The 68,759-nt window shown below is 45.7% G+C and overlaps 5 protein-coding genes and 1 pseudogene across 8 annotated transcripts in view; 3 read left to right on the forward strand and 3 right to left on the reverse strand.

The window, feature by feature from the left end:
• Window positions 1–342: 342 nt before the first annotated feature.
• On the forward strand, window positions 343–6,584 carry TP53I3 (tumor protein p53 inducible protein 3). Of its 3 annotated transcripts, none has more exons than XM_044261991.1 (6): window positions 343–538; window positions 663–987; window positions 2,325–2,592; window positions 4,202–4,414; window positions 5,268–5,464; window positions 6,246–6,584. In XM_044261991.1, the coding sequence occupies exons 2-6, from the start codon at window positions 850–852 to the stop codon at window positions 6,426–6,428; spliced, it is 999 nt and encodes a 332-aa protein (XP_044117926.1). In that variant the 5' UTR covers window positions 343–538; window positions 663–849; the 3' UTR covers window positions 6,429–6,584. The 3 variants fall into 3 exon arrangements, with proteins under 3 accessions (XP_044117926.1, XP_044117927.1, XP_044117928.1); XM_044261992.1 differs by having other exon boundaries at window positions 835–987; XM_044261993.1 differs by lacking the exons at window positions 343–538; window positions 663–987 and adding an exon at window positions 1,629–1,670.
• Window positions 6,585–7,026: 442 nt separating this feature from the next.
• SF3B6 (splicing factor 3b subunit 6) lies at window positions 7,027–21,073 on the forward strand. The gene is made up of 4 exons (XM_044261994.1): window positions 7,027–7,333; window positions 10,930–11,048; window positions 20,499–20,637; window positions 20,803–21,073. Exons 1-4 carry the CDS (start codon window positions 7,304–7,306, stop codon window positions 20,890–20,892), a joined length of 378 nt encoding a protein of 125 aa, XP_044117929.1. The 5' UTR covers window positions 7,027–7,303; the 3' UTR covers window positions 20,893–21,073.
• Window positions 20,187–20,435, reverse strand: LOC122915272 (annotated as a pseudogene).
• Window positions 21,074–25,107: 4,034 nt separating the features above from the next.
• Window positions 25,108–36,424, reverse strand: FKBP1B (FKBP prolyl isomerase 1B). 2 transcript variants are annotated; one of them, XM_044262545.1, is made up of 4 exons: window positions 36,270–36,414; window positions 32,468–32,515; window positions 26,815–26,927; window positions 25,108–25,716 (listed from the first exon to the last, which is right to left on the reverse strand). In XM_044262545.1, exons 1-4 carry the CDS (start codon window positions 36,304–36,306, stop codon window positions 25,588–25,590), a joined length of 327 nt encoding a protein of 108 aa, XP_044118480.1. In that variant the 5' UTR covers window positions 36,307–36,414; the 3' UTR covers window positions 25,108–25,587. The 2 variants fall into 2 exon arrangements, with proteins under 2 accessions (XP_044118480.1, XP_044118481.1); XM_044262546.1 differs by having other exon boundaries at window positions 25,678–25,761; window positions 36,270–36,424.
• Window positions 36,425–50,924: 14,500 nt separating this feature from the next.
• LOC122915802 (WD repeat and coiled coil containing) lies at window positions 50,925–58,229 on the forward strand. Its single transcript, XM_044262547.1, has 3 exons — window positions 50,925–52,756; window positions 55,799–55,916; window positions 57,312–58,229. Exons 1-3 carry the CDS (start codon window positions 50,930–50,932, stop codon window positions 57,437–57,439), a joined length of 2,073 nt encoding a protein of 690 aa, XP_044118482.1. The 5' UTR covers window positions 50,925–50,929; the 3' UTR covers window positions 57,440–58,229.
• A 7,614-nt stretch (window positions 58,230–65,843) lies between these two features.
• The window catches only part of MFSD2B (major facilitator superfamily domain containing 2B), a 12,986-nt gene continuing 10,070 nt past the window's right edge, over window positions 65,844–68,759 (reverse strand). Inside the window, exons 12-14 of the mRNA XM_044262254.1 lie at window positions 68,719–68,759; window positions 68,303–68,479; window positions 65,844–66,641 (exon numbers count right to left, since the gene is read on the reverse strand). The exon at window positions 68,719–68,759 is cut by the window's right edge and continues 103 nt beyond it. Coding sequence (XP_044118189.1) covers window positions 66,617–66,641; window positions 68,303–68,479; window positions 68,719–68,759 — 243 coding nt within the window. The 3' untranslated portion in view covers window positions 65,844–66,616. The remainder of the gene's footprint in view (window positions 66,642–68,302; window positions 68,480–68,718) is intronic.

Here is a 68,759-nt window from a genome sequence, read left to right on the forward strand (position 1 = left end):
TCCAGGTGCCGCTCCCTCATCCCCGGGAGGAAGAGCAGGAGAGGTAAGGATTCCTGGCAGCCTCCCCTTCCCCCTTTCTCCTAGTCCTCCTCTCTTTCCAGGCAGCAGCCCCCTGCTTGCCAACCCATACTTAGGATACCAGCCTTACAACACCAGGAGCTAAAGGCCTGGCCTGGCTGGAAAAACCGACCGCGGGCCCAGAGTCCGAGCCCAGTTCCCGAGAGAGAGGAAGTCCTTCCTTCTCGCAGCAGGGGCTGGACCATCTGCCAACGGGAAGAAAGATTAGTTTCCCCAGGCTTTAAAAAAAGAAAGAAAGATCAGAACTTGATTCGCTGCCACTAACTTTGCATCTTCAAAGGGGAAGGAGCCGAAGGAAGAGGAGGGTAGGCTCGGGTCAGTCCCACCCCCGGTACTGCCCACAGTGCTTCGCGCTCGCCGCCCAGGCCGTGCGGGACCCCGAAGTTCCTTCGCGGGGACCCGACGGCGGGGAGCGCAGGACCGCGCCGAGCCGCGGGGAGCAGCGGAGAGCCGGGCTCCAGTAAGTCTCCAGAAACTCACACCCGGGCCCGTGGGGGGGGGGGTGCGGGAGTGGGGGGAGTGTTCCAGCTCAAAGGCAGCGCAGCTTGCCTCACGCTCTGGGACGGTGTCCCCACTTCCCCCAGTCCTAACTTGCGTCCTCTGCGAGGGATCCGTCTGGAGGCTGCGGGGACCTCGCGGGAAGGAGCGTGGGGAGCGGCGAGGGTCAGACCTCGTGGAGACCGAAGGGGAAGCCGCTGGCCGGCAGGGGGCGCTGCGCTCCGCAAAGGGCCTCGGACTCCGTTCCTTGCTTCTAAGGTGTTCTCAGAGAACATGCTAGCGGTGCACTTCGACAAGCCCGGAGGACCAGAAAACCTTTACCTGAAGGAGGTGGCCAAGCCCAGCCCAGCAGAGGGTGAAGTCCTCCTGAAGGTGGCAGCCAGTGCCCTGAACCGGGCCGACTTACTCCAGGTGCCCAGGGGTCAGGCAGTGGCTGGGGCAGGGTGGGATTCCAGGGTCTTCCATAAACATTTACCAGACAGATGAAGGAATGACCTAGGGCATTGCCTGTAACATTCATCAGGATGTGTCTGCAGAATGTGTGCTGGGGGTTCTACGACAGTATACAGGCATGTTTACAAAGCAGCATCTACGCTGTGTTAATCCATCATCTGCTCAGGCCAACAGATAAGGAGATGGGAACTGCTCTTTGTTGAGGGGATTGTGTGTAAGGCTCTGTCTCCATTTCACTCCTCTGGCAACCCTGCTTACCGTCCGCATTATACAGATCAACAGCAGTAATCTGGGCAGCTGTAATTCAAATCTAGGGCTTTGGGGATCCAAAGTCTGCACTCTTTCTGCTTGTTGGATCCGGGAGCTGTAGGGTCCCGGGAGCTGGCCAGGGACTATACTCGAGGAATCTTTTTCCCTGCTGTTTGAAACGCTAAACTGAGCCAGCTGCATTGATTGGGGTAACGGAAACGTGCCAGAATCACCTGGGGGCACTTTTCTTTCTTAAAGATTTTATTTTTGTTTATTAGAGAGAGCGCTCGCACAAGCAAGGGGAGCAGCAGAGGGAAGGCAGGAGTCCAACCGACTGAGCCACCCAGACACCCCTGGGGCACTTTTCAAAAATAAACATGACCACAACGCAGGCATGTATACCTTGACAAAGCTCCTCAAATGGTTCTAGTACACACTCTTAGTTCAGCCCCTCTGCTCTGAGGCCTCCAGTTGGAGGCTTCTGAGGATTGCAATGCATGAGGACAGAGCCTGGCACTTAACGAGAACAATCATTTAGGAGTCCATGGTTTTTGCTGGTGGGCACCATCATGGAACCCAGATCTGGCTCTGGTCCTGGGCTACACTTGACTTCCCTGTGTCAATGGATCAGCCCTTTATCTGTGGGAAATGGGGTTAAATGGAGTTAATGGGGCTTCCGGGGGAAAAAAAAAATTAAAAAAAAAAGGGGGGGGATTCCATGGTTTTGTTCCTAAGTCTTGCTACTAATTTACTAATTTACTTTCAGACTTTGGACAAGGCATTTCCCTTTACAGGTCTGTTTCTCCATTTGTAAAACAAGGCATTCGGATAAATAGCTAAGGACCCTACCAGTTCTGACATCCAGGGATTATATGACCTACAGTATCTTACTTGAATTAACTTTTCTTGTCTCTTTTCCTGACTTACAAAACCTATCTTTATCCTGATCTTTTTGAGAAAAAGAGGGGCTTCTGGAAGAGGCCCAGGGATGGTAATGCACACATTCCTGACCATGCTTCTCACTTAGCTCACTCCTCTTTCTGCAGAGACAAGGCCAGTATGCCCCACCCACAGGAGCCAGCAGCATTTTGGGACTGGAGGCATCTGGACACATAGCAGAGCTGGGGCCTGCCTGCCAGGGGCACTGGAAAATTGGGGACCCAGCCATGGTTCTGCTGCCTGGTGGGGGACAGGCTCAGTATGTCACTGCCCCTGAAGAGTTCCTGATGCCCATCCCAGCAGGACTGACCCTGTCCCAGGCTGCAGCCATTCCAGAGGCCTGGCTTACTGCCTTCCAGCTGTTACATCTCGTGGGTGAGGAGGTCCCCCCATGCTCACCCTGTACAGTGTGGTTCCGTTACTTGATGACTCAGCCACCTGAAAACCCAGCAGTCTTCTGGGGTGGCTTTGACCTGGCCACTATGCCACACCCAACAGCTCACCCTGATACTATCAGTAGTATGAGGTCCTCATACGATGTTACCAATGACCTGATGTTGAGGCTGAAAATCAAGGTTAGCAGATGGAAAGCCTAGAAAGCACTGGATAGAAGGCCTGTGCCCATCTTCACACTGTAGGCCCACCAGTAGTCTCAGCAGCTCAGAGTCTTGCTGAGCTTCTCTGTGAGCCCTAGTGCGGTAGAAGGGGCCAGTCAGTCTTTTATTCCTCCTCAGTCCCACTGAAGTCAGTCAAGAGGTGATGGGGCCAGCCTAAGATTTGGTCCCTGTTGTCAGGGAATAGAGTAAACTGGGAAGACAAGGCATGTACAGAAATTAGACAACCATAGAGTTCAGAAGATGGCCTTGTCCCAAGATGGGAGTGGGAGGGAGAGAGGCACCTGGGTGGCTCATTCAGATAAGCATCTGCCTTCAGCTCGGTTTATGATCCCAGGGTCCTGGGATCAAGCCCTGCATCGGGCTCCCTGCTCAGCAGGGAGTCTGCTTGTCCTTCTTTCTCTGCTCCTCCCTCCAGGGCCTGCTTGCTCTCTGTCAAATGAAAAAATGAAATCTTAAAAAAAATACAAAACTCAAGATGGGAATAGTTAGTGTGGGCACAGGTGATAAGAGGGCTTTCTGGAAGAGAAGGACTTGAAGGGTGGGTAAAGTTGAGATGTGATAGAAGGCAAGCCTTGGTGGCTTAAGGGAGTGACCCAGTGAAATCAGCTGCTTCACTCAGAGTGAAGGATGATCATCATCTGTGAAAGACGAGACTAGGACTGGGTTTCAGTGGCCTTGAATGGCACATTGCCAGAACCTGATGCAAGAGCCAACTGAGAACCACTTTATATTTGGAGAAGAAAGTGACATAATGAAAGCTCCATTTAAGTAAGAGGATCCTGATGGTTGTGTATGGTGACTGGATCGTTGAGACCAGTTGGAGACCAGTTTCAGACTGAAGGGGAACGGGCTTCAGCTGGTGACAGTGGAATGGTACACATTTTTTTTTTTTAAGATTTTATTTATTCATTTGACAGACAGAGATCACACGTAGGCAGAGAGGCGGGCAGAGAGAGAGGAAGGGAAGCAGGCTCCCTGCTGAGCAGAGAGCCCAGCTCGGGGCTCCATCCCAGGACCCTGAGATCATGACCTGAGCCGAAGGCAGAGGCTTTAACCCACTGAGCCACCCAGGTGCCCCAATGGTACGTATTCTTATCTATTAAGGTACATGTCAGAGATGCGCATCTCGGGATCATTTCTTAAGTAAAACAGATTGTGGATGTGACTGCTAACAACTTTGTTTCAAAAGGTTTTCTTCCACTTTGATAAGAGTCAGTAAAACAAAAAAGAGCTGTCATCGTATTCTCTTAAGAGACCAAGAAACTGGGCATTTGGTGGGCCAGGGCCAGGGGCATGTGGTAGAATATGCCTGCGTGGGGCACGTGTAGCACTTGTAAAGAGAATGGTTCCTGTACTTTGTGCCACAGGAAACGTTCAGGCTGGAGAGACTGTGCTAATCCATGCAGGATCAAGTGGTGTGGGCACGGCTGCCATCCAACTCGCCCGCATGGCTGGAGCTATTCCTCTAGTCACAGCTGGCTCCCGGCACAAGCTTCAGATGGCAGAAAAGCTTGGAGCAGCAGCCGGATTCAATTACAAAGAAGAGGATTTTTCTGAAGCAACACTGAAATTCACCAAAGGTAAGCAGTAGCTCCTGCAGCCCAACAGGAATTTCAGAGATGGTTCAGTTAAGTCCTCACCAGCCTGAAGTTTGCCAGTGCTCTGCTAAATACACAGCAGCTACCCAGCCAAATTCTAGCATTCAGGTGTTTGACCTCTGGAGACAGGCAGGCAGTGTTAGGACTAAAATGTTTCTGTGTGCATTCTCGTAAGGGATAGCATTCATACGCTTTCTAGAAACCGGATGAGTCCGAGAGAGTTGGACTAGAATTAGCCAGGAGCCATTCTTCAGAGTCACTCTGCAATGAGTTAACAGGAGCTTGGTGTGGTCAGAGTAGGGTTAGGATGATAGCTCTCTAAAGAGGAGAGCCTCTATACCCAAGCCAAATGTGTCTGTTTTTGGCTTATCCCTTTCCATTTTTCGCATGAGTTAAAAAGGAAACGTGAAACGAATACTTGAAAAACTACGATTCAGATAACCCAGTGCAGACATTTCATAATTTAGATGCAAACCTGCCTGTCCTATAGACTGGGCAGACCTGTTCTGTTCTCATTCGTGCCTGGGTGACTGTGAGTTTTGTACTTAAGGGGGATCAAGAGAGATAAACCAGGTCATGGTGTTGCCCCATTTCCCTCTTGCTGTGGCTAGGAATCATAAAACATGAATTACAGCACACATGTATGTTAAAGTTCAGTTACCTAAACTCCATCTACAACAGTGTTTCTATGAGTAGTGTTTCTAGTTCCAAGCTACAGATTTACCAATCCCACCTGTGTATATTCCCATATATTCACAAATATACTATGGAATCTTACTTTGCACAAAGCCTTCTGTGTCTGAGGAGCATTACAAATCTGTGTTTCCTGTGAAAGGTGCTGGGGTCAACCTTATTCTAGACTGCATAGGTGGATCCTACTGGGAGAAAAACGTCAACTGCCTGGCTCTAGATGGTCGCTGGATTCTCTACGGTCTGATGGGAGGAGCTGACATCAGTGGACCTCTATTTTCAAAGCTACTTTTTAAACGAGGAAGTCTGATCACCACTCTACTGAGGTCTAGGGACAAAAAGGTGAATGATGAGTGAGAAGATAACGTGATGTAATTATTACCCACAAAAGTGTGGTGCGTTTATGTAGCTCCAAGAAAGGAAGATCTGACACATCTTCTGTGAGAGCATCTATGTAGAAACCTGCCCCCTCCCATGGATAAATAAGTAACCATTTTCACAGAACTAATTAAAAGTAGTCAATAGAAGTCTCAACATCTTGGAACGTAGGGAACATTTCGCCTGTTATTTAAAATTTTCTAACAGAATGAACAAAGCATTGACAGTATGAGGAAATACATTTCTAATAGTGCCAAGATGTTGTCTTCAAAGGAAAACTCTTCTTGGTGTGATAAGAAAGGTGAATAAGGTTAGTTAAGGTTCTGCCTTCAATAGATTATGTTATTGAAATCTTCTCTATGTGGGACTCCGGCTGGTGCCAGACGGGGGAATGTTTTCCCACTGAGTATTTCACACCTGTGGGATAGTAGAGCTTAAACATCCCTTTTGAACTGAGCCTACAGAAATCCTGTCTGTGGCCACCACCTGCTTTAAACCTTTAAGAACAGTCGTGTTGTCAGTGCCACTAATATCTTAGTACAGGATTCAGGCTTTTTCCCTGGTACAGAAGAGATTATACATTTGGGGGCATGCACATACGTGCTGGCAGTGAAGGGGGTGGGTACGCTCTGTGCATCTTCAGGTGTGTACACATTTCAGAGAGAGCACAGAGGCTAATAAGAGGATGGGGAGCGGCAAGGTAAAGTCTTTATCTAGGCTGATGTCTCCTTTTCCTTATCTTAAGTACAAGCAAAGGCTGGTGGAGGCTTTCACAGAACAAATCCTACCCCACTTCTCTACGGAGAGTCCCCAACGCCTACTGCCCGTGTTGGACAGAGTCTACCCCGTGACTGCAATCCAAGAGGCCCATGCATACATGGAGAGTAACAAGAACATGGGCAAAATCGTCCTGGAGCTGCCGCAGTGAAGGACAAGTTTCCCAGGACAAACTGGAGAAAGTCCCTAGGACGCAGGAAAGAGATCGGGTGCCACTCCAAGCCGCCCTGTAACCTACTGGCCCTCCCCTGGTCTCGCCTACGGATTCGTGTAAAAACAATCGAATGAAATAAAGAGTAGATTTGAAGGGTTGCCCTCTCACTGCGGCGGCCCCAGACCGCGGCCTGGGCCGCCGCGGCGCGGGTGGGGTGGGAGGCGCGACCGCAGTTGTCGCAGGGATTACAGCAAAGGCCGGGACAGTGGGTGCTCAACTGTGGCTGGCCCAGGGCCGGGGGTCCCGGGTACCGAACGAACAGCGTCAGCCACCATACAACGTGCCACAACCCCTGAAAGCCTCTCTGCGCAGCAACAGCAGCCCGGGCTCACCCACCAGCCCTACATCCCCGCCCCGCGCGCCTCACTGAGGCGGGTCCCTGGTCAGGACCCACCCTGTCCCTCCGCAGCTCACCTGGGAGCGGCCCTACCTCGTCCCGCTCTCCTAGGCCCCGCCCCTCTGGCCGGATCCTCCGCTCAGGGCCGCCGCGACAGGAACACCGCCCCTTCTTTAACCCAGGCCCTGCCCTTTCCGGTGCGGCTCGTAAAAGGGTCTCGAACGCTCGCCTTTCATCTTACCGTGCTCTCTTTTCGTTTCAGGTTCCTTCGGCCCCGGAGTCTTTTCGAAAGGGGACATTACGTCAGCACGTCTGGACGTAAGAGGGCGATCATCCGGCGTGTAGTAAAGCTTCCGGCGGAGGTTGGATGTTGATGTCCTGAATTGGAGGCCGTGTGGTGGTCCAGTAGAGCGAGCTCCGGAGGTGTCCGGAGGAATTCCAGTGTTTGTTGCAGTAACTTTATCAGCCCTCCAAGATGGCGATGCAAGCGGCCAAGAGGGCGAATGTGAGTTTCCGGGCATTCAGCAGAAGAATGGGGCGGGGTGGGGGGGTGGACCTCGCTCCTGGACTTTCTTAACGGCGTGGAACTGTGTATTTTGCCCCTGCTCGGTTCCCCAGGCCAGAGTAGCCCAGAACTTACTGTCCTAATGCTGGCACTTCCATCCTGGCCCTGTCCTTGCGGATATGCTCCTTGCGCCACAGTTCGGCTCCACCCCTTTTGAGAGTTCCCTCGGTTTCTTACTCTGGTGTCCTACAGCATTTGTTGCTTGATCAGCACCTACAAACTACGACCCCAAAGTCAGTAGCACAGCCTAGTCTGCAATAAGTAATCTAGTATCTCACAGGCAACCAAAGCTTAGGATTCTCCTAAAGTCACGGAGTGTTTTGGATTTTTCATTAATGTCTTAATATGTTTGAGCACCTACTGTGTGCCGGAATTGAGAGATAGGGAAGAATTCAGAAGTTAAATTTACCGAACATGTACTGTGTGCCTGACACTAGTCTAGGTATTGAATAAATACCTAGTGAATAAAACGAAAAGCCCTTCTGTTTACATTCTTTTGTTAGAGAATGGGGTATTATAGAAACCTAAGAAAAACTGTCTCAGGTAAAAGAGGGTAGGTCAGCTGTAAGGCTGAGAGATATAGGATAATGAAGACAGAAAATTGGACTTGGTGAGATGCAGAATTTTGGAGACCCCGCTGATGATCGTTTCAGTGGATGAAAACGTGGTTGCAGAGGGATGAAAAGAGGTTGGAAGTTAAGAAAATAGAGACAGCTCTTCAAGTTTTCATGTGAATAGGGAGTCCAGAGGTTGAATAATAGTTGACTTTATATAAGGTGTATTTGTGTGTCACTGAGAATGATCCAGTAGAGTGGGAGAAATTGATGATGTGGGAGAAAGATGAGGTAAGTTCAGGAGTGAAGGTTTTTGAGTAGAGGATGACAGGAAGAGGGGGTGGATATGGATGAATTTAGATCGGTGGGTTTAGTGACATGAATATAAGGTACTTACCAATTGGTGATGTATATTTTCTTCAGTAAGCAAGAGGCAAGATCAGTTCCTAAGGATAGGCAAGGAAGAAGTTACAGTGGAACTCAGATGTTAGAGGGAGTGGTGTCGGTAAGGTTTGAGGAAAGAAGGTGTGATACAGTATCGTACAGAGTGAGAAAGCAGATTTATGGGAGAAGTGTATTATAATTGGAAGTGTCAATTGTCTGTTTGAACTCAGTCCGTAATTTTAAATCTAAAACTTTATTGTACTTATTTGTTGACCATTTGTCACCACTACTAGTTTGAGGACAGGGAATAAGTATCCTCTTTTTCCTCTTATACAACACTTAGCGTAATACCTTAAAAAGCTGCCAGTTTAATAGCTTTTGAGCAAAAGTACATTTGAGCAAATGTACTTATACATTGTATTGTACAAGTACAATACAATACAGTTGGATTGTATTCAATTACATACTGGATTGTATGTAATTGAATATGTTAATAAGAACACAGGAGTGAACTCAGGATGGGAGATCTATATTTGAGAGTCATCAACTTACTGTGGAAACCATCTGTGTGGTTAAGAGATCAAAGAGTGTAGAATTAAGGAGAGTCATACAAAGGGTCAAAAAGGAGTCTAAAAGTAAGACTCTGTAGAAGAGCATATTTTAATGGCAAAGAAGAGTGAGAAGAACTAGCCAGAGTGGTAGGAAATAAGAGTGCCAAAAATAGTCAACACTGCCAGAAGCCTCAGAAGTTAAGTGTGACGACAATTGAACACTGAAGTTAAAAGGTTCTTAATGCGGGGCGCCTGGGTGGCTCAGTGGGTTAAAGCCTCTGCCTTCAGCTCAGGTCATGATCTCAGGGTCCTGGGATCAATCCCCATGATGGGCTTTCTGCTCCGTGAGAAACCTGCCCCCCCCACCGCCCCATTTGCACTCTGCCTACTGTTGATCTCTCTTTCTCTGTCAAATAAATAAAATCTTTTTAAAAAAGAAAAAAATAAAGTTAATACCAGGGTGCCTGGGTGGTGCAGTCTGTTAAGCACCCAACTGTTGGTTTTGGCTGAGGTCTTGATCTCAAGGTTGTGGGATCTGGCCCCATGGTGGGCTCCACGCTCATCACAGAGTCTGCTTGAGATTCTCTCCCTGTACCCCTCACTACCCCTTTTTAAAGGTCTTAGCATAAAAATATTTTCATCAGTGCTGGGGTAGAAGCTGGGTTGTGGTAGGTTGATGAGTGTCAGTGAAGTAAAGATTATGAGGTAAGTGAGTATAGATCTTTCCAGATGCTTGACTGAAGGAAAAGAAAAAAGCAAAATAGGGTAGTAAGTAGGGAGCTGATAAGTTCAGGGAAGGCAGAAACCTTGCTTTTTCCCTTGCCTGATAGGTGCAAAAGAAGGTGCTCAGTAAATATTTGTTGAGCAAAGGAAGAAGGATACAAATGACTTTTTTTTTTTTTTGCATGACAATTGTCAGAACATAAGCAGTGCTCACTTAGGGAATAGAAGCCAAGGATGAAGTGAAAACTGTAAATTCAAGAGAGGGAAGATATTATTGATGTAACACGTTCTTTAAAAGACCAGATAAGAGTCATCAATGGGAGTTTCATTGTCTTGGAAGCAAGAACAGTTCCCTTCGTTCTTTCCCATATATGTCTGAGGCATTGAGAACTTTTAAATGAGGTTGAAAATCCTTGTTTAACTGCAGTGAGTGACTGGATGCCTGGGTTTTATAGTAGCCCTGACTAGTTCCTACTAATAGTCCTCCCTAAAACTAGTGCCCAGTTGCTTTTCTGAAAAGAATGCCACTTTCAGGAATATCAGATTATAATCTTTTTTTTTTTTTTAAAAGATTTTATTTATTTGACAGAGAGAAATCACAAGTAGGCAGAGAGGCAGGCAGAGAGAGAGGGGGGAGGAAGCAGGCTCCCTGCGGAGCAGAGAGCCCGACGCGGGGCTCGATCCCAGGACCCTGGGATCATGACCCGAGCCGAAGGCAGAGGCTTTAGCCCACTGAGCCACCCAGGCGTCCCAGATTGTAATCTTTTAAAAATAATTCTTTTTTTTTTTTTAATTTTATTTATTTATTTGAGAGAGAGAGCTCATAAGTATGCAGAGAGGCAGGCAGAGAGAGAAGGGGAAGCAGGCTCCCTGCCGAGCAGAGAGCCCGATGCGGGGCTCGATCCCAGGACCCTGAGATCATGACCTGGGCCGAAGGCAGAGGCTTAACCCGCTGAGCCACCCAGGCGCCCCTTAAAAATAATTCTTATTCTTGACTATTATGTGGGGTTTCTGTTTGCTTTTACTGTGAGAATTTATTTTTACTTATTTATTTATTTTTAAGATTTTACTCATTTAGTTGACAGAGAGAGAGAGGGAGCACAAGCAGGGAGAATGCAAGAGGGAGAAGCAGGCTTCCCACTGAGCAGGGAGCCTGATGCGGGTCTTGATCCCAGGACCCATGATCATGATCTGAGCCCAAGGCAGATGCCCAGTGACTGAGCCACCCAGGTGCCCCTACTGTGAGAATTTATTATGGAGATCTTTTTTAGGTAGTAGCATTTCTGCCCCTGATTATAATAATAGTACATATTTCTCATTTTAGATTCGACTTCCACCTGAAGTAAACCGGATTTTATATATAAGAAATTTGCCATACAAAATCACAGCTGAAGAAATGTATGATATATTTGGGAAATATGGACCTATTCGTCAAATCCGAGTGTGAGTCTTACTGAGATTTTTGAAATGTCGTTTCACGAAAATGATTGTATCCTCTCAGAATTAGAGCTGGCAGCAAGGCCTAACCAAGAGCCTAGAGACTAAATGGATTGAAATCTGGGAGATGAGATTTTTTTTTTTTTTGGTATGGAAAAAATGACACCTTCCTGATCTAGCTCAGTGAGAGCCAAGAATAGTAGTTGTGAAATTAGAGAAGGCATGAAGTATAATGAATGGTTTGAGGGGAATGGGTGGGAAAAGAAAGAACCTTTATCGCATAACTATCATTTGTAAAATCAGTATGATGCTGTGTTTTTTATGTGCATTAACTCTAATTTTCTCTCCTGTTTCCTTTACTGACTCCAGAATTTCTGAATAAACTGAGTAAGGAGCTCTACAAGTAACTGAGAAAAATTATTTTTTTCCCAACCACAGCTTTCTATTGAAGATTGATTGGTTGGTTGGTTTTTAAAGATTTTATTTATTTGACAGCGAGAGAGGGAACACAGCAGGGGGAGTGAGGGACGGAGAAGCAGGCTTCCCTCTGAGCAGAGAGCCTAATGCAGGACTCTGTCCCAGGACCCTGGGATCATGACCTGAGCCAAAGGCAGACATCTAATGGCTGAGCCACCCAGGCACACCAAGATTGATTTATTATTACTACTTTTTTCTATTGAAGATTTAAAAGTATATGGGGGGGCACCTGGGTGGCTCAGTGGGTTAAGCCTCTGCCTTTGGTTCAGGTCATGATCCAGGGTCCTGGGATCTAGCCCCGCACTGGTCTCTCTGCTCAGGGGGGAGCCTGCTTTCCCTTCTCTCTCTGCCTGCCTCTCTGCCTACTTGTGATCTCTCTCTCTGTCAAATAGATAAATAAAATCTTTTTAAAAAAATAATAAAATAAATAAAAGTATATGGGAGAATAATTGCAACACAAGTTCAGGTTTTAATTAAATATAAAAATTGGTGTTTATATTTTCAGATGATATTTATTGAACATCTATAAAATATCATTTGTTGTAATAGGTGCTTTTATTTATATGTCACCAACACTACAACCTTGTGTGGAGGTGACAAATTGTCTGAATTTTGTTTTAAGACATATTTATTTGAGGGCGCCTGGGTGGCTCAGTGGGTTAAGCCGCTGCCTTCGGCTCAGGTCATGATCTCAGTGTCCTGGGATCGAGTCCCACATCGGGCTCTCTGCTCAGCAGTGAGCCTGCTTCCTCCTCTCTCTCTCTGCCTGCCTCTCTGCCTACTTGTGATCTCTCTCTGTCAAATAATAAATAAAATCTTTAAAAAAAAAAAAAGACATATTTATTTGAGAGAGAGCATGCGTGAGCATGGGAACAAGGGGAAGGGCAAATGGGGGTGGGAGAGAGAGAGAGAGAGAGAATCCCTAAACAGACTCCCTGCTGAGCATGGATTGGGCTCAGTCCTAAGACCTTGAGATCCTAACCTGAGCTGAAGGCAAGGGTCAGACACTTAAACCAACTGAGCTGCCCAGGTGCCCAAGAGTTGTCTGCTTTATAGCTTCACACAACTATTTAGTGATAAAATTTTCTAATTTATTTTTTTTTAAGATTTTATTTATTTGACAGAGAGATCACAAGTAGGCAGAGGCAGACAGAGAGAGGGGGGAAGCAGGCTTCCTGCTGAGCAGAGAGCCCGATGCAGGGCTCGATCCCAGGACCTTGAGATCATGACCTGAGCGAAGGCAGAGGCTTCACCCAGTGAGCCACCCAGGTGCCCCCAAATTTTCTAATTTTAAATTGAGTACACTACACAGATCCATAGCTGGTAATACTCTAATTAGTATAAATGGGCCACTTACCTAAGAGTTTATCTGAAAGGATTTCTTCTTCTTCTTCTTTTTAAGTTTATTATTATTAGTTTTTAAAATTAATCTATATACCTAACATGGGGTCTCAGACTCATGACCCTGAGATCAAGAGTCACATGCTTCTACTGAGCCAGCCAGGCACCCCTGAATGTCTCTTATATTTTCTTTCTTTTTTTTTTTTTTTTTTTCTTTTTTAAGATTTACTTATTTAGGGGCGCCTGAGTGGCTCAGTGGGTTAAGCCTCTGCCTTCAGCTCAGGTCGTGATCCCAGTGGTCCTGGGATTGAGCCCCGCATCGGGCTTTCTGCTCAGCAGGGAGCCTGCTTCGCCCCCTCTCTCTGCCTGTCTCTCTGCCTACTTGTGATCTCTCTCTCTCTCTCTCAAATAAATAAAAAAATTTTAATTATTTATTTATTTAGAGGGAGCATGAGCAGAGGGAGAGAGAGAATCTTAAGCAGACTCTGCACAGAGTGCAGAGCCCAACACAGGGTTCAATCTCATGACCCTGAGATCACGACCTGATCCAAAACCAGGAGTTAGACACTTACCCGACTAAGCCACCCAGCTTCCCCTGAATATCTCTTCCTTTTTTTTTTAAGGCTTTATTTACTATATGAGAGAGAGAGAGAGAGAGAGCGCGCACGAGAGAGAGTACTAGCAGGGAGGAGCAGGAGAAGCAGGGTTCCCACTGAGCAAGGAACCCAATGCGGGACTCCATCCCAGGACCCTGGGATCATGACCTGAGCCAAAGGCAGATGCTTTGCCAACTGAGCCACACAGGTGCCCTTGAATATCTCTTTCTTAATACATTTTCTTTTGTGAACTGAGAGCTGCTTCTTGGTTTTTAGATCTCTGTAAGATCTTGAGGACACTCCTCTTAAATCATTACTTTCCTTCCAGAAAGTCAACCAAATGCTAGCAATACATCATCATTGGTACTCATGTGGGGGTGGAAATGAGGTGTTACAGACCAGCCATCCTCTTCAGGAAGTCTTAGTCCTTTGCATATTTGATAAGAACTTTGGACCCTTTTCAAAGAACAATGCATGAAACATTTTGCATATGATTTCAATGGATACATGAATCCTAGGTTAAGAAATCCTGTTCTAAACGTACAAGAATGGTATAGAAAAGGTACCCTGACTTGGAGATCAGGAGGTAAGATCCTGCTTCAGGCCCTGCAACCTTAGACAAGTTGTCCAGCTTTTTGGCTTTCTGCTCCCTCACATGTAAGATAATGTAGATAGACTGCCTTTCAGCTTTTTAACATGGAGGCAGCATGTTAAATTTACTGAATTGGTTGTAACACCCGAGTTCAGATACTAGCTGGACATTGGCTAGTCATGCACAACTGGGCAAAATATTTAATCCCCCTGAGCTTCAGTTACTTACGAAACATAATCTTCCTAACCTACTGTCTTAAAAGAATTTTTTATTATTATTAACATGTAATGTATTATTTGTTTCAAGGGTACAGGTCTGTGATTCATCAGTCTTACACAATACACATACCCTCCCCAATGTCCATCATCCAGCCACCCCATCCGCCCCCGCTCCATTCTAGCCTAAAGAGTTTTGTTTTTTGTTGTTTTGTTGTTTTTTTTTTAAGATTTTATTTATTTATTTGACAGACAGCAAGAGAGGGAACACAAGCGGGGGAGAGGGAAAGGGAGAATCAGGCTTCCTGCTGAGCAGGGAACCCGACTCGGGGCTCGATCCCAGGACACTGGGATCATGACCTGAGCCAAAGGCAGACACTTAACGACTGAGCCACCCAGGCTCACCCTAAAAGAATTTTAATGAGGATCAAAGTAGGTCATGTCTGTGAAAGCGCTTTGTCTCGGAGTCTTTCCTTCCCGGTGTGCATTAGCCACCCCTCTCTGTTCTCCCGTAGCTCCTTCTGTGAACATCTTATAACACATGATTTTGCTGTTGTCTTTGTACTTGACTCTCCTGCCAGCCTGTGAGCTCCTCCAGGACAGGTATCATACATTCTTTTCATTTTGGGTTGATAGCTGTTATGCCTGATACACGTTAAACACCCTGTATATAAATATAAGTAAATGAGTAATACAGAACATGGTTGTGCTTGACTTGTGAAAGTGTTATAAAATTTACTGATAGTACACAAGTAAGAGATGCTTACATCAGTGAAGTTAGTGTTTCGGAAAGCCAAGGTAGATGATCAAGCAGTGGCATCTTTAGAAGATGCAGAGTAGCTCAGGGCCTTTGTACTCTGGTCCCTCCACTTGGAATGGTTTTCACGCAGCTCATCTCCCGCCTGCCTTCTCATTCTTCAGGTCTCCACTACAGTGTCACCTTTTTTTTTTTTTTTTTTAAGATTTTATTTATTTATTTGACAGACAGAGATCACAAGTAGGCAGAGAGGCAGGCAGAGAGAGAGGAGGAAGCAGGCTCCCTGCCGAGCAGAGAGCCCGATGCAGGGCTCGATCCCAGGATCCTGAGAGCATGACCCGAGCTGAAGGCAGAGGCTTAACCCACTGAGCCACCCAGGCGCCCCTTCACTTTTCTATTTCCAGTGCCTGTCACACAGAAAGAACACAGTATGTATTTGTTGAATAAATCCATAAAAGCAGGAATTTGGGTCTGAATTAGAGATTGAAAAACAGATTTTTTTGTTGCTGTTATTCCCTAGCTGTGATCATGCTTCATCATCTATCTGGAACCTAGAACTAAGGTGACCCACCTTCCCAGTTGGCCCAAGGACTGAGGGGTTTTCTGGGACCTGACTTTGAGTGCTAAAACCTGGACAGTCTTGGGCAAACTGGGATGAAGCTGCATCCCTTCCTGGCATGTAGCAGACACTTGATGCTTTGAACTTTTTAAAGCCCGCTCATACCTTTTACCTCTTGATTACTAAAACGTGTATGGTGTAGGGCAGGTGACAGGTCCTGATACGGCTGTTTGACACATGAAGCAGCGGAGGCTCACAGAGGCTGATGCACAGGATGAGGTTTTCCCATTCCTACCCTGAGGTTTACCACCAGTCGAGAAAATAATGTTGGCTCAGTGACCGCCACACAGCAGGTACAACTACATACTGTTTAGAAATTGAAGTTACAATATGGTTAAGATACTAGGTTGATAATCAGCAGCTAGGACACTGAGATGAGAATCTTTAAAGTGGGTTTAGTACCCATCCCTGTTCTAGTTCCTCAGAAGATGTAAGAGGGGGAGACCATTTTTTTCTTAAGCTTCCAGGAGAAAGGGTGTTAGAGAATTGGTGGGAGAGAGTAGATCTCCACTTTTCAGATGCCTCCTAGCACTTGTGTGCTTGGTGCTGTGAGAGAAAAATGAAATACAAGACCTTTCTTGGACAGTTAACAAGAACTAAAATACTAAGTTCTTTATGTTTCGTGTTTTTTTAAGATTTTATTTGTTTGACAGAGAGATCGAGCCAAAGAGTACAAGTGGAGGGAATGGCAGAGGGAGAGGGAGAAGCAGGCGCTGCACTGAGCAGGGAGCCCAACGCAGGGCTTGATTCCAGGATTCTAGGACCATGACCTAAGCCGAAGGAAGATGCTTAACCATCTAAGCCACCCAGGCACCCCAGGTTCTATATGTTTTTATTCCAAAGGAGAAATAGACTTTTTGACACCCCCCATTTTTTTTTTTTAAAGATTTTATTTATTTATTTGTCAGAGAGCGATCACAAGTAGATGGAGAGGCAGGCAGAGAGAGAGAGAGGGAAGCAGGCTCCCTGCTGAGCAGAGAGCCCCATGCGGGACTCGATCCCAGGACCCTGAGATCATGACCTGAGCCGAAGGCAGTGGCTTAACCCACTGAGCCACCCAGGCGCCCCCCGCCCCATTTTTTTAAAAGATTTTTTACTTACTTATTTGACAGACAGCAAGAGAAGGAATACAAGGCAGGGGGAGAGGCTAAGGGAGAAGCAGGCTCCCCACTGAGCAGGGAGCCCGATTCAGGGCTCGATCTCAGGACCCTGGGATCATGACCTGAGCCAAAGGCAAGTGTTTAATGACTGAGCCACCCAGGCACAAGCACCCTTGGTAAAATCTTTGAGGCAGTGTTTTTTTTTCCCTTTGGGTAATCCCCAACTTCCATAGCTAATGCATTCTTTTTTTTTTTTTTTTGAATTACAAAAATTTCTTTCTTTTTTTTGAATTACAAAAATTTCTTTTCAAGCTGTTGCATTCTTGAAAACTAAAAGTCAAAAGTCCTAAGAGTTGGGGTGTCTAGCTGGCTCAGTAGGGAGAGCGCATGATTCTTGATTGTGGGGTTTGAGCGTCATGTTGGGTGTAGAGAATACTTAAATAAACAAACTTAAAAAAATGTCCAAAAGTTGTTAGATTATTCCTGGAAAGTAAGGAATATTATAAAATCCCTTATTGGGCCTATTTAGCCTAACAGCCTGTAAGCATTCAAGGACACTGACCCCCTCCGACCAACCCAGCACCCTGTACGTCTCCCATCCCCCTTTACAGGAGGTATAAGCACTGATGAGGACCCAGCGCCGTGGTCTTGTCCTGGATCAAATTTTAACAGGGACCTCCCCTTCCCCTGGCCTCCTTCCTTTGCTTGACCCTATGTGGGGACCATGGCAGATGGAGAGGCAGCCCCCAGTCTTAAACCTTATTCCACAGTTGGCACTGGGTGGCTAGAACACAGATGGAGGGGTCCATCTTTATCACACTGGGAGCATAAGCTGAGTGGGACCTGTGCCCACTGCCCCCACTGACAAGCACATGGCCATCTGCTGCTGCAGTTTGTTGCTCTTCACACTTCCCTCCCTCCCCGCGAAGGAAGCTGGTGAGGTGAAGAGAGGAGGTGGCAAGGAAAACCTATACCAGAAGCAGCTCCATATCCACAAGCAAGGTCCACCTTCCACTTCTAGCCACCTTCTACCCTGGCGGGCAGATGAGCCCGCCCAAAAGCACACTCCCTCCCACCCGTGTTTGCCAAAGCTCAGCCCTTCTCCTGAGCCAGACAGGGCTGTGTAATGCATGAGCGTGCATATGTTATTAAAAATGAGTGTACGAAACGTTGGGAGCTGACTGTACCACATCATCGTTATTATTATTTTTAAAGATTTTATTTATTTAGTTGAGGGAGAGTGAGAGAGCACAGCCAGGAGGAGAGGCAGAGGGAGAAGAAGAAGCATACTTCAGCTTCGCGGGGAACCCGACACAGGGCTTGATCCTAGGACCCCGGGGTTAATGACCTGAGCTGAAGGCAGACGCTTAACCGACTGAACCACCCAGACACCCCTGTACCATATTTTAGAAAAGCAGTGAATCTTCTAAGTGGAAGAAACCGCATTGGGACACCTGGGTGGCTCAGTGGGTTAAGCCTCTGCCTTCAACTCAGGTCCTGATCGGGTCCTGGGATCGAGTCCCACATCAGGCTCCTTGTTCGGCAGGGAGCCTGCTTCACCCTCTGCCTCTGCCTGCCTCTCTGCCTGTGCTCACTCTCTCTCTCTGACTAATGAATAAGTGGAATCTTTAAAAAAAAAAAAAAAAAAAAGAAACCGCATTAACTCTTCACGTCCTTTCCTGGCCATAAAGGATAATGGCTGGCTGTTTTCCTACATATCCTCTATAATTTTGCCATCTTTTTGGTAGGGGCTTCCACCACCACCCTTTCTACAGACACCTATAGGTTTTATTTTTATGGATTTGATAAACCTAAATAAAATACTGCTCAGAAACATTTGTTTCCTACATTGATGGTGACTGTATTGTCTTTAACAATTGAAACTAAAAGGGTTAGGGAGGGGCACCTGGTCCTGTTTTATTATTTTTTTTTTTTCCTTAAAGATTTTATTTATTTGACAGAGATCACAAGTAGGCAGAGAGAGGGGAAGCAGTCTCCCTGCTGAGCAGAGCCTGTTGGTGGGGCTCGATCCCAGGACCCCAAGACCATGACCTGAGCTGAAGGCAGAGGCTTAACCCACTGAGCCACCCAGATGCCTCGAGAACATGACTCTTGATCTTGGGGTTGTGAGATCTAGCCCCACACTGGGTGTAGATACTGCTTAAAAATAAGATTTTAGGGGCACATGGGTGGCTTATTCGGTTGAGTGTCTGCCTTCTGCTAGGGTCATGATCCCAGAGTCCTGGGATCAAGTCCCAGTTCGGGCTCCTTGCTCAGCAGGAAGCCTCCTTCTCTCTCTTCCTCTGCCAACAGTTCCCCCTGCTAGTGCTCTCTCTGTGTCAAATAAATAAAATATTTTTTAAAAAATAGAATGAAATCTTGAAATTAGGGGCATCTGGGTGGCTCAGTGGGTTAAGCCTCTGTCTTCGGCTCAGGTCATGATCTCAGGGTCCTGGGATCGAGCCCCGCATCGGGCTCTCTGCTCAGCAGGGAGCCTGCTTCCCTTCCCCTCTCTCTCTGCCTCCTCTCTGCCTACTTGAGATCTCTGTCTGTCAAGTAAATAAATAAAATTAAAAAAAAAAAAAGAAATTAGAATGGAGTGAGGGAGAAAATTAAAATTTTTTGAAACAAGGGACTAGTTACCAGGTAATAGTGTAGTAAATAATTTAAGTATTGGTTCTGTTGCATAAATGTGCAGTATGAAAAACTTCATTCTAATCATTGCTGATTAATAACCATCACTCCTACGAAATGCTGTACTTTCCAACTTAAGACTGAGAATTGAGGGCGCCTGGGTGGCTCAGTCAGTTAAGCATCTCCTTCGGCTCAGGTCATGGTCTCCGGGTCCTGGGATTGGCGCCCAGTAGGGCTTCCTGCTCAGCAGTGAGTCTGCTTCTCCCTCCCTCTGCCTCTGTGCACGCCTTATGCACACATGCTCTTTTTTTCTCTCTCTCAAATCAATAAAATCTTTAAAAAAAAAAAAAAAGAATTAGTTCTTAGTGTGAGAAGTAGGAAAGACTAGGACAGTAAGCATAAAGACTGGGCCAAAGTTTCAAGCTAGCTCTTTGCTGCTAGTGCTTTGGTAGCTATAGGAGTAGTTTTGACACGGCAAGTTTAACTTGTAGCTGTTTTACTTAAAAAAGAAAACAAAAATTACCTTAATTCAAGAAATAGGCTTATCCAGCATACCTGTCCATAATCTAACAGTGTTCAGGTTGATCTCAAAATACTTTAACTTACTGTCTCTAATCTTCAGTGGTTAGTGGTTTAAAAGACAGTTCTTCAACCATCAGTGCTCAGGTAAATGTATTTTTTTCCACAGTATTTGTTACTTATTTATAAAGAAACTATTCCATAGCTCAGCAATCGTGTTTCATAGTTCAGGAACACAGGTCAGTGATAAATTTCCGTGGAACTCAACCCAAAGAAATTCTTTACATTCCAAAATCACTTTCCACTCTGAAACATACCAGCCTTTTTCATCTCCTCAAAATCTCTCATGGAATCATAATTTCTGGAGAAATCTGCGTATCCTTCTTTCTTGATTTGGCCACAGCAAACTTCTAGAAAGCTGCAACCCCTAGGGAATGTTCCAGCAATATGAAATCGCAGGTGCTTGGCCAGAAGGCCTCCCATCTGAGGTTTCGGCAAGCCCTGGAAGTCATGGTAGTTATTCTCCTTAACACCCAACCTCAAACCCAACGTCTTTCCTAACTCCAGTAAATGTATGTTTTAATTAAGTCTGATTTCACTCTGCAGGGGGAACACACCCGAAACTAGAGGAACAGCTTATGTGGTCTATGAAGACATCTTTGATGCCAAAAATGCATGTGATCACCTTTCAGGATTCAATGTTTGTAACAGATACCTGGTGGTTTTGTACTATAATGCCAACAGGGTGAGTATCAGGCCCCAGTCCTCATTTTGTGGGGAGCCCATGTTAAGAAGTAGTGTGCCAGGAGGGGAAGAGTATGCTCTGAGTTCTTGGTTCGCCAGTGCTACTGGTGAAATTCATGTGATGACAGATCGATAACTGTTAACCTTGGTGCTTACCACATTTCAGGCATTTCAGAAGATGGACACAAAAAAGAAGGAAGAGCAGTTGAAGCTTCTCAAGGAGAAATACGGCATCAACACAGATCCACCAAAATAAACATTTTCTGCATTTTCATTTTAGACTAAAACCCATAAGTGACCACATTACCCTTCTCTTATTTTTAAGTAATGCTGACTGTTGTAATTTCTTATTTGAGATTCAAAAGGACCTGCTTGAAACTTTGATACATGTTGGAATGTTATATGAATAAACTTGTAAACTTTTTGTAAAACAAAAACTTTCTCTTAAACTTTCCCTTTTTATTTGATACCAGAAAACAAATCAGCAGTTGAACTGTATCAAGAATTGTTTGGTGGTAGGTGGTCACAGAGACCAAGCTTCTTAAGAGCAGGGAGCTTTTTGTATTCTTTTTTTTTTTTTAAAGATTTTATTTATTTATTTGACAGAGAGAGATTACAAGTAGGCAGAGAGGCAGGCAGAGAGACATAGGAGGAAGCAGGCTCCCTGCTGAGCAGAGAGCCCGATGCGGGACTCGATCCCAGGACCCTGAGATCATGACCTGAGCCGAAGGCAGCGGCTTAACCCACTGAGCCACCCAGGCGCCTGCCTCTGATGTTCAGTCCAGTGCTTAGCCATCAGGGAAGTTTTTAGAGTGTTGTCATTTATTGAATGTTAACAACTCCGTGAAGGTAGCTATCTCCATTTTGCAGATAAGGAAACCAAAGCTCATTGTGTTGGTTGAATGAATAAAATGTTTACTTTAAAAGTTGCTATAACATCCACCAGTATTAATCTTACCAGTACATTTGAATAATACATGCCTTACAGTTAACGAAACACTTTGTCCATATGAGTATGCCATCCTTAGAAGTCAGTTTTAGAAGTGGCCATACAGGGACGCCTGGGTGGCACAGTTGGTTGGACGACTGCCTTCGGCTCAGGGCGTGATCCTGGAGTCCCGGGATCGAGTCCCACATCAGGCTCCCAGCTCCATGGGGAGTCTGCTTCGCTCTCTGACCTTCTCCTCGCTCATGCTCTGTCTCACTGTTTCTCTCTCAAATAAATAAATAAAATCTTTAAAAAAAAAAAAAAAAAAAAAAAGAAGTGGCCATACAGATGACAGCACACTGTTAGAAATTTGAGAGCATGTTTCTTGGGTAGTGGTGTTGATTGTTACATGCCTAAGATTGTGTTGTGCAGTCTTTTCCTTTAGTTAATAAATGTCTGAATATCTTGGACCTTAGGTCATAGTACATCTTTGCCATAAATAGAATATAATGCTTTTCTTATATATAAAATTTAATGCTTATTCTTATAACCATATGCTCCCATGGCATGGAAATAGTATGGTTATTACCACATTCATCATAGCTTGGCAGCTTGGAGGAGATAGCTATAATTTTCTTTTTATAGTTTAGACATGAGCCAAATGGAAAAACATGAACCAATTGTTTTGTATATAACTATAACCCAAAGTCAATTTGAAGGGTACAAGCACTGAATCATTTAAATGGACAAAAAGCATCTTCTACTTTTAAGTGCATTTAGCTTTGCTCTCTGTGCTTACTTTAAGCTAATATGCTCTTTTATACTTCTGGTACGGTCTTCTCAAAGCCTACTATTGAAAATGAAAAGATTATACCTCTTAATTATGTCAGTGCTTTCTGAAAGCGCTGTAAAAGACTAGAAAGAAACATTTCTAAGAAGGGCAGGGAGATGACAAAGGAGCCATAGCTTTAATTTCCTTCTGAATGCTTTTATGAATTCCTTATTAATTTGTGTAAAATGCATGGTGTGCCTTTAGGTATTTACCAATGTAAAATAATTTGCTAGAAGAGTTTTTGTAAGGGAAAAACAGGCTTTGAGTGTGCTTTGTCTAAGTGGCACTCTGGCTTGCCCTAGTGCAGTTTTTTTAACTTAATAACAAGGGGAAATTGCTTCTATTGACAATTATAGCCAGTCCCATCCTTTGGATCAGTACATCTGTTAGCTGAATCTCATGACCTAAGGCTAAGAGTTTTTAAAATTCCAATTGTCTAGGGAGCCTGGGTGGCACAGTCAGCTGAGTGTCCGACTCTTGGCTTCAACTCAGGTCAAGATTTCAGCGTCGTGAGACTGAGCCCCATGCTGGGCTCCATGCTCAATGTGGAGTCTCCTTAAGTTTCTCTCCCTCTGCCCCCCACCCAGTTCTGTCTCAAATAAATCTTTAAAAGAATTTTAAAATTAAAAATTCCAATTGTGAGGCAACTGGCTGGCTCAGTCAGTAGAGCATGTGACTCTTGATCTCAGGGTCGTAAGTTCAAGCCCCACGTTGGGTGTAGAAATTACTTAAAAGCTTTAAAAATTCCTGGGGCACCTGGGTGGCTCAGTGGGTTAAAGCCTCTGCTTTCGGCTCGGGTCATGGTCCCAGGGTCTTGGGATCGAGCCCTGCATCAGGCTCTCTGCTCAGCGAGGAGCCTGCTTCCTCCTCTCTCTCTGCCTGCCTTTCTGCCTACTTGTGATCTCTGTCTGTCAAATAAATAAAACCTTTAAAAAAAAAAAAAAGCTTTAAAAACTCCAGTTTGGCAGTTTTGTGGCCTGTCCCACTTTAAAAGAACTGGAATTCTGTAGATAAATTTTGAGCACCGTCTCTGCGCCAAGCCTGTGTGTGCTAAGATGCTGAGGATGGACTTTTCATCAGTCTTCTACACCAGGCATCGAAGGCTATTTCTGAGACTGCTTTTAAGAGTACAAGGGATGATGGTTTTGTGTTCATGCACATGTGTGAGTGAAGACGTGTGTGCCAGAGCTGCTTGACATCCACCTAGGTTAAAATTTGGGTTTCTAAGAAAGATTTTGTATGAATAGACTGGAAATTTGAAAATGACTAGTAAGACAAAGATCTCATTACCACTTCCCTGCTTAACATGGCTCTCACAGGACAGTGTCCAAACTTGTTAGCATAATTTTCTGCATCACCTTTGAAGAGCGCCAGGAACGCAGGACCTGTGAGGCCTAGCATATTCTCTCCAGGTGCTAGCCAGTAGTTGTTCACAGTGGTGTGTTTTGGTTTTCTTCGCGGGTATCTCCCATGACCACCTAGCCTATGAATACTCTACACTGAGATCTTTCTTCAGCCCCACAGTGGACACCCGAAATGGTCTTTGATGCCATTTTTAATTTTATCCTATTGATGTCACAGCAGAAAACAAGAGTACGTCTCTTATACAGGCAAAGTCCTAAGAAATTTTCAGACATCTGTGTCATTGAGAAAAGCTGGGGACTAAGACTTGCTGGAGGAAGAAAAAAACCAGAAGGGAATGGGTGCAGCACCCTCTGGCTGGTCTGCTCCCACAACAGAAGTGAGACCAGGGATCAGGTAATTAAAAGCAAAGCACCCTCTTTCTCATTTCTTTTCCTCCATCTTAAAGCACTGCCTCCTAACTCCTCGATCCTCAGCAGAGGAGTACAGCCCAAGGCTTCCTGGAGACAAAAGGGGTAGATGAAGCAGCCAAGATGACATGGACCCGTATCTCATGTATGACATTATGTGACACGTATCGGTGAATCTATGCAGGAAGTAAGTACTGACCGACCAGCCTCTCAATCTTAATTCCAAGTCCTCACTGACAGAATAACCCTGACTATGGCTAAGAAATTTTCTCAGCTATGTCAAGAGAAAAAAATTCTTTAGCCATATTGCCCCAGGCTCTACATTGGGCTGGTTATAAAACCCAACTGGGAATTCCCATAACTTAACAGTAAATATAGATGAAAATATGCAGTACATATGGAAACAAGTTCAGAATCATAATATCCCAGTGTAAGGGCAAAACTAAATAAACGCAAAAACAAGCTCAGAACCACACATTCTTTTCAAAAGTAACTTCCTAGTGTAAGCGTATAGCTCCAAGACCTAACTCACCTTCATTTGTTCAGGCGTGGTGGTCTTTTCCATTTGGGTGAGGGGAACTTGTCCCTCTAAGTCCAAAAACATTGCAAGGTCACGTAAAGTGTTCAGATCTTAACGCCACATTGCTTGGCTATGGGGTTTGAACAGAATATGTCCCTTCAATTAGAGAAGAATTCTGAGCCTGTGAGGTGAGTGGGAAGTTAATACCTACCTTGTAGGGCTGCTTAGAGGGTTGCATAGAGGGTTGGTGGCAATTTCATTTAAAAATACATAGAACAAGGCCAAGCATGTACAGAACTCACATCATAGCTGTTTATCATTCCTGGCTACTTGGAAGGCTCCCTTCCACTCTTTCCCAAGGGCAACTGACTTATGGAGTCCTTAAAGCACTTCCTTCCTGCAATAAGGATGGACAGGAATTTGTTAAGCACTTAGCCTTTATTTTACATACCATTTCCAAAGAGGACATTGTGTAAGTCAGCAGCCAACAGAATTTCTAAGAGAGGAAGTGACAGCAAAGGTAACTGGCTCAAGTCCCTCTGTGTATACCATATACATTTCATGTCTGAGCACCTTGTGTATCTGGCTTAAGTAAGGCAGTGTAGATTGTGCGAACAAGAAATCTGTATTCTGTGGTCAGAAATGGCTACGACATGCATCACGCAAAATGCACAACCTGAAATGCTTTGATCTGCAACCAAAGTTTCCTCAAGCAAAGATGCGCGTGAACGATGATGAACACATACGGAGCAACTTGGGCAGAGCACGGAAAATGCTGTGGGGCTGTGACGTTAGCGCACTGATCAAGAGCCCCGAGCAGGAGGAGCCGTCCCAGTGGCCGAGCAGGCTAAGAGGGTGAGCAGCCGCCATCTCCAGCCACCTCGAGTTCCTTCCTGCCTTCACTCTAAGTTGAGCAGCTCCACGTCAAAGATGAGAGTGGCATTGGGAGGGATGACACCAGGGTGGCCCGTGGCTCCATACGCCACATCAGGGGTGCAGGTCAGCTTCGCCCTCTGCCCCAAGCTCATCTAGCAGGGATGGGGGCAGATGGGGAGAGGAGAAAGAGGACCCAGCTTGATTTAAAAGAAAAAAGTAAGATAACTATGGCATTTTCCCACACCATCCTCAAGGTTAACTCTGAAGATCTGAGACGAATTTTCTGAGTGGCACACTGGAGTGACGCAGGATTTAGAGTCCGCCTCAGACCAGCAGAGACTTCACTGTGGGGCAGTCACTTCCACCAAAGCAGTCCCAAATCCATTCATCCAACAACCACTGCTGGTTATTCAATTAGCGCATGGCCCCAAGACTTCGATTTGTTCATAATCGTTCCTCACCCTCTTCCAAAAGAACGTAAAAAGGTTGTATAAAGGGCACACATCCAAATATACACTCAAGGAGTTAACAGGAGCAGTCCATTAAAGACATGAAGCAATCAGAGGCCACCGCGAGGTAGGGAGGGCTGAGGCACCTACTCTAACAGAGCACTGAATGGCCTCCGAGACCGAGGGAGAAGGGCATGAACCAGGGCTCCCCACGGCAGTCATCAACACCTGGCACTGGTAGGACAGGTGAAATTTGAATAAAGCGGTGAAATCTGAATAAATCGATTTTTAAATTTTGAATAACCAACCCCCAAAATTGAATGGATTGGTTCATAGTTCTGTATCAATGTTTATGTATCATTGATCACAAACTCATGTATAATTTGATCATTGTACTACGGTTATGTAAAATGTTCACATGTGGGGAATCTGGGTAAAGAATATATCGGAACTATTTCTGTGATATTTTTGCAAGTCTGAAATTTTTAAGTTAAAACAAAACAAAAAACTTGGGTCTCCCCACTCTCCTGCTGCCTCAGTCCCAGACAGCTGGTGGCTCACAGGCCTCCAAAGCTAGTTCCGAGCAAGCCTGGAGGGATGTGCTTGGAATGAGAGCCCCCAGTGTGATTGAAGGGGTCATGCTGGCAATGAGAGGGAAGGGGTGGGGGCACAAAGCCAAGGACAGAATCTGGCTGGCATTCCTGGCAGTAGAGGCCAAGCCACGGCGGTCTGTAATAGGGCAAGAGCAGCGTACTGAGCCCAGACTCCCCAAATGCCCCCTACTGAGGATTCCCATCCTACCTGGGCGGCACCCTCTTCAAAACCCTTGATGACTTCCTGTTTGCCAATTCGGAACTTGAAAGGTTTGTTTCTGTCTCTGGAGGAATCGAATTTCTTCCCATTTTGGAGCATTCCTGTGAAAGCAAGAAGAGGATGGAGAAGGGCAGTGGCCAGGAGTTAACTCCCGGATCTGGGGCCGCCTGTCTAAAACGGAATTCCTGGGGCGCCTGGGTGGCTCAGCGGGTTAAAGGCTCTGCCTTCGGCTCAGGTCATGATCTCAGGACCCTGGGATCGAGCCCCGCATCAGGCTCTCTGCTCAGCAGGGAGCCTGCTTCCTCCTCTCTCTCTGCCTGCTGCTCTGCCTACTTGTGATCTCTGTCTGTCAAATAAATAAATAAAATCTTTAAAAAAAAATAAATAAAATGGAATTATTATTCTGCAAAAACCTGTGCCTCTTCCAATCTCCCCACCTGCCCTGTCACCTAAGCAAGAAACCCCAATACTTTGCTCTGCCTTACCCCACACACAGCCTATCACGAAGTCCTACACATCTCTGCAATCTACCTACTTTCTCCATTTCTTCTACCACCCCATGACTCCACCATATCCCCATCATGTCTCACCTGTGTACGGAACACCCTCTAACTGGTCTTTGCACCCACTCTCCTTCCTCCGTTCCCGCAGGAGCTCCCGCAGGCAGAAAAGGCCTACACTGCGTGCAGGCACTTCCAGACCCGGGTGCAGGCACTTCCAGACCCAGCGGCTGCTGTCTGATAACCCTCTCTGCTTCCCCCTGCCTTGTCCTATTCAGGTCACACCTTTCTCAAATACCTCTGTCCTTTTCAGGTCACACCTTTCTCATGTCCTATTCAGGTCACACCTTTCTCAAATACTTCTGTGCTTTACAGCCTTTCCTGTGTCACTTCCTCGGCCCAAGGATGTTTCTGCCTCAGGCTGCCTCCCCACCTGCTTTTCACAAGGTTCTCCTGACATGCAAAACCCAAAAGCCATATCATTCCTTCTGGCAATGAACAGAGCAAAGTGACCCAGTCAAGGGTGGCCACCAGACCCCATAAAAAGGGCCTATTTGAAGCTGGAACAGCTCAATGCTGTCTCCAAGTGTAGTTGCCTTGTCATCCCTGATGTACAAATATTGTCTCATGCCTGCCGACTAAGGCTCAAGAGCTGTTTTTCTGTTTTTAGATCATATTGGTGATTGGCTCAAAGATCAGACCTTCTTTTTAAAGATTTATTTTATTTTATTTATTTGAAAGAGAGAGAGTGGGAGAGGGGAAAGGTCAGAGGGAGAAGCAGACTCCCTGCTGAGTAGGGAGCCCAATGTGGGACTTGATCCCAGGACTCCAGGATCATGACCTGAGCCAAACGAAGGCAATTGCTTAACGAACGGAGCCACCTAGGTGCCCCAGATCAGACCTTCTATAAACGATGCCCTCCCACGATTTCTTCCTGCACCCCGCAGATCACAACAAAAGGCAATTTTAGACTAGAGAAAAATCTGGCCCGTAAGTTCAGAGACGGGATTCTGACTTCATGCTGGCAATAACTCCCTGTGTAAAGTTAGGTAAATCACTTCCTTTCTCATGGCCTCAGTTATGCCATGTTTAACATGGGAGATAGGGACAGGCTTAGTGTGTGAGCATCTATGACTCCACTTCCTAATTCCTACCACTTAAATGTATGCAAGGGGCAGTCTCATTTTCCTGCTTTCTGGGTAGAATAAAATGGACTCTTACTCTGGGTACAAAATCAGGCAAAGGAGAAAACCCTGAGGCTACACAGATGGATACTAAGGAGATAGTACAAACTCAGGCACACACACACACAGGTTGCTAAGATAGAGATACCTGTGCGAGCTCATGGGCACTTATGCACCCACATTCGTTAGAAAGATCCAATGGTCAAACAGATGCGAAGAGAAGATTTAGATCCACGAATCTACATACATTCACCCAGACGCATACTTGGACAAGTACACATACGACTATTCACACACACATTCCCTTTGAAAACTACTTTCTCATTTCCCAACTTCTTCAGGTTTCACATGACTTAATATACTTCGGACCATATATAGTCATCTACTGCTACAAGTTCAGCCGAAACCATGCAGCTCAGAAACAGAAGCACATATATATGGTGACCTGATTCAACAAAGGTGTCATGGCAATGCAGCAGATAAAGGATGATTTTTTTTTAATAATTAATGGTGCTAGATCAATTGCATATCCGTATGGAGAAAAAAAATGAACCTTGACCCTTACCTTATGCACACATAAAAACCGATTCCAGATGAATGAGAGACTTAAATATGAAAAATAAAATAATAAAGCTTTTACAAGATAACAAACAGAAGGATATCTTCATGACCTAGGGACAAAGATTCCTGAACTGAACACAAAAGTACTAACTATAAAGGAAAAGATCAGTATGTAGAACTTCATTAAAATTAAGAACTTCTAGGGGCGCCTGGGTAGCTCAGTTGGTTAAGCATCTGCCTTTAGCTCAGGTCAAGATCCCAGAGTCCTGGGATCAAGTCCTGCATCGGGCTCCCTGCTCAGCAGGAAGCTTGCTTCTCCCTCTGCCTCCTGCTCCCCCTGCTTGTGCGCTCTCTCTCTCTCTGACAAATAAATAAAATCTTCAAATAAAATAAAGAACTTCTATTCATAAAAATGCCATTAAGAGAGTAAAAAGACAAGCGCTGGCATGGGCGGTGATTTGAATCAGTATAACTAACAAAAGCCTTGTATCTACAATATATAAAGAATTCCTGGGGCACCTGGGTGGCTGAGTTGGTTAAGCATCTGACTCTTTTTTTTTTTTTTTTTTTAGCATCTGACTCTTGATTTCAGCTCAGGTCATAATCTAAGGTTGTGAGATTGAGCCCCAGGTCAGGCTCTGTGCAGGTGTGAAACCTGCTTAAGATTCTCTCTCTCCCTCTCCCGCTGTTCCTCCACCCCATGCTCTCTCTCTCTTAAATAATAATAATAATAATAATTTCCATTAGTCAATAAGAAAAACACAGCCAACCCAATTTTTATATTGGACAAAACAAGAGCAGACTAAAGAGTATCTCCAAATGGCCAGTAAGCACATGAAAAGGTATTCAACTTCATTCGTCACCAGGGCAGTGCAAATAAAAAACCACAATGAAATACCACCGGACACCCACCTCGGTGGGCCGAAAACAAAACAAAAACATGGTGATGCCAAGTGTGGATGAGGATGCAGGAGAACTTCAACTCTCGTACATGGCTGGTGGCAGTGGAAATCAGCAGGACCACTCTGGGAGGCTGTCTGGCAGTATCTGATAAAGCTGAGCGTTGCTATATAATCCTGTGCCCAAGTAGCACTGCTGCTGGGTGTATACCAACCAAAATGTGTGCACATGTCCACCGAAAGACACCTACAGGACTGTTCAAAGCAATACTATTCATAATAGCTAAAAACTATCAACAACCCAAATGTTCATCAATTGTTGCAAAGATAAATTGTAATTTATTCATCATACAATGAACTGTACGGGAATAAAAAAGAACAAATTAGGGGCCCCTGGGTGACTCAATGTGTTAAGGATCTGACTCTCGATTTCAGTTCAGGTCATGATCTCAGGGTCATGGGATCGAGTCCCCATGCTGGGCTCCATGCTCAGCGCAAAGTTTACTTGAGATTCTCACTCTCTCCCTCTCCCTCTGCCCCTCCCCCTGCTCATATGTGCATTCTCTCTCTCAAATAAATAAATCAATCTTTAAAAAAAAAAAAAAAAGAACCAACATAATCTCACAGACATAATATTGAGTAAAATAAGCCAAACACAAAAGAGTGCATACTCTATGATTCCATTTCTATGATATTCAATAAGAGGACAAGCCAGCCAATTGATGGGGACAAAGGTATGCTGGTTACCTTCAAAGAGGTCTGATGACTAGGAGGAGGGATTAGGTAGATGCCTGGGCCGGAGCTCATTCTGGAAATGTAGATGCTGGTCCGGGTGGTGGTTAGATTTAAGTGTAATCACTTCGAAAAATTTCATTGAGCTGTACATCTCAGATTTACGTTCTCTGCTGTGCTTATATTTAATTAAGAAGTTTACCAAAAAGTCCCATACAGTTCCCTCTAGGTTAGAGGAAACAGTCCCTCCCTAAACTAGAGGCACTCATGTCCAACGTTAGTGTTTTTTTTTTTTTAAAGATTTTATTTATTTATTTGACAGAGAGATCACAAGCAGACGGAGAGGCAGGCAGAGAGGGAGATAGAGGGAAGCAGGCTCCCTGCTGAGCAGAGAGCCCGATGTGGGACTCGATCCCAGGACCCCGAGATCATGACCCGAGCCAAAGGCAGCGGCCCAACCCACTGAGCCACCCAGGCGCCCCCAACGTTAGTGTTTAATGCACATCGCCTGCTCTCTGTATCTACTGTGAAAAGTCTTTGCAAAAGGATGTTGTGGTTTTAGTAACTTGATAAGTACTGGTCTGTCTACAACATGTAGAACAGATAAATCAATTACACAGGTCAGAGGCCCCAGAGGACTCATGGTAATTAGGCCACATCACCGGGAGATAAAACACAGCTCTAGCCCACTGACGTCAGCGACCGACAACACAGCTGTTGAGAAATACCCACACTGTCTGCCTAGATTTAACCTGGCACTTCACACTGGCCCAGAGAACTGCTAAAAATGGCCCCATCTGAATATGTCCTAGGAATTAAACTGGCCTTGCTGTCTGCTAAGTGGCTGTCACCAAGTTTGCCACATTGGGAAGCAGGTCACAAGGCAGAGCACTCACCCCTCTGGGAACAAATACCTGCTCGTGATCTTCCTGCCAGCAGTCCTCAGGAACTCCATCTAGAATGTTCCTCAGCCCACCTGACCTTCCAGTATAGAGCATCCAAGAGGGATCGGCAGAGATGTGGGGCCCTTCTCCCATTCCCACGGCACCTTGAGACAGGCATTCCAGTCACCCTCCCAACACTGCCTGAGAGCCTCTGGATCACAGGTCTGTCCCACTCTCCAAACTCCCCAAAGAAGGAAGGAATCCTCCCTTTTCATCTGTGTGTCCACAGTGCCCAGCACAGCATGTTGCATACAGTAGGTACTCAATAATAGTAAGCCAGTCGAATAGTCTGTTTCTGAAAAAAGAAAGGAAATGAAGGAAATGCTGGGGCACCTGGGTGGCTCGGTGGGTTAAAGTCTCTGCCTTCGGCTCGGGTCATGATCCCAGGGTCCTGGGATCGAGCCCCACATCGGGCTCTCTGCTCAGCAGGGAGCCTGCTTCCTCCTCTCTCTCTCTCTCTGCCTGCCTCTCTGCCTACTTCTGTCAAATAAATAAATAAAAATCTTTAAAAAAAAAAAAAAGAAAGGAAATGCTGAGGAAGTCAGCCTCCTCTTCTCTAACAACATTGTAGGAGGAGAGACGAGTCTACAGGGAAGATCAAGGCTCTTAGGGCTTTAAGAAGGGACTTCTACATATCAGACAGGACCAGGAGGGCCAGGCTCCACGCTGCCCACCACAGAGGGAAGAGAATGGAGGTGGCTTAGCTCAGCTAGAGGCTGGTTCCACACGCAGCTCCTGCTGGGACAAGTGGGAAAGGGGTATCCTTGCAAGCCCCCGTTGCTGTATGCACAAGGCTGACTCAAGAAGTGAGGGGAGCCTACCTGTGTAGTGCACCACACACGTCTGTCCCTTCTTGGGGAACGTCCTTCCTGCAAAGAGACGTGAAAGAATAAGGTATTGGAAAAAGTCCCCTGGGATGTTCAGCTGTGCCTGTGACCCGAAGGTCTGGCCCACATTCCCCTCCTCACCATGGAGATGCCCACGGCTCTACTTCCGGCTCTGTGCCTTGTATGAGCCAGGCTGGTCCCTTCACCTCTCTTTATTTGATTTGAACTTTATTCCCTTGCATTCCTCCACTCCACTCTCTCCTTGTTATTTTCCTTTCTTCAACTTCTCCTTTTCCTTTCCTTCATTCATTCCCCAGACATCAACTGAAAGCCTACTACGTGCCTGGACCAGATTCCAGAAACACAGAGCCATCTATGAACTCATGGTGAAGTCAGGGAAACAGACACATAAATAAATAATAGATTATAATGCAGGATGATGGCTGCAATCAAGGATTAAGAAGCATAATCCTGGGAGCCTGGGTGGCTCAGTGGGTTAAGCCGCTGCCTTCGGCTCAGGTCATGATCTCAGGGTCCTGGGATCGAGTCACGCATCGGGCTCTCTGCTCAGCAGGGAGCCTGCTTCCCTCTCTCTCTCTCTGTGACTGCCTCTCTCTCCGTCTACTTGTGATCTCTCTCTGTCAAATAAATAAATAAAATCTTTAAAATAAATAAATAAATAAAATCTTTAAAAAAAAAAAAAAAAAGAAGCATAATCCTTCACACATATTTACTGAATACCTACTACATGCCGAAGCCTGGGCCTGATTTCAGGGACCCGGCAGTAAACCATACAGACAAGATCCCTACTCCTCTGGAGTTCACATTCTAGTGGAGAGAAACAAACAGTACTCAAATAAACAAGACGATTATAAATCATGATAATTCTCTAAGGAAAAGAAACACAATGACAAATTAAAGAAAGACGTGACGGACAGGCCATTTTAGAAAAGGGGGTCCAGGATGGCCTCTCAGAAAAGGTGACATTTGGGCTGAATCTTGAAGGATGAGTAAGATGCTGGGAAAAGCATTGCAGGAGGAGGGAGCTGCCTGCACATCAACTTTGAGACAGAAAAGGATTGGAGCATTTGCAGAAGAGAACCGAAGGCCCTGTGGCTGGAAAGAAGAGAGGGAGAGGGAGACAAGTGGGAAAGAGCCGGATCACGGCGGGGGGCGGGGGGCGCATCGTGGAGCTGGATTTAACTCCAAGTGCAATAAGAAATAAGAAGCCACTGGAGGATTTTAAGTAAGAGAATGACATAATCTGAATTAAGATTTTATAAGATCACTCTGGCTGCTGCGTGTAGGATGGACGATTAGGCGCCTCTTGCAATAATCCAGACAGGAAATCAATTATGGCTTGAATTAATGTGGAGGCAGCAGAGAATAGAGCAAAATAGATATATTTGGGAAACGGGGCTGACAGGGTACATTAACAGAGTGGGGATGGGGTCCAGGAGGAGGGAGAAGGAGAAATTGAGTACAATGCTTGGGTTTTCAGTTTGGGCTACAGGATGGACCGTGAACTAATTCCAGGTGGGGAAGACTGGGGAGGAGCAGATTTGAGCAGTTGGCAATCTTGAAATGCCTATTAGACATCTGAGTTTATATTGCAAGTAGGCAGATGGAGAGTCTGCACTGAAGGTATAAATCTGGGTGGAATTTAAAGCCACAGGCCTGGATGGCAAAGCTTAGGGTGGTTAACAACTGAGTCAACACGTCGAAGACACTACGGGAGTCAGGGAAAGCATCAGAAAGGAGATAAGGGTTAAACTGGGTCTTAAAGGATTAATAGTTTGCCAGAGGAAATAAAGGGAGATAATCTGGGAAGAGAGAACAACACATTCAAAGGGGCAGTCAGCACTAGTGAGAGCCCTGTCTGGCTCACTGCTGTAACCCCAGGGCCTAGCACAGAGTACGTGTTCAATAAATATTTGCAGAATGACTGGTGTGTTTAACCACTTTGCAGGAGCTTGGTGAAGTTGGAGAAGAAGGTGGTAGTGGGGGTAGGGGCTGTAGAAAGAGAGGAGGTTTGATTGTGGAAGGTAAGACTAGGCTAGATCACCATTTGTCTGGAGAACGAAAGGGAAGGCTCATTAAAACACAAGGCAGGGAGGTGGGGTGAGGGTCAGTAGAATGGGACAGGAAAGGTCACACATGCATTTTAAAGGGTCCTCAGGCTATGGTGTGGAAAATAGGTGGTGAGTTAGGGAGACCCAATGGAAGGCAAAAAGGCAAGACTGGAGGTGGGGTGACTAGTTTAGAAGATGTGCAGAAATCCAGGCGAGAGATGATGGTGGCCGGAACCAGGGCGGGGACTAATGGGATGGAGCCTAGAGATGTTCAGCAGAAGGACGAGTCCTGTCAGACTTGCTGTGGGGCTCAACCAAGATGCGGTTGTCCCCAGTGTTAACAGTACAATAGCTCGGCCCTTCCGTGTCTTCTTGCTGGACTCAGGGGTTTAGACTGTTGAAAGCAGAAGGCCAAAGCTCTTCCAGGCTTTCTCTAAAAATCTAATCTCCCTCAAGAGAAAATGCCCCTTGTCCTTGGCCAGGGAGAGAGGATAGCCAGAGAAAACTATAAAGGCTACTTCGAGCCAGGGAAGGGAGAAGAGGCCTCCAGCCCTCTGGCAGAACTCAGTGGCAGGGCTCTGGGGTGTGAGAGGTCTCAGGGTGACGCTTCCTGGGACCCAGCATCATGGTTCCCAGCATGGACAAAGAAACCTGTACCTGCCTGGTGATGGGGTAAGGGCCCGGGACCTCGAGAGACCACTGCTTTTTAACAAGGAGGGTGGCCTGGAACCAAGAGGTCCTCTAATTTCCTAGGAAGGGTGGGGGCTGTCAGTTATGTCTCACATGAAATCTGTCTGTCAAATTCTGCAGAAATGGAGGCTCTGAACTGGATTAAGTTTCATTTTAAAAATTTAAAAATGGCTATTCTTGCACATCCAGACCCATTTATGCAAGAGATGTCTGGCCTGTAAAGTAGTGGTGCCAGTCCCGGGGGCAGGGAAAGGGGAATAACAGAGGAGTGCTTGGGAGTGGGGAGGACAAGGAGCACGAGTTGTTTTGGACTTTCTGAATTGGGTCTCCATGGGACATCCAGGCAGAGGTCGAGCAGCAGTTGGATAAATGGACCACCTTGAACTCGGGTCGTAGGTCTGGGCTGGAGGCTTAAGTTTGGAGGCCATGGGTTTGCAGACGGTAATGAAAGCCATGGGAGTGTATAGGATGGCTGGAGAGGCTGAGTGGGGCGGGGAGGATAAAGCAAGATGCAGAGGCGGCGGAGGGAGCGCTTCTTCCTTCCCAGACTGGCTGGGTCCCCACTACGTCTCACCGCCAGCCCACAGGGGCCGCCCGACCGGAGGCCCGGAGGGGGGCGCGTTAGAAAGGGCTGCCCCAAGCAGAAGGGATCCCTTCCAGCTGTCCCCAGGGCTCACCTAGCAGACAGGGAAAGCAGAGCTAACTAAAGCCCTGCCCTGGGAAATCAGCAGTAGCAGATAAGTGAGTGGTTGCAGCCGCGACAGCGGCGGCCCGAAGCCCCCGGGGCGGTGGCGGGCCGCAGACCCCCGCCTCCTGGCCACCGCCTTCGATCCCCTAGGTGAGCCGGCGCGGAAGGGGATGGTGGAGGATCGTCTACTAGACCCCCAACAATCCTATCTGGGGTCTCCTCCCGCCGCCCCCATCCTATGTCCGCCCCCGACTCAGCACCCTCCGCGCCACCTCTGAATCAGACCCCCGCCCGCCCGGCTCCGCCCCGGGACCCTTCCTCCTCCCCCGGCTCCGCCGCCCGGTACCGTCTCCTGGGGAGATGGTCTCGATCTCCACGCCCATCGCAGTCCCACTGGCCCCGCCTCCGAGGGTCCCCGCTGCTGCCCCGACCCCTGCTCGGCTCCGACCCTGGCCCCGCTGGCGCTCCGGCTCGCCTCCCCGCCGCCACTGCAGAGCCGGAGGAGGTGCGGCGGGAGTCGGGACCTGCGCGGGGAGGGGCCACGGGGAAGGGGGCGGCGGGGCGGAGCGGCGCGGAAAGGTGGGGTCGACTGGGGCGGGGCCCGGGGGAAGGGACCCTGACGCGGCTGCTCCCTAGCTTGGCCAGGCCTACGGTCATCAACTCCGGAGGATGGTGAGGAAGGCATGAGACACCCGCGCATCTATGCATGCATCCATCCATTTATCCATCGATCTATCTATCCGTTCAACACATTTATCTAGCATGTACTCTGTGTTAAGCTCTGGGGAGTCAAGCCGGTCCCACAGACTAGGGGAAAGCCGGCAACTAAACCAACACTTTAAGTACATGCGCTCCCTGGAGTTCAGAATGTTAAGGAAACACCTGAGAGGTATTTACCCTAGCTCGACTGCCCGGAATGTAGGAGCATTCTGGGGACGCGCGGGGCGGGTAGGGGGGCGGGGGATGGGAGGGAATGGGATGGCAGGAAGGGAGGAAACCAGTCATTACCCTACTGCAACCACCCTAAACCCCTATTCACCATCCCTTCTGCCCCACTCACAGGGAACGTCCTACCTTGCAAGGCAAAGAACTGCGCCCTGCGGATACCAATTAAACTAAGGCAGAATCGCTATCACCAGAGAACGAAATTTGGGACGGGTGGGGACACGGAGAGTTAGTTACAGCGTGGAGTGATTCATGCTGTGGGATGAATGAGTAAATTCTATCCTGAGCTCCTCTTCCACGCCAGACCCCTCACCTCCACCCAAAAGAGTTCCAGGAATCTGGAAAGGTATCTTTGGAGAAGATAACATTTGCTTGAAGAATGAATGGAACTTTAATTTTTCCCTCTCTTTTTCTCTCATTTTTCCATGCCTTGTTTTTAAAATTGATGCGAAGCCATGATTCTGACCAGAGGATAAATGCCTGAGCAGAGGCATCCAGAATGGGCCCTAGAGTGTTCTTCCTCCATTCCCCCTTGGCCCCCCTGCCCCCACTGTCCCAGGTGGTTAGGCCAGACTTCAGGTTATCAGCATCGCTGAAGGAGGACTGGCTGTTTTGTTCAAGAAAGATGATGGTCAACTGTACTGTGAGGGTCAGCATCTGAAATTCCACATGGACTGCTTCACAGTGTGGCCTAGAGTCTCCCAGGTGTCTAGAGACACACTAGGTCCTTGGACTCTGGCCGTGGGGAGGCACTCTTGGGGTAAGTGTAGAACAGGGGTTTGTAGCTCGGACAGGTCCATGGAGCGGCTTCGGTTGAATGCACAATATCTTGTATGCGGATAAGAACATTTTTGTGGGTAGATTTGATCACATTTAAATAAGTCCTCAACACCTTCTCACCCCTTGTCCCTTATCCTCTCCCCCCAAAAGTTAAGAAACCGTGTTGACTCTAGGGATCCTGTACTCTTTCCTAGACTAAGAATCGAGGAGAAGTGGAGGAAGGCTCTACTCTTACGGAGAGTCAAACTGTGGCTGGTTTATTGTAGATTAAATTGTACAGAAACTACTACTCCCAGAGATCTGTGCAGCAAATCCCCAGCTTACTGGTCAGGGGAAAGACCCTCCCCTAACGTGACACAAGCAAAAGCCAATAGACAGAAGGCACTGTGGGGCGGGCCCGCTACCGGTCACCTATCAGAGGCCTTGGAGCTGATGCTTCCGGTATTCGCTCTGGGCTCCGGATCCCGCGGCAGCCGGGAGTCTTATTTTCTGTGGGCAGTGATACTGAAGGTACTTTGTTTTCGCTGCTGCCCAGCTTAGCTGGTGTCGGGAGGCTGTGTGTGGGCCGGGAGGGAGGTGGGGAGACCCAGGCGTGCTGAGAGGATGGGGAGAATGGGAGTAGGAGGCACGCGGGCGAAGGACTGGCTGCTGTGGACAAGCGAGGGACGGGTTTAAATGTTTGAATATATTCCATGTGACTCATTAGTGACACTTCTGGGGATGTATCCTAAGGAAACCATTCGAAATGAAGAACATGCTTTATGCATAAAAACCTTTATCACAGCCTTATTTATCATAAGGTAAAGTTGGCTTTTATTTTTTTTTTAAGATTTTATTTATTTATTTGACAGAGAGAGATTACAAGTAGGCAGAGAGACAGGCAGAGAGAGAGAGAGAGGAGGAAGCAGGCTCTGCACTGAGCAGAGAGCCCGATGCGGGGCTCGATCCCAGGACTCTGGGATCATGACCTGAGCCGAAGGCAGAGGCTTTAACCCACTGAGCCACCCAGGCACCCCTAAAGTTGGCTTTTTTTTTTTTTTAAACATTTTATTTGTTTATTTGACAGATAGAGATCACAGCTAGGCAGAGAAACAGGCAGAGAGGAGGAAGCAGGCTTCCTGCTGAGCAGAGAGCCCGATGTGGGGCTCGATCCCAGGACCCTGGGATCATGACCTGAGCCAAAGGCAGAGGCTTTAACCCACTGAGCCACCCAGGCGCCCCTAAAGTTGGCTTTTAAACCTTAAAACCAAGCGTCGCAACAGTGAGGAAATATACGACTTGACTTAGTGAATATTAAGTGGCTTCTAAAAATAATTTATAAAATTTAAATGGCATGGGAAAACGATATGTAATAAGTGAAAAGTCGTGATATGAAATTGTACAGTATGAGTGAAAAAAATTAACCAAAACTACATAGAAAAAAGCCCAGAGGGATGTAATTATAATTTTGTTCCTTTGGATGAACGTGGGGTTTTGTGTGTGTGTGTGTGAATTTACCTTTTTACCTTTCTTGTGTGTTAATTATAAAAAAGTGTAAAGAACTTGAAATTATTTTATAGTGGAAACACAACAAACAGAAAAACAAATTGGGGGTTGTGTAGCTCTGTTTAAACCAGCTGGAAGTGGTCCGGTTCGCCTAAGCCCCTTAATACTCCCGTGAGTTGTCTTTAAAGATCAAAAAACAGAATTAAATGGCCACAGGCTGAGCACCAGGTTTTGGTTCTGAGCATCTCTCTAGAGAACTAATAAAACAGTGAACTTTTCTTTCCCTAAAACTCCCTAAAATCTTGTAGTCTGAGGGTTGAGAGGCCAACAAGTATACAGTTAGCTTCAGGCAGAATTTAAATATTTTTTTAAATGCAAGGGGCACCTGGGGGGCTCAGTGGGTTAAGCCTCTGCCTTCGATCAGGTCATGATCTCAGGGTCCTGGTACAGAGAGCGCTGCTGTCAGGCTCTCTGCTCAGCAGGGAGCCTGCTTTCCCGACCCCCCGCCCCCGCCTGCTTGTGATCTCTGTCTGTCAGATAAATAAATAAAAATCTTTTTTTTTTTTTAATGCAAGATAATTGGGAAACTCCTAAAGCCTGTTTCGACCTCTGTCTTCTTGCACTGTGATCTTTCACTGCCAGGCTGTCCACTGCTTTGGCTTTAACTGCCTGTATTGTGACAGGGACTCTCAAATCCTTGACCTCCGACTGCCTAAGGTACATTGCTACCCTATAGACATCTTAGATGAAGCAGATCTAATACAAAATTTATCACACACTGCACACTGTTCCTACCTCTGAAGCACACTCTGCCCTGTATCTCTGATTAACAATTCTGATTAACAATTCTCTGGTTCAACAATTTCCCAAGAAAAAATTTGTGTGTTGTACTTAATTCTCCTTTCTTCCTCACCACTTATATCCTACCTGATATCACGATGTATTCCATCCTTAGATTCTAAGGAATTCCATTCCTTAGAAATCTCCTTTGAATCAGACCCTCTTTCTCTACTGAAGTAGCTACAAACTTGGCTCCCTTTCTCATTATGACATTCAGACTATTTTGTGGCCCCTTATTCAACTTACCAGGCTTCTTTCTGAGGTCTATCCTGCACATTCACATGAATGTGTGCTAATGCCTCCTAATTCCTCAGCAGCTCTTTGTGATCTGGGAGATAAGGTAGGAAAGCTGTATTGATCTCAGAAAATAGAAGGCCTGAAATACCCTGCTAACACTGTTAAGAACTTTTTAAAAATATGTGTCGACTGTAGAGGCAAAGTATTTGAACAGAAGAACAAAATGACCATAGCTGTGTTTTTGTTTTTAAAAAAAAGGTGATTCTGCCTTGGGCCATCTTGGTGGCTCAGTGGGTTGAGCATCCAGCTCTTGGTTTCAGCTCAGGTCATGATCTCATTCATCCTGGGATCAAGTCCACTTGAAGATTCTCTCCCTCTACGCTTCCCCTCACTCTCGCATGGAAGCGTGAATGCACACACTCTTTCTCTCTCTCAAATAAATCTTAAAAAAAAAAAAAAAAAAAGACGGTTCTGCCCAGTCACATAAGCATCCAGCCTCTGTGGGAAGGAAGAGCCTAGCGTCCAGAGGATATCTCCTTGACCTACCCTGCTAAAAAGGGAGAGGTGATCAAGACCTGAACTAGCAGTGGAGTACAAAGGTTTGGAACGAATTTTTATAATTTGTGTTAGGTTTTTGCCAAGTTTCTTCTTGTTATAAGGATGAAAATACTAAAATTAATTTTTCTAAAAATCTCAGTAACATAATCATGTTTGTCCTTCCCTTATATATAAATACTTACCCTATACTACCCCTGGTCATACATACCTTCAATGACATTAGCCTGACTTGAGTGGCCTAAAACATATCACATAAGTTACCTTTGATATAACTGGCCCGTTAGGAATTTTTTCTGCCCAGGAAAATGTATCATGCATTATTTATTAATAAAAGTCTTTTAAAGTGCATAAGTAGATATTAGAGGAAAACATATATTATCTTATATAAGACCAGTGGGTTAGAGATGGCAGTTTTCTTCATTCGTAACGACAGGGGACTTACTCCTCCATTTAGCAAGCCACCACAGACCCACTTAATCTGACATCATGTGGCAGCGTAATAGACCGTTCCTTCTTAGTAAACTCTACAGGCAAGGAGGACAAGGTTAGCAAAGAGGTATGAGAAATAAGTTGCAGATAAGTTCAAAGCAAATCACCAGGCAGTTTGGTAGAGAATACATTTTTTTTTCAAGATTGATTTATTTGAGAGAGACAGCCTGAGTGGGAGGGCAGAGGGCGAGGGAGAGAGAGTCGCAGGCAGACTCCCCATTGAGTGCAGAGCCCCACGTGGGCCTGGATGCCATGACCCCGAGATCACCACCCAAGCCTAAACCACGAGTTGGACACCGAACCATCTGTGCCACTCAGGCGCCGGGTAGAGACTGCATTTCTGTGCATTTAGAGTCCAAAGGCAACTTCTCAAGTTCTGTCTTTGACATATACTGCTCAGTAAAACAGGGTTGAAAAACGTCCATTGGGTTCAGCGACATAGATGCCTCTGGTGGGTTGGTGAACGCTATTTCAAGGAAATGGTATCAGGGTCGCTTCGGAGTGGGTTAAGAAGAGAGTGGTGACGAGGTGCTTGGTTTAGTCGGTGGAGTGCTCCGTTCTTGATCTCAGGGTCTTGAGTTTAAGCCGCAGGCTGGGTGTAGAGATTACTTAAAAAAAGGGGTAAAGAAGTGGACACTGCAAGTTCAGACAATTCTTCGATAACTAGTAAGATTGAACATCACTCTAAAGATTGTTTATTAATTGTACTATTTTGTAAATTGCCTATTGATAGCCTTTGGCCATTTTAAAATTCAGGTGTTTGGGTAAAATAGTATTTTTTTTTAAGATTTTATTTATTTATTTGAGACAGAGGGCACAAGCAAGAGAGCAGAAGCAGCAGAAGCAGCAGAGGGAGAAAGAGAAGCAGACTTCCCGCTGAGCAGGGAGCCCGATTCTGTGCTGGATCCCAGGATCCTGGAATATGATCTGAGCTGAAGGCAGTTGCTTAACTGAATGAGCCACCCAGGTGCCCCAGTGAGCTTAATGAGGTCACATTTAAATCTTTATTTCCTTCTTTCAATCACGAAAAGACTATTTGAATACATGCTTATTATAAAACAATTTTTTCAAAACATACAGAAATAGGAGAGTCCCATCTTATTTCTTTTCTTTTTTTTTTTTTTTTAGATTTTATTTATTTGACAGACAGAGATCACAAGTAGGCAGAGAGGCAGGCAGAGAGAGAGAGGAGGAAGCAGGCTCTCTGCGGAACAGACAGCCCGATGTGGGGCTCGATCCCAGGACCCTGGGATCACGACATGACCCGAAGGCAGAGGCTTTAACCCACTGAGCCACCCAGGCACCCCTCCCATCTTATTTCTTACATCACTGCACTCCATTTTAGTTATCTATCTTGAACAGTTTTGCTGTGTATCGTTCCCAATTTTTGTCTGATCTTTATGTAAATATATACAAGTACCCATGTTTGTTTGTTTGTTTTTTCTTCTAAAGGAAGAATATAGATGAAAGAAAACTGTTTGAATACCTTAAAAAGGAGATTTTTTTAAGACATCTTGGATCTTGAATTGCAGTAAAAATAATCACTCTGTTGGGACGCCTGGGTGGCTCAGTGGGTTAAGCCTCTGCCTTCGGCTCAGGTCTTGATCCCAGGGTCCTGGGATCTAGTCCTGTATCAGGCCCTTTCTCAGCAGGGAGCTTGCTTCTCTCTTCGCATTTGCCTGCTTATGTGCTCTTTCTCTTTCTGACAAATAAATAAATAAAATCTTTAAAAAAATATCACTCTGTCAAATAACACAGTGTGTTTTAGAATTGGATTTTGGTACTTAATTTTATAAGATTTTAATGTTTATGCACATGTATGATAATACATATAATTGTTACATAATCTATTTACAAAAAGAATTTGGGGCAGACATCCACTGTGTTGATTAACTCCATGATGAGTCCATGATGAGTTGATTCATTTCAGGCTTTAAGTGCATGTTGCATATTTTATTGGCTCTCCCGAATTCATCCCAGCATCATAGCCGGCTACACCCAAAAATTGTGATTACGGTAACTTAGACACAGGATTAGTAGTCAGGGTGCAAATTTTTTATTTACTTGATTCCTTTCAGTGTCTTGAAACTTTGAACCAAGAACTGCTACCATGGGCATTGCTATCATTTTGCCTAAATTACTGATTTTTAGTATCTTGCTTGTGATAAGGGAAGTTTGAACTAGGGGTGCCCAAAAAATATATTTTGGGTGCATAAATGGCCAAGTGTAAAAACTAGTATTCCACAGAGGCAATCATAAAATGAACCTGTGAGACAAAAGAAAAATCTGAAATTTCATTCCTATTATTAAAACAATATAGTCATCATTACATTTAAAAGGTTTGACCTTATATTTTTTTTAATTTTTAATTTTTAATTTTTTTTTAAAGATTTTATTTATTTATTTGACAGAGAGAAATCACAAGCAGATGGAGAGGCAGGCAGAGAGAGAGAACCAGGCTCCCCGCTGAGCAGAGAGCCCGACGCGGGACTCGATCCCAGGACCCTGAGATCATGACCTGAGCCGAAGGCAGCGGCTTAACCCACTGAGCCACCCAGGCACCCTAATTTTTAATTTTTTGACAGGCAGAGATCACAAGTAGGCAGAGAGGCAGGCAGAGAGAGAGAGAGGAAGGAAAGCAGGCTCCTGCTGAGCAGAGAGCCTGATGCGGGGCTCGATCCCAGGATGCTGGGATCATGACCTGAGCCGAAAGAAGAGGCTTTAACCCACTGAGCCACCCAGGCACCCCAGGTTTGACCTTATTTTGTAGGAAAAATAATTTCTCAGCAATATTGTGTCCTGGATTGTACTTGTGGTCACCAAGATACACACTTTCAGTGCTAAAAAAGCCACTTCCTTCAGCTGCAAGGTATTTTGGGTACCTCATTTTTATTTAACACTTTTTTCCATCATTCTCTTTTTCATTATTATGTCTGGACTGAAAATGATTTATCAGGAATTTTGGAGATTTTCCACCTCATGAAAACTAGTGACAAGTTCACTGTCTGCCTTTAATTCATTCTCACAGCTTATGAATAATTCCCAGTTAGGATGTTTAATTAAATGACCCATGACTAAATAGAATTTAAAAACTAAAAAGTAGGGGTATCTGGCTGGCTTAGTGGGTGAAGCTTGACTCTTGATCTTGGGGTAATGAGCTCCAGCCCCTTATTGGATGTAGAGATTACTTTAAACAGTCTAAAAAGGGGGGGTCCAGGGTCAAGCATCTATCTTCAGCTCAGGTCATGATCCCAGGGTCCCTTGATCGAGACCCACATCAGGCTCCCTCCTCAGCAGGATGCCTGCTTCTCCCTCTCCCACTTCCCTGCTTGTGTTCCTTCTCTCTCTCTCTCTTTCTTCAAATAAATAATTATTTTTTAAAAGTCTTAAAAAAAATAAAAGTTAAACACAGTTCCTTAATATTTTTTGTTTAATAAATACTAATGTAATGAACAGTTTTACCAAGATTAGAACTAGAATTAATTTCTATAACTGTGCATATATTTTTATTTAAATTTCATAAACATTGGGGCACCTGGGAGACTCGGTTAAGTGTCTGACTTGATTTCAGCTCAGGTCCTGATCTCATGGGTCATAGGATAGAGCCCTGTGTTCGGCTCTGTGCTCAGCAAGGAGTCTGCTTGAGGTTCTCTTTATCCCTCTCCCTGTACCCCTCCCCCCACACTTGTGCATACTCTCTCTCACTAAATGAATAAATCTAAAAAAAATAAATTTCATAAATGTGTTGATCAAAAAGATAATGTTTTTCTTTAAGTTACCTAATGTACTTTTTTAATATTTATATTCTGCTATTCTGTTTCTCAGTAAGTCAACTATGTGAAAGTTCTTGTTTTTGTCCTGATATTAATCTGCACAGTCATTTATTATTGCAACATTTTATTACTGCAGCATGTATATATATATATATATATATGTGTGTGTGTGTGTGTGTGTGTGTGTGTGTATGTATATATACACACATACATAGTGATAAGACATATGTATTCCTCAACTCACTGATAGAACCGTGAAATAGAATGTACCTGAGGCAGTTTTTGGCTTTTAAATAAAGAATGCTTATCATGTTTGTTTATATTTGAAAATGAATACTTATCACTTAGTTAAGTTAGAATATCCAGCTTGTTCTCATCACTGCCTTATTCCCTCCGATCTGACCTTATTATCTTAGATAGGTGTGGACACACCATTGAGGGATGCTAGCATTAGGCTGTTCAGTTTTCCAAAGGCTGAAATCCAAGCCAAATAGTAGATTTGGGCTGAATATTAAGGCAAAGCCAACTTTTGGTGCATCTGAACTTGAAAGTTCACTAAAGCAACAATAAACCAGGTTCTATACATAAGATGATTCAAGGAAAGATTTTCATACTATGGCACTGATAGAGACTCTACATTATAATAATCACCCAAAATAAAGACGTTTCTTCCCCCTGGAACTACCCTAGGAAGGAAACATTTGATTGTGGCAAATTCCTATATTAATTAGTTTTATAGAATGTTAAATTATATCATGTAAATATATGATTTATTAACATCGATTGTCCTCATGATTTAAGTGATAGTCTTTAAGACCTGGAGACTTGTGCTAATATGAATGGTTGCTTAACCTTTTTTCTTCTTTTAATCATACAAAAAATGAGAAATGCTAGTGTATGGCTGCATTAGGACTATACGACCCAGTAGGGAAGGGAAATATCTCTTAATATATATCCCCCCCAAAAATAAAAAATAATATATATATATCCCCCATTGTGTTATTGAAGAGGCTGGATTATTTAACAGACTTAGAGAGAGCATCCAAATATAGTTCGAAAAGGTTTACTGACAGTATCATAAGAGCCTAAAACAAGAAATAAAAATGCTATCAGAACACAACCGCTGGCAATACCATGACCCAACTGGAAACTCCTTTTAGGATATAATGGAAACAGAGCAATCCATCTGAAAGTACTTGCCAGTACTTAATGACATGTGTAGGAACCCACAGGTAAGGACTTGGTGAAATGCGAGGCAGTACAGGAAAGAAGAACTGGTCATTGCAGGTAATAAACTGAAGATGTCACCCGAGTGCTTTAGACTGTCAGGGCTGTAGGCGTTAGGAGGAGGAAAGTATCAGCTTTAGCAGGATGACTAAGGAAGACCTCTCGGAGGAGATGGTATTTAAGCAGGGCCTTCACTTCACCTGTCATTTATTATGTGTTTGGAATGCACCAGGCATTGTAACTGCGAAAATGAATAAAGAGGTAAGACTGGAGGAATAGGTAGGTCCACACTGGGCAGGGGTTGAATGCCCATCTGAGGAATTCAGACTGTCTCCTATAGGCTGGTGCTGTCCAGCAGAACTTTCCTCACTGATGGAAATGTTCTGTTCCGCCCTGCCCAATAGGAGAGCCACTGGCCACATGTAACTGTTGACCACTTGAGAAAGGACTAGTGTGACTGAGCAAGTGGATTTCTTAAAATTTTAATTAAATAGGGGTGCCTGGGTGGCTCAGTCATTAAGTATCTGCCTTTGGCTCGGGTCATGATCCTGAGGTCTTGACATTGAGCCCCACATTGGCTCCCTTGTCTGCATGGAGGCTGCTTCTCCCTCTCCCACTCCCCCTGCTTGTGCTCCCTCTCTCTCTCTGTCAAATAAATAAATAAAATCTTTTTTTTAAATACAGTAAAATAACATTTTCATTCAATTCATAAAGCACACATGGTTAGTAGCTACTGTATTGAACAGCGCAGCTATAGGCAGTAGGTAACGTCTGCCAATTTTTTTAGCATCCGCCAACTTTAAAGCTGATAAACGATATACTTAAAAGGACATTTTAAGATTGGTTTTGCAGAAGATGGACTGAAGACAGACAGAGGTGGGGAAACCAAGTAGGAGGAGAGCACTGCAGTCATCTGGGTTTGAGGGGACAGTGATTGATTCAGGATAGTACTGGCGCGAGTGACAAGGACTGGACTCAGAAACAGTTCTGAGAATTAATAGGACTCGACAACTAACGAAGAATACAGGAGAGCAGTCAGATGGAGTCCTGAGTTTTTAGCCTGAGTGAATATGAGAATGGTGATATCCATTAAGGAGCCACTACTGAGAAACAAAACAAACAAACAAAAAAACAACAACAACAACATTTTTTTTCTTTTATGCACACTGTTTGAACCGAGTGTGGGCAGGGCTAGTATCAGCCTTAATGTGAAGGCTAGCAGATAATCCGAACAGCACCACAGCTCCGCAGAGAGGCCGTAATAAACAGATGATCATCAAAAAAGTACAAGAGTACCCTTGGGGATAAAAATATATGTTTATAAAAAATAAATTTTTTTTTAAGATTTTATTTATTTATTTGACACAGAGAGATCACAAGTAGGCAGAGAGGCAGGCAGGCAGAGAGAGAGAGAGAGAGAGAGAGAGAAGCAGGCTCCCTGCTGAGCAGAGAGCCCGATGCGGGACTCGATCCCAGGACCCTGAGATCATGACCTGAGCCGAAGGCAGCGGCTTACCCACTGAGCCACCCAGGCGCAAAAATAAAAAATTTTTTTAAAAAAGTACAAAAGTAGGTGACATTGGCAGGAAGGGAGTGGGAAGAACTGAGTACCAAACTTCTGGACTCTATGCACATCTAAATAAAAATTGAAAACAAGCTGGATTCCCACCTCCAGGGGAAATCATGGCATGCCATAACGCAGCTACTTAAAAGATTGAGGGAGCAGCCCTATTTTTACTGACTTGGAAAGGTACCCGTGACTTAAAATAAATTAGTGAATAATATGTAACATGATCCTTGCAGTAATTGTCATTTTTTGAAAACCCCTTCCCTGATTTGGAAGCAACTGCCCGTTGTGTGAGTCTTGGTGGGAGGCAGAGCCCCAGCTCCCTGTTACAGAAGCCTTTGTGGGGAAACCCTCTCCCCATCCTGGCAGCTAGAACAGGGCATGAAGCTAGGCTTAGCCAGTGGGAGGTTTCCCCCTAGACCCCCCTAGGGATCTTAAGCAATTGCCATCAAAGAAGGGGCAGTGAAGTTAGATTCTCAGCTGCTAATGTGTGGGAGACAGAGTGGTGGCCATGACTTGTTCTGCCTGGTCCCACTTGGCTCTTGCTTGTTTGCAGAGCCTAGTTCTGGAGACTTTTTTTTTGGTTTTTGTTTTTGTTTTTGTTTTGTTTTAGTTTTGCTTTGCTTTTTTGCTTTAATTAGCCAGAGTGGCTTCTGTTGTTAGTACCCGGGAACTTTGACTTACACCCTACTTTTTGTTTAAAGGAAAAACAGAGTGCCTGGGTGGCTCAGTGGTTAAGCATCTGCCTTCTCAGGTCATGATCCCAGGGGTCCTGGGATGGAGCCCCGTATCAGGCTCCCTGCTTTGTGGGAAGCCTGTTTTCCCTCTCCCACTCCCCCTGCTTATGTTATCTCTCTCTGTCAAAAAAATAAATAAACAAATAAACCTTTTTAAAAAATAAATAAATAAATAAGAAAAGAAAAACAAACTGGGGAACCTGGTTGGTTGAGTCAGTTGGGCATCTGCCTTCAGCTCAGGTCATGGTCAAGTCCTGGGATCAACCCCCTGCATCCAGCACCACAGGGTGGATGCATCCAGGCTGCTTTTCCCTCTGACGCTCCCCCTGCTTGTGCTCTCACCCACTCTGTCTCTCTCAAATGAATACATTTAAAAAAAAAAAAAATCTTTAAAAATAAATAAAAGAAAAAAAAACTTTACACATACTAAAATTCTATTTATTTATTTATTCATTTTTGGTAGGTTTCTTTAATGATTTCAAAGACTACACACCAAATTGTTAACAGTGCTTTTATCAAGGATTTGAGACTGGGGAGGTGAGGTGTTGGCATAGAGTAGGAAAAAACATTTTCTCTTATTTTAGACACTTCTGGTTTGTCTGAATTTCATTGCATTGAGCATGTACTACTTTAGTAATTTAAATGCATGAAAAAAACTTAAGAATGAGAAAATAGAAGATAATACTTTCCTAACCTACTTTGCATTATTGTGAAAGGTGGTTGCAAGGAGCAAATGATAGGGAATGTGAAAATGGTGTGAAAATTATTAAGTGCTATCTGAATATGAGGAAGTAGAAAGAACAACAGTGACTTTTTCTTTTTTAAGATTTTATTCATTTATTTGACAGAGAGGGAAACAGCACAGGCAGGGGGAATGGGTGAGGGAGATGCAGACTTGGGAGCCTGATGCAGGGCTCGATCCCAGGACCCTGAGCTCATGACTTGAGCTGAAGGCAGACACTTAACCAACTGAGCCACCCAGGTGCCCCCAACAGCGACTTTTTTGAGTGTCATTTCACTGTGGAGGAAAAGGCATTTTGAAGGGAATTGAGGAAATAAGTGCTAATAAAGTTGGGGATGTCAATTAATATGATTAATTGATTAATCACAAATGATTAATTGAAAAAGCCATTTTGAAGGGAATTGAAGAATTAAGTGCTAATAAAGTCAGGGATATCAATTAATATGATTTGGCAGGAAAAGAATAGAAATTAGGTGGTGAAAGAAGTCTTCCTCAGTTTTGTTTTGGCTCAAAGAGAAAATGTGAGTGGTGGGAGAGGCGGAGGGAAAGGGAGAGAGAGAATCCTCAGGCTCCCTGCTGAGCTCAGAGCCCAACAAATACGACAACAATGACAACGTGGGGCTCCATCTCACAACCCCCAGATCATGACCTGAGCCGAAATCGAGATTTGGACACTTAACTGACTGAGCTACCCAGGCGCCCCTCAATTTTTAAATATGAAACTTTTTAGGTTGAAAGTACCATGCCAAAATACCCTCAATCTAAATTCAAGAATTATTAACGTTTTGGTACATCCATTTGCTCTCTCTGCATTTCTCTATAAAATGTATGGGGTTTCATGTTTCTGTTTTTTACTAAACCATTTGAAAACAAACTATAGGCATCATGGCACTTTACCCCAAATACTTCAGCATCATATTTCAATGGTAAGGACATTCTCCTACAAACCCACAAGACCATGCTCACACTTAAGAAAATGAATAACTCCACAATATCTTCTATTATCCATTGCACATTCAGATTTCTCCAATTCTAAAAATATCTTTTTTTAATAGAAAATTTTATTTCCTTGGGGCACGTGGGTGACTCAGGCAGTTAAGCGTCTGCCTTTGGTTCAGGTCAGGATCCCAGGGTCCTGGGATGGAGCCCCACATTGGGCTCCTTGCTCAGCAACAACCCTGCTTGTGCTCGTTCTTTCTCTCTCTCTCTCTCTCTCTCTGACAAGTAAATAAATTTTAAAACATTTAAAAAAAATGTTTATTTCCTCAATGCAAAAGCCAATCAAAGTTTATGTATTGCATTTGCTTGTTATGGCTCAGTAGTATCTTTTATTTATTTATTTATTTTTTTAATGTCTTATTCATTAATTTGACAGAGATCACAAGTAGTTAGAGTGGCCCGCAGAGAGAGAGGGAGAGGGAAGCAGGCTCCCCGCTGAGCTGAGAGCCCGATGTGGGACTCGATCCCAGGACCCCGAGATCATGACCCAAGCAGAAGGCAGCGGCTCAACCCACTGAGCCTAAGCCAACTGTCTTGTAAAATGTCCTATATTTTGCATTTGTCTGATTATATTCTCCTGGTAAGTCTTTCCTTCTTGCTGATTTCAGGCAACCTGTAACCAAAACGATGGAATTGGGAAAAGGAAGACTTCTCAGGACGGGGCTGAACGCCTTGCATCAGGCGATCCACCCCATCCACGGCCTTGTCTGGACTGATGGGCACCAGGTCATCCTGACTGATTTACAGCTTCACGGTGGAGAGGCCAGGTTCGGGGACTCCAAGGTCATTGCACAGTTTGAACACGTATATGGAGTGTCCTGGGCACCCCCTGGCGTGGCTGACGTGCCTGCTCTGCTCGCCGTCTGGCACAAGAATTATGTCACTGTGGGGCAGCTGTGTCCCAGCACTACGGAGACAAGCCAGTGGCTGATGTCGCGGACCTGTGAGATTAGAGAATCACACCCCGTCCTTCCCCAGGGCTGTGTGTGGCATCCAAAGAGTGCTGTCCTGGCTGTGTTGACAGCACAGGCTGTGTCCGTCTTCCCAAGTATCCACGGTGACATTCCCCCGGTGAAAGCGGACATCGACACCGGGGGCCTCATTCACTGTGGCTGTTGGACCCGGGATGGCCGGAGGCTGGTGGTGGCAGTTGGCAGCAGCCTGCATTCCTATATTTGGGACAGCGCTCAGAAGACTCTGTGCAGGTGCTCCTTCTACCCGGTGTTTGATGTGGACAGCTACGTGCGCTGCATCAGGGCCACCGCGGACTCACAGGTCGCTGTAGCCACTGAGCTTCCACTAGATAAGATTTGTGGCTTAAATGCGTCTGAAACCACGGACGTCCCGCCTGGTGGGGAAGACACTCGTCTGTGTGCTTCACCCGTTCCTGAAGGGGCACCCACCGGGGATCATGGGGCCGTTGATTCCGAGACGAATTTTGAGACCTCGGGTTCTCCTGTTTCTCCTTCCTTTTCAGATCCTCTAGATCTAACTCATATACATTTCAATACCTCCAAGGTGGAGGGTAGTTCTCTTATTTGTCTAAGAAAAAAGGACTGCTTGACAGGAACTGGCCTGGATGCCTCACATTTGGTCCTTGTGACCTTTGAGAAAGAAGTCACGCAGACCAAAAAAGTCACCATTCCCGGCATTCTGGCTCCTGATCTAATAGCCTTTAATCCTAAAGCCCAGGTGGTCGCGGTGGCTTCCAGTACTTACAATGTCATTTTTATCTATTCTGTCATTCCCTCGCGTGTGCCAAACACGCGGCAGATTCAATTAGAGAGAAGTGAAAAGCCAAAAGGTATATGTTTCTTGACAGATAAGTTACTATTAATTTTGGTAGGAAGACAGAAGCCCACTGATGCGGCATTTCTTCCTTCTTCAAAGACTGATCAGTATATCCTTCGTTTGATCGTTAGGGAAGTAACGTTGGAAGAATTTCCAGTAACAGTGGGTGAAAACCAGAAGGGAGGCTCAACTCTCAGTACTCTGTTAAATAAAACAGACGGAAAAAAGCGAATTGAGAGTCTTTCCCCAGATTTTTGTCCCCCAAACAGAGGGCTCTTAACAGCTAATGGCAGTGGGCAAAGCGGGCGGCCCGGAAGACCCCTTATTGAAGAAATCAGAAGTCCTCCGGCCAGGGTCTGGGACGGCTCCTTCGCCCTTGACACTGTAGCTACCCAGCCTGTTAACCGCTCACGGCCACGGCCCAGATCCGGCCCCACACCCCAGCCCGCCCTAACTCCCGCACCTCCTGACTGGCCTCCAAGCAAGTACATACAAAGGGAAAAGGAAATTTCCCAGCTGTCTAAGGAAATCGAAATTTTATCTAGGACCCTGACGGAAGTGCAGCGACGTCTCTCCGAACTCACAGAACTTCTACAAAAGGAGAGGTCCTCGGCTGCGTATCCTCTCTCTCAGGATCTGCCCTATGTGCACGTGACTTATCAGGTAACTTTCCCATTGAGGGGCTCCCCCTATACCCAGCGGGTACCGGCAAGAAAAACTCATTGTTGAACAAGATGGTGTTGTAGCCCAACTTCCCTGACCTGAGCGAGTTACATTACAGGCAAGTCGTTCTGCCTCTCCAGGGCGGTTGGCTGCCAGCCAGATGGGCACGCATGCCGGCATGCGCTGGGATTGTATCACCCGCATGGTGTAAAATAGGAACGATTGTACTCATCCTGGCCATTTACATTTCGGAAGAAAAAAATAGAATTCTCCTTATTGTGCTGTTTCACTGTGGGGAACTTTTCCTTGTGCATTGCAGAAAGGTTAGGTTGATTTAGAAAGATTTAACGCATGTTAAAGAGGCCCGCAGAGAGAGAGGGAGAGGGAAGCATTCATATCATATTATGTGAATGGAATCGTATCTTATCTGTTTTTATCATGAACATTTTCTCTTCCCATTGAACTTGGCCCGGCCCCCCACCCCACCCCCGCTATAACTCACTTTAACTCACAACTTAAGGTGGCTCCCTCCGTTATTTAGTTCCTGCTCCTACAATCTTACACACTTCTGTGTATACATAGGTCTCTAGATGCGGAGGGCCCTTGGTGAACATTCCAGCTGACTTCAGCTCTTCATTTCCGTGTCGTCAGTCACTCCCAGTCATGCTGTAGTAGTGCCCTTATGTGTAGCTATTTGCACTCCTACTTCTATTTCTGTTGGGTTGGTTCCCAGAACTGGAAGTGCTAATTTGAAGAGTATATATGTATGTTTCTACTTTTCCGAGAGTTGCCAGATTGCCTCTCAAAGATTTTTTACTTACTGCATCATCACATGCCCCTTTTCAACCTGTGAGACTGTCCTTTTCCTCACAGCCCCACCAGTCTGGGAAGTGTGAAGTGCTCTTCACTTTTATTCACTTGTATTTCCTTTACTTTTAGTGAATTTGAGTATGTCTTTGTGGTTTTTGGCCAACTGACGATGAATTGCCCATTGCTCATTTTTTTCCTATTCAGTTACCAGTTCATAAGAGGTTTTTGTAGATTATAAAAATTCATATACATGTAATAGTCTAGATTCTCTTGCATTATTTTATTACATCAGTTTTTTTTTAAAGATTTTATTTATTTATTTGGCAGACAGAGGTCACAAGTAGGCAGAGAGGCAGGCAGAGAGAGAGAGAGAGAGGAGGAAGCAGGCTCCCTGCTGAGCACAGAACCTGATGTGGGGCTTGATCCCAGAACTCTGGGATCATGACCTGAGCCGAAGGCAGAGGCTTTAACCCACTGAGCCACCCAGGCGCCCCATTACATCAGTTTTTGCACTTAAGTTTTTAATCTTTCATTAAATTTTGGTGCATGGTCCACTCAGGGTCTTGAGTTCAAAGCCCACACTGGGCATAGAGCTTACTTAAAAAATTAAGAAAAAAAAATGTGTATTTAATCCCACTGAACTTGATCTACCCCATTTGTTATCTATAAACTTAATATACTGGGATCTATTTCTGGATTCTCCATACTGTGACTACTAGAATGCTGATCTCTTTATCTAGAACATTACTGATATCATACTAATTTGATTACTGTGGACTTCTGTATCTTCATCTTAAAAGATATTTGCAGAAAGTTGGTATCAAAATCATTGATACGTAATATACAAATTTGTATACAAATATACAAATATACATATTGTTTAATATGGTCAAGAAGAGAAATTTTAATTAGTTTTTTCTTTTTTTTTAAGATTTTATTTATTTGATAGAGACACAGCAAGAGAGAGAACATAAGCAGGGGGAGTGGGAGAGGGAGAAGCAGGCTTCCCGCTGAGCCAGGAGCCCAATGTGGGGCTCAGTACCAGGACACGGGGATCATGACCTGAGTTGAAAGCAGCCAGCTTAATGACTGAGCCACCCGGGAGCCCCTAATTAGTTTTTTCTTAAAATAACTATTGTTTGGGGGCGCCTGGATGGCTTAGTCGGTTAAGCAGCTGCCTTACTGTCCTAGCATCCTGGGATCAAACCCCATATGAGATTCCCTACTCATCAGGGAGTCTGCTTTTCCCTCCCCCTGCTCTTGTGCTCTTGCTTTTTCTCTCTCTCTCTCCCTCCCTCTCAAATAAAAAAAATAAGGGGCGCCTGGGTGGCTCAGTGGGTTAAAAAAAAAAAAGTACTACTGTTTGACCAACTCAAGGATATAGGTTTTTTAAAGAAGCAGAGAATAGTTTAAAACTGAATTAAATTTTTTATTGTGAAAATTTTCAAACATATACTCTTTATTATGAAAAATTGTAAACATAAATAAAGACTACATAAGGAAATCCTTTTAATATCTGCCATATGGATTTAACAGTTGTTAACATGTTTTGCCATAATTACTTTTTATTTTTTAATTTCCTAAAATATTTTAGGTAAGAATGTCATGGTATTTAACCCATAAATATTTTGAGATCTAATTCTTTTGTTGTGTTAAATAATGTAGCCAAGGGGAGCCTGGGTAGCTCAGTAGGTTAAAGCCTCTGCCTTCGGCTCGGGTCATGATCCCAAGGTCCTGGGATCGAGCCCCGCATCGGGCTCTCTGCTCAGTGGAGAGCCTGCTTCCCCCTCTCTCTCTCTGCCTGCCTCTCTGCCTACTTGTGATCTCTCTCTGTCAAATAAATAAATAAAATCTTAAAAAAAAAATAGTGTAGCCAAAATCTCCTTATTTACAACTGGTCTAGTTACTCTTTTCTTTTTAAAGATTTTATTTATTTATTAGAGGGAAGGAGAGAGAGAGCGAGTGCATGCACACTAGTGGGGACAGGAGCAGAGGGAGAGGGAGAAGCAGGCTCCCCACTGAGCAGGGAGCCCAGTGCAGGGCTGCATCCCAGGACCTTGGGATCATGACCAGAGCCAAAGGCAGATGCTTAATTGACTGAGCCACCCAGGCATCCCACAATTGGTCTAGTTATAAAGATAGTAAAAAACTACTTACACATTCTGTTCTTAAGAAATGTTAACTCTATTGCTTTTGCAATCAGTTTAACAACTTTTATTTTTATATGTGAAGAAATCTTACTGTGTAGGTCCTGCCGTTGAAAAAAGAGCCATGCTCCTCTGCAATGGCAAATTAAGTCTGAAGACAGTTCAGCAGACTTTCGGCCTCTCTCTCATCGAAATGCTCCATGGTAGGTACTCAGATATTCAGATATTGGCTGAGTACTCAAGTACTCAGAATTCAGATACTGGCTCTACCCCACAACCCTTCCCTCTCCCATCTGTTTTGTTAAGTTTCACTGATAATGAAGATGAAGTGTACGAACCCCTCCGTGATTCACGAGATGGTTCACGAGAATTGTGCATTGTCTGCTGTATACGCAAGTCTATCATAAGGTGCCAAAACACATGGAAAATATGGGTTCTGCCCTTAAGGAACTTACAGCCTAAGTGGAAGCCCTGAAAGTACGCAGGAAAAAACTAGAGGAGTTACCAAGCAATATATAACAGCTGCAGAGGAATGACACAAAAAAGAATGACATAGGTACCTGTTGCACTAAACACAGAGATCCTAGCAGCATTACAGAGTTTTTCTTAAAGGAATTGTCGTTTTAATATGCAGCACACACGGGATTAAGGGCATCCCTAAATGCCAGCAAACTGAGCCATGTCCACTTTACCAGGTGCCCAGCACGCTGGGTTTTTTATGCCTCATTCTTCTCGCGATAGCCACTATGGTGAACATGAAATCCATTTCTTTTTTCCCCTCATAACATTGTAGCACCAGCATTTTCTGTTTTGACACATGAATTTGTGATATGATGTCATAATTGTCATTTGTCCTAGGTGGGGTTAATATTCTATTCTGAGTGTACTGTATTTTACTTTGCCATATTTCTCGGACCTTTCAGTGGTTTCCAGCGTTCAGCATCCTACATAGCCCTAGTAAAAACCTCTCTGCATATTTCACAGGTGGCCCTTAGAAAGTACAGATTTTCAGAAGTGAAATTACAAGGTCAAAGGTGAGGCACAGTAGATTTGAAAAAATTAGAATGGGTCCAGGCGTGCGGTAAGGCCACTGGCCTTGGGTTACCCCAGAACAAACCATTCAGGATTATCCGGACCATTCTAGTCTAGCCCCTCTGTGTGCTTAGGTGTCTAGAGGTTGGCTCTGAAGAATAAAGGTTCCTCCAGAGAGTAGCTGTTCCCACTTTCACATTGTTCCTGGAGAAACTGCTTAAAAACGTGTAGATAGGGACACTCCATGCACAACCCCTAACACGTGTGTGCCACATACACAATCCTGTGCGTAGCCCTGCGTGTTAAGTGCCTCACCTGGGTAAAGATGAGTGTCCCCAGCCATGCCTATGCCATCAGTGCCATCAGTGCCCACTCCTGCCGTATGACGTCCCCCTCAGCAGTACTCAGTCCTTCCGTCTCCCCACTTATCTGCACGGTCTTAGAACGATCAGTTCAATACTATCAACTGCTCTCTTCTTACCCTCAAAAAAAGTATTTGTCTTCTTTTTCTTCATAGACTAAGACGAGATATCCTAAATTGCCTGTGTGTTTATTTCACTCTGCAGACTCACACTGGATCCTTCTCTGTGCAGACAGCGAAGGCTTTATCCCGTTAACTTTCACGGCCACTCAGGAAGTAACCATCAGAGACGGCAGCTCAAAGGTCTTCACGGACTGTCTCTTAGAGCCTTAATCCTGCTCCTTCTCTCGAAGTCTTGGGAGAGTCTGACTGTCCAGAGTGAGGACGCCGCTGGATAACCCACCCATTTAGGCAGTACGGCCTGATGCTTCTTTGTGCAGTATTTGCTGCACGTGAGGCCACTCAGAGGAGAGCTGTTGTCCACCGTGGACTCTCCTCGGCTGGGATCCGCACTGTCGCTCAGAGGTGAAGCCCCTGCCTTGGTTGCCTCGGCTGCTTTTCCTCCTTGTCTCCTGTACGGCGACCCCCGGGCTGCAGCTCCCTGCTGTCTAGCAGAGCTCAGTCTTTGGTAGATGGCTCAAAAAGTGGTTGTTGACGTATTCGAGACTGTGTGGTTTTGTCTAAGGGCAGGATTCCCAGAACAAAACAGTATTCTGGTGCCATAGGGATCGTGTTTTTCGGTTTCTTTGAGGCTTTCTGTCCCTTGCCCCAAACCGTTAAAGCTGTCTTAGAAGCACTTAAAAGGTATTTTAACGTTGTTTTAGATCATTTTCTTGGCTTAGAGATGAGAGCAAGAGGTCCTGGAGAACATAGGCTCTGGCATATCCTTCTTAACCCAAACCAGCAGCAATCAGCAGAGCTCAAAAGAAGACAAAAAAATCGATTGACCTCTGTCCCCAGAGCTACCTAGAACAGGAAGTACTTCTGATGTTGGCTGGACCTTCCAGAGTTTAAGCCTAACTATCTTGCCTCCTTAAAAAGTTCTGGTGAGGGGCACCTCGGTGGCTCAGTGGGTTAAGCCTTTGCCTTCGACTCAGGTCCTAATCCCAGGGTCCTGGGATCGAGCCCCGCATCAGGCTCTCTGCTCAGCGGGGAGCCTGCTTCCTCCTCTCTCTCTGCCTGCCTCTCTGCCTCCTGGTGATCTCTTTGTCAAATAAATAATAAAATCTTAAAAAACAAACAAAAAAAAACAAACTTTTGGCGAACTAAGGTCCAGATACTCCTAAAAACTAGCCCTGGGCAAATTTCAAATGAAATTTCAAGTGCTTTGACCCCGCTGGACCCCACTCGAGTGTGTGCTTATATTAGGGTGCGACGGCAAGCACCGTGAGGTCTAAGGCATGATTTCGTGCTATTGCCACCCCCGATTTTCTCCCTGAAATGCTTTTTTTTTTTTTAATTCCAGTTGGGGGATCATAAAAATGTCCTATTTTTCTCCCAGTAGTCAGTTCCCTTACTTCAACTGTCACTTCAATGTTGATGTTTTTCTTTTCCCACCGTTCAAGTCTTAGAGATCAGCAAAGAGTCTGTGAGAGACAGTCGTCATTCAGAAAACTGGAAATTTCAGTGAATCTGAGGTAGGTAAAGAGTACCAGCTTATAATTACGGACTCAAGTGCCAACTTAGTAAATGGAGAGAGCCCTGATTGCAACTTGACACAGACACACCGCTTCTCAAACAGAATCATAAATTCCAGGGACAGACGCCTGACAGATCGATGAGTGTGTGGCTGGTCAGGGCAGCTCTGCGGAGAAATTGCCTCGGCCATAGAGGTTCCATTAGCACCGACGCATGCCCCGCTCCCCACTCTCCTTGAAAATTATCTGGAAAGGTTTCATACCCTTGGGGACTCCTGTCTGTCTGTTCCCGTTTATGAAGATGGAGCTGGGAGAGGGATGAGGCAAGGGCCCATCTTGTGGTTTAAATGCATTAGCGGCTGCTGGGATAATGGAAGTGGGGCCGCTGGTCTGTAATCAGGTGCCTGAGAGCCGTGGCTGAGGACAGCCTGAGGCCTGGCTCCTCTTGCAGAGAAAGTGTCTGGGCGGGATAAAAGCACACGATTAGGAAGCCTGGGGGGCTTGGGGACCCCATAGGAAGATCAGTGCCGGTGCCTCAAGGTACGTACAGGTTATGACTGCCATTTCCCTAGTCAGAGTCCTGTGAATGAGTCCATAAAATCACTAATGCTTGTTGTGGCCGTTTTAAATGTTCTGATGGTATTTTCTCTGCAAGCATTGCTGGTAGAAAGCAAAGTTCTTGGTTTTATGTTTGTGGACATTGTCTTTGTATTTCTTCTTGTGGACAGTCTGGCACATAAATTATGTATTTTTTTAAAGATTTTATTTATTTATTTGTCAGAGAGAGTGAGCACAGGCAGACAGAGAAGCAGGCAGAGGCAGAGGGAGAAGCAGGCTCCCTGCTAAGCAAGGAGCCCGACGTGGGACTTGATCCCAGGACGCTGGGATCATGACCCGAGCTGAAGGCAGCAGCTTAACCAACTGAGCTACCCAAGCGTCCCTAAATTATGTATTTTTTTTTTATAACAAGTCTGATTCCATGACAACTATCCTATGAAAAATACCTCCTTGGCCTCTGCTGCTGCTATTCTTCTTCTTATTATTATTATTATTATTTGACCGAGAGAGAGAGAGAGAGAGAGAGAAAGAGATAGTGAGAGAGGGAACACAAGCAGGGGAAGTGGGAGAGGGAGAAGCAGGCCTCCTGCTGAGCAGGGAGCCCGATGTGCGGCTTGATCCCAGGACTCTGGGATTGTGACCTGAGCCGAAGGCAGACGCTTAATGACTGAGCCACCCAGGCGCCCTGGCCTCTGCTATTATTATAGTCATTGGAGCAATAGAAGATAATCCAGTATTTGCTGGCTTCGGATATAGGGACAGAAGAGCTATAATCTTTTAATTATTGTTAAATGTTCTGTTGAGAATATTTTGCATAGGGAAAAACATTATTTACAAATCCCATTTGGTGCCCAAATTTTTCTAAATTTTGTATGAGTGTTGTTTGATATACACAATACATACGAAGTATAAGAAGGCTTAATTTTAAAAAATTTTATTTATTTTTTAACAGAGAGCACAAGCAGGGGGAGTAGTCGAGGGAGAGGGAGAATCAGATTCCCTCCTAAGCCAGTAGCTGGACGCGGGGCTCAATCCCAGGACCCCAGGGTCTTGATCTGAGCTGAAGGCAGCTGCTTAGCCAACTGAGCCACCCAGGTGCCCCAGGAAAGCTTAATAATACAATGAGCCACCTCTTGCCTAATTTTTTTTTTTAAGATTTTATTTATTTATTTGACAGAGAGAGAGAGATCACAAGTAGGAAGAGCAGCAGGCAGAGAGTGGGGGGTGGGGAGCAGGCCCCCTGCTGAGCAGAAAGCCAGATGTGGGGCTCAATCCCAGGACCCTGAGATCATGACCCGAGCAAAAGGCAGAGGCTTAACCCACTGAGCCACCCAGGTGCCCCACTTACTGCCTAATTTAAGAACCAGTTTACTAGAAACCATTCTGGATCCTTTTCTATAGAGAGAACTCTACCCCAGAGGTAACTAATCTTCTTGATTGTTGTAGTGATCATTCATTCCTTTTTTTTACAGCAACCACCTACACACATTGGCCTAAACAACATAGTGTTTATGTCCTCTTGTATTTGAGCTTTATACAATGGTGTTATATTGTATATAGTCCTCTGCAGCTTAACGTTTTTCCCTCAATATCATTTCTAAGAATCATGCTTGTTATGTTGTTTGTTCTATTATTTTTGCTGTTTTGAGTTACCATAATATATCCATTTTCCTACTGTGCACATTGGTACCATTCCCTGGTTTTATTTTTGCAATTATAAACAATATTGCCTTGAATAGTCTTGCTAAGTATGTCCTGAAGCAAGTATTTGAGAAGTCTCTCTAGGGTCTTTTTTTTTCTTAATTGTCTTTATTTTCAGAGAGAGAGCCCCTGAGTGTAGGCACCCTTGTGAGCCTGGGTGGGAGGGCTCTCAAGCAGACTCCATGCTGTGCGGGGAGCCCCACGTGGGGTGGGGTGCAGTCTCACAACTGTGAGGTCCTGACCTGAGCCAAAATCAAGAGTCAGACGCTTAACCGACTGAGCCATCCCCGCCCTCTGCCTAGGGTCTTTGACATAGATGTGGGATTGCTGGAGCACAGGGGATGTGTAAATTAAAATTATTTTCTTAGATGGTTGCATCAGTCTTCACTCCCAGAAGCGATGTATCAGAGTTCCTATTGTTTTTCATGCTCAAGGCTTCTTGGGACAATGGAGTAGTTTTAAGTGGCTTCTCATTATGATCCTAATTTTTACTTCCAGACCACCAAGGACACTGAGCATCTTTCATGTGTTTATTGGCCATTTGGGTTTTCTCTTTTGCAAAATCCCTGTTTGTTTCTTTTGCCCCAATTTCTAATGGATTGTCTTTTTCTTCTTGAGTTGTAGGGATTCTTTTTATATTCTAGGTGTTGTTAATGCATGTGGCTAATAGCTTCACCCAGTTTGTGTCTTGTCTTTTCTCTTTATATTGGGTTTTGTTGAATACATCATTCATTTTAAGGAAGTCACATTTATCAATCTTTCCCTTTATGAAAGCTTTTCCTTTCACCTTTTTTTTTTTAAGATTTTATTTATTTATCTGACAGAGAGAGAGAGAGACACAGTGAGAGAAGGAACACAAGCAGAAGGAGTGGGAGAGGGAGAAACAGGCTTCCTGCAGAGCAGGGAGCCCAACATGTGGCTCAGTCCCAGGACCCTGGGATCATGACTTGAACCGAAGGCAGAGGCCTAACCGACTGAGCCACCCAGGTGCTCCCCCATTTATTTCTTTATTCAACATTCTGTTGAGTACTTGAGGGGACCCCTCTGAGTTTTCTGTCAGTGTAGCTCCCTCCCACCCAATATACTGTCCTGCAAACCCTAGCCACTTTGGTGTCCCCAACTCATCTTCTCAGCTTAGAGTCCTCTGGGTTCCGGATGGTTCTCTTTACCGTCATCTGGAAACTCCAGAAAACAAGCTGGGCTAATCTTAAACGTCACCTCCTTTGTTTCCCATTGTTCAGAGATTCCTCCTTTGTTGCTTCATGCCCAGCATCTTGAAAACTGTTGTTTCATATATTTTCTCCAGTTTTTCTTAATTGCTTCAGCTGAGAGACTAGGTCTGGTCTCTACTAGTCCCTCATGGCCAAAAGCAGAAGTCTTTTCACATCCTGTTCATTTATTTCTAGGTATTTTATATTTTTTTGTTGCTACTGTTTAAAAATTGTTTTATAACTGTTGCTGGCATATACAAATGTAGTTTGTTCTTGTTGATTTTATGTCCAACTATCTGCCTATACTCTTTTTTTTTTTTAAGATTTTATTTATTTATTTGACAGACTGAGATCACAAGTAGGCAGAGAGGCAGGCAGAGAGAGAGGGGAAGGGGGCTCCCCACCGAGCAGAGAGCCCGATGCGGGGCTTGATCCCAGGACCCTGGGATCATGACCTGAGCTGAAGGTAGAGGCTTTAACCCACTGAGCCACCCAGGTGCCCCGTGGCTATACTCCTTTATTCTAATAATTTATCTGTAGATTCTTGGGTTTTCTGTGTAGGTAATCATATCATTTACAAATAATGGCAATTTTGTTTCTTCCTTTCTTTTTTTTTTTTAAAGATTTTATTTATTTATTTGACAGAGAGAGAGAGAGAGATAACAAGTAGGCAGAGAGAGGGAGGGGGAGGCAGCCTTCCCACCAAGCAGAGAGCCCGATGCATGGCTCGATCCCAGGACCCTGAGATCATGACCTGAGCCGAAGGCAGAGGCTTAACCCTCTGAGCCACCCAGGCACCCCTATTCCTGATTTTATTTTATTTTTTTTTTAAAGATTTTATTTATTTATTTGAGAGAGAGAGAGACAGTGAGAGAGAGCACGAGCGAGGAGAAGGTCAGAGAGCGAAGCAGACTCCCCATAGAGCTGGGAGCCCGATGCGGGACTCGATCCCGGGACTCCAGGATCACGCCCTGAGCCGAAGGCAGTCGTCCAACCAACTGAGCCATCCAGGCGTCCCCTATTCCTGATTTTAAAGGGACTATTTCACTATTAAGAATGATGCTTACTATAGGGTTTTGGTAGCTATCCTTTCTCAGGTTTAAAAATTTCCTTTTCCTCTTGGTTTGCTTAGTACTTTTATCATGAGTGGGTATTAGCTTTTTATCAAATGATTCTATATCTATTGAGAACACAACTTTTTTCCTCCTTTGATCTGTTAATGAGGTAAGTTTCACTTGACAGATTTTTTCTCATGTGCAACAAACTTGTCATTCTTAGAACAAACCCAATGTGTTCATGATGGGTTTATTTTTTTAGAAATTGCCAGACTCAGTTTACTAATATTTTGCTTCAGATTCTTATTTCCATGTTCTGTGTTCAAGATCAGCCTGTAAATTCCCTTTCTTTTTTACTTTGCTTGTCTGGTTTTGGTATCAAAGTTCTTCTGGCCTGATATAATGAGTTGCAGGATCTGTGCTTTTTTTTCTTTCCTGAAAAAATTTCCAGAAGGAATGAAATGATCCTTTATGAAAGTCTGATAGCCCTTGGTAATATCATTTGGATCTCATGTTTACTTTGTGGGACTACTTTAACCCACTGAGCCAGCCAGGCGCCCTTGGGACTACTTTAAAATATTTATTTCATTCCTTGAATGTTTATGAGATCATTTAGGATTTCTGTTGTTTACACTCACACACATATACAATCAGTTCTGTTACAATGCTTGTTTTGAAAACACAAATTCCCTCCAACACAGTTACTATATTAAGGAACAATTAGCGTGTAACATGATTTCCTTGCTTATGTACCAGTGTTGTCCCAAAGAAACACTAGGTGAACACGGAAGTCTGTACCCAGCTGAACGGAGTCCTGTAGGAGTGCACAAACTGACACACAGACACAACTCAGATATCTCACAGGCACCTCTGTCAGTTGCCACGTGGGTTAGAGCCACACCCAGCCATATCTGGGGAGAATTTTCTGTCCCATTCCAAGTAACTTCTACCATTTGATAATAACCTACAAGCTGCAACCCTTTCCTCCCGTTGCTTAATCCACACTTGGGGGTGCATGGGGAGTACGTGGGGAGTGTGTGGCAGAGTGAGTGGGGGAGAAAGAAAATTTCTTTTTCCCAAAACCAAGTTTTGGGTTGCGGTGTCTTGATAGATGCTGATACAATTTACCCGAAAATGCAAGTGGCAGAACAGATGTGGGGAGGTGATGAATTCCGCTTTAGACAGAGGATGTTTTCACCCTGCCTGGAGAACAGTCAGGGGGCTTCTCAAGTTCAGCAGACAGTTCAGGGTTAGAAAGAGAGAGGTGTAGGGGCGCCTGAGTGGCTCAGTCTGTTGAGTGTCTGATTCTTAATTGCGGCTCAGGTTGTGGTCTCAGGGTTGTGGGATTAAGCCCTGCACTGGGCTCTGCACTGGGCTAGGCATGGAACCTGCTTAGGATTTCTAAAACAGGAGGTCTGGCTCTGAGAATGGGTGTCAGAAGAGGGTCAGGGACACATCCGGAGGCTCTGTGGGCATATATGAGTTGAAGGACCCAGAGGAGGAAGAATGGCAGAATTGGGAATAATAATTCCCAAACAGTGGGGATAATACTGTGGGATCGGAGCACAGGGTCAGAGGAGGGGATGCTGGCCTCTGGGCACGGGCCGTTCCTCCAACAAATGTGTTTAGTACCCGCTATCTCCACAGGCTTTGGAGTCAGGCCCACTTAGTTTCAAGGCCATCGCTGCCATCAGCTGATCTTAGGCAAGTTACTTAAGCTCTCTGAGCCTTTTCCCACATCTGAAAATGAGAATAATACATTTGGGGCTCCCCCTCGTCCCCGCCTGTCTCTAAGATCTAACCCCTGACCCCAGAGGTGGCCCCCAGCAGCTGTATTGGGACAGTACACTTCAGCTCCTTTGAGATTGCGCCCCTGAGAAACAGGTAACATAGAATTTGGCACAAGCTTCTCATCCTACGTGCATCGCCCATGTTTCCAAAGCACAGCACGGTAACATGGTAGAAACTTTACGTCACCTTCTGTCTTAGCAGGTGCTCTGTCCTCGCAGCCCGTGATTTTGCACTGTTGAGAAACTGTTCTGTGTGTGTGCGTGCGTGCATGTGCCACGCACAGCCAGGAGGGAGCAGAGCTTCCTGTCAGCCCGTTCCTAAGTCAGATGGGCAATGAAGAGAAGCTGACCCAGCTCTTTCCCTGATGCCCTGTGACCTCAAGGATCAGATACCCATGTCAGGGGCCCAACAGCAGAGAGTTCAAGCGTCAGACAGAGCAGCTCACACTGTGCACTCTCACTTGGAGGTCAGGTTCCTTCTCGGGCTACAGTGTTTGCGGAGGAAGCAAGATGTTTCATGCTTTGAGGGGTACATCCTGTCTGAGTGTGAGTCTGAGCTCTGGCAGTCTTAGGCGAGAGTCTGGAACTAAGAGGCAGCCAAAGGTCTAATGAGGAAGTGGGAGGGGGGCTAGCCTTGGGAGAGCTGACCCCATGGAGGGGACAGAGCAGGGGACTGGAGAGCCAGGTGCAGTGACATCAGGCATCCTCTCCCTTCCCTCCCTGGGCAGTGGTTTCCCAGGAGGTCGGATGAAAGGGAGGGCCATCGTCATATTTTGTAGACCTGGTAGAAGATAAAGCCTTTAATAGATATATGTATTTTAAAAATAAATCTCAGTGGATCTTTCTTCCCCAAAGATATGGCCTTTAGAAAACTGTGGTTCCTGCGCTTTTATAAGATACAATTTCAGAAAAATATTTCCGCAAAAATAACTTCTGTTCGTAAAGGGGATTGATGTTTGGTAGCTCAGTATCAGCTGTTGCCGGCTTATCTGAACGACCCGAAAGCCTTGAGAAACGCCTCTTGTGCTCTGCTCGGTCTCCTCCCCCGCTGCTGTCCCCATTTGCTCCTTCTGGGGTCTGTTGGTCTCAATGTCTCTATTTGCTTCTTTCCTGATGTCATCCCCAACAAGTCCATCTGTCCCACTCTGCCCGTTCGTGTGGTGTCTGTCAGCCTCCCTCACAGGTGTCCACTGGGGTGTCAGGAAGAGCAAGACATCTGTGTGTCTGACCTGTCAGGTAAGCAGGGGGTGGGCCTTCCTTTTTCCAGGAATAGTTGTTCTCGGGATGCTTTCCAGGTCAGAGCCGCCTGGAGCTGGGTGGTCCGGGGCACAGGCCTGTCGGATACGGTCTGCGGTCAACAAGCAAGAAGTGGCGGGTGAGGGTCCTGGGGCCCAGGCCAGTCCCTTCAGGAGATGTCCCTGAAGACTCCATGTCCCAGGGGGAAAGATGGGTCACATGTAACCCTTGAAATGGGCGTGCTAAGGGACTGAGAAGAAAGAAGGACTTTGAGTCCAGAAGACGCTGGCTCCTGTGGTTCCAGCCCACACACGGTCAGATCTCAAGCGAGGCTGTAGCTGGTCCTCCTGGAAAAGGGAAAGAAACCAAAGAGACGGATGAGGGTGGACAGGGACCGTGTCGGGCCACAGACCCCTGTGGACGTGTGTTACTTGGCCAGTCTGAGCCTCCACGCGGAGAATGAGGGCCCGACGGCAGTGCCACTTCCTGCCGACCGCCTGTGTTCCTCTGTGTGGGCGTGTGCTGGTGTTTGTGTGTGTGGGAGCATCTCCAAGCAGGTGGCCACATGCTCTTGAAAGCTGCCGGGCCAGACGTCTTGACACTGCGGCCCCGGCGTGGCCTTGGCCTCTGTGCTGGGCTGGGCCGGGCAGGCAGAAACGAATAAAACACAGCCCCAGCTTCAAGATCCCCACAGTCCCCTGGGAAAGCCAGCCAGTAGGCCTCTCATCCCTGTGCAGTGGGATCAGTGCCCTGGAAGCCAGAAGAACAAGGTTCAGAGTGTGGCTCCGCACAACCTGCGGGGCAAAGAGCAGAAGAGGACCCGGCTTTCGGCTTCCAGGCAAGAGGATGGTGCCGTCACAGGGAGAGGAGCCCCACTCGGAAAGGAAGGGGAGTTCAGTAGTTTGGGGCTCTGTGAAACTGACGCCATGCTTGTGGGACATCAGGGGGTGAGGGCAAATGAGAGCCACACACGTGGATCTGGAACTTGTAGGAAGTCCGGGGGGAGGGGCGGCTTTAGAAGTCACCAGGCAGGGGCACCTGGGTGGCTCAGCGGGTTAAAGCCTCTGCCTTCAGCTCAGGTCATGATCCCAGGGTCGTGGGATCGAGCCCCACATCGGGCTCTCTGCTCAGCGGGGAGCCTGCTTCCTCCTCTCTCTGCCTGCCTCTCTGACTACTTGTGATTTCTGTCTGTCAAATGAATAAATAAAATCTTTAAAAAAAAAATAAAAAAAAAAGAAGTCACCAGGCATAAGGGGGCTCCAGATCAGGCTAGGGGACCAGGTGCCTGCATAAGGGAGAGCAAAGGGAGCAGGGGCCGAGGAGGGAGCCCTTTCATACCGCATCCAACAGATAATCGAGGGAGGGAGACTAAGAAGGGATGTGCAGAGTAGCTGGAGAAAATCCAAGAGGGGACGCCTAGGTGTCTCAGTTGCCCTGGTGGTTCAGTCTAGTTAAGCAACCACCTTTGGCTCAGGTCATGATTCTGGCGTCCTAGGACCGAGTTCAGCAGCTGGGAGTCTGCTTCTCCCTCCATCTGCTGCTCTCTGTGCTTATGCTCTCTCTCTCTTTCTCTCTTCTCTCTCTCTGACAAATGAATAAATAAAATCTTTAAAAAAAGAAAGTCCAGGAGCAGGGACAACCAGGTGGCTCAGTCGGTTTCAGCTCGAGTCATCATCTCAGGGTCATGAGATCAAGCCCCGTGTTGGGTTCCGTGCTCCACGGGGAGTCTGCTTCTCGTCCTCTCTCTCTGCCCCCCACCCAACTCATGCTCTCCCTCACTCTCTCTGAAAAAATAACTAAATAAATCTTTAAAAAAAAAAAATCCAGGAGCATACGGCATCACCGAAGAGTGACGAGTCTGTGGGAAGAGTCTGCAAAGGCGGGAGTGTTCGACCTCGTAAATGTCTCAGGGACAACGGTGGGCCTGTTAGTCTCACGCTGGCACACGTTCGTGCGCGCCTGGCTGCTGGTACCCCGCCGTGTGTACCCGTGTGCGTGGGGTGCCCACCTCTGAAGGCTCTGCCGGCGGGAGGGGTCCTGGCTTGGCACCTTTGGTGCGGGGCCCACCATGAGGATGCACAGACCGGTGATGATCATGCAGGTGGGCACGGCCCCGATGAGGACCTTGAGGGTCACCACCACCCGCTCCGTCTGCGTGCAGGCTCCTGCCTCGTAGCCCGCAAACCTGGAGAAACAGCATCCCCACGCCTCCAGCTCCGATCCCACGGGACCGGCAGGAGGGCTCCCCGTACTCCACCCCCACACCACCCTGAATCTAGGAGTCATTCCCCGGCCAGATCAGCTTAACCATGGTGGAAGGGAGAGTTGGGCCGACCAGGGAGCGCCGATGGAACGGGGAACTCTGCCCTCTTCCCACCCGACTCGGTGTTTGTGCCTCTAGTACAGCCCGACCCTGGGACTCACTCCAGACTGAGAGTGGAGATGCCCAGGGCGCCTGCACCAGA

Source organism: Neovison vison, chromosome 8 (assembly GCF_020171115.1).
Source record: "Neovison vison isolate M4711 chromosome 8, ASM_NN_V1, whole genome shotgun sequence".
NCBI lineage: Eukaryota > Metazoa > Chordata > Mammalia > Carnivora > Mustelidae > Neogale > Neogale vison.

Excerpts from the sequence above, each read along its gene's own strand:
- TP53I3 (XM_044261991.1), top strand. The coding sequence starts at position 850 with ATGCTAGCGGTGCACTTCGACAAGCCCGGAGGACCAGAAAACCTTTAC. Across the intron at positions 988-2,324 it reads ACCGGGCCGACTTACTCCAG|AGACAAGGCCAGTATGCCCC; the intron begins GTGCCCAGGGGT and ends CTCTTTCTGCAG. Across the intron at positions 4,415-5,267 it reads AACACTGAAATTCACCAAAG|GTGCTGGGGTCAACCTTATT; the intron begins GTAAGCAGTAGC and ends TTCCTGTGAAAG.
- LOC122915802 (XM_044262547.1), top strand. The coding sequence starts at position 50,930 with ATGGAATTGGGAAAAGGAAGACTTCTCAGGACGGGGCTGAACGCCTTG. Across the intron at positions 52,757-55,798 it reads ATGTGCACGTGACTTATCAG|AAATCTTACTGTGTAGGTCC; the intron begins GTAACTTTCCCA and ends TTATATGTGAAG. Across the intron at positions 55,917-57,311 it reads TCTCATCGAAATGCTCCATG|ACTCACACTGGATCCTTCTC; the intron begins GTAGGTACTCAG and ends TTCACTCTGCAG.
- SF3B6 (XM_044261994.1), top strand. The coding sequence starts at position 7,304 with ATGGCGATGCAAGCGGCCAAGAGGGCGAAT. Across the intron at positions 7,334-10,929 it reads AAGCGGCCAAGAGGGCGAAT|ATTCGACTTCCACCTGAAGT; the intron begins GTGAGTTTCCGG and ends TTCTCATTTTAG. Across the intron at positions 20,638-20,802 it reads TGTACTATAATGCCAACAGG|GCATTTCAGAAGATGGACAC; the intron begins GTGAGTATCAGG and ends ACCACATTTCAG.
- FKBP1B (XM_044262545.1), bottom strand. The coding sequence starts at position 36,306 with ATGGGCGTGGAGATCGAGACCATCTCCCCAGGAGACG. Across the intron at positions 26,928-32,467 it reads GTGTGTGGTGCACTACACAG|GAATGCTCCAAAATGGGAAG; the intron begins GTAGGCTCCCCT and ends TTGCTTTCACAG. Across the intron at positions 25,717-26,814 it reads TTGAAGAGGGTGCCGCCCAG|ATGAGCTTGGGGCAGAGGGC; the intron begins GTAGGATGGGAA and ends CATCCCTGCTAG.